General features: G+C 44.5%; 1 long non-coding RNA gene and 1 pseudogene across 1 annotated transcript; both read right to left on the minus strand.

Annotated features, from left to right (window-relative positions):
• Nucleotides 1–3,663: 3,663 nt before the first annotated feature.
• LOC105863006 (serine/threonine-protein phosphatase 2B catalytic subunit beta isoform pseudogene) lies at nucleotides 3,664–5,634 on the minus strand (annotated as a pseudogene).
• A 9,998-nt stretch (nucleotides 5,635–15,632) lies between these two features.
• Nucleotides 15,633–32,591, minus strand: LOC142865857 (uncharacterized). Its single transcript, XR_012915947.1, has 4 exons — nucleotides 32,353–32,591; nucleotides 26,296–26,386; nucleotides 17,507–17,523; nucleotides 15,633–17,193 (listed from the first exon to the last, which is right to left on the minus strand). It is a non-coding gene; the product is annotated as an uncharacterized LOC142865857 (long non-coding RNA).
• Between the last annotated feature and the right edge of the window lie 39,498 nt (nucleotides 32,592–72,089).

A 72,089-nucleotide genomic window follows, 5' to 3' on the forward strand; every position in this document is an offset into this window, starting at 1 on the left:
TTATAATGTGCATGTATAACTTATCAAGGTCTATTAATATCAATGTTTTACCACTTAGATTGAAATAGAAAAACTTTACTTCCCTTTATTTTTTATTTATTTATTTATTTTTTTGAGACAGAGTCTCGCTTTGTGTAGGGCAGAGGAATTTGTAGGACAGAGGAAGGGCAGAGGAATTCTTCCAATTGTCGGGAATTTACTTGGGTGGGGCAGTGAGCTAACCGCAAACCTTTGCTTCTGGTCATTGCTTGCTTGCTACACCGCTGTAGGGGGAATTATGGCATGAGGTCATTGAAGCACGGGCGACTGGCCCATCAGGCAATAGAGGGCAACCAACCCGCCAATTATTTCAAAAGGCAATAGTGGGCAACCAATCATTTTAAAGGTCAACGCATGATCCATGCGTAGTTGGCTTGTGCGCAGCTTGTGCACCATGGGGATAAAAGGCCGTTGTTCCGGTCGGGGTTCTTGCCTGTGAGAGTGGCCACTGCGTTGGTGCTCTGGGGCTTGGACCCTGGCTAGCCAGAAAAGAAACCTCCTCTTGTGTGATTGCATCCTCGATGTCTCTGCTTTTCTGTCCGGTGGGGCTGTGGAAGGTCCGTCCCTAACATTTGTTGCCCAGGCTAGAGTGAGTGCCGTGGCGTCAGCCTAGCTCACAGCAACCTCAAACTCCTGGGCTCAGGCAATCCTGCTGCCTCAGCCTCCCGAGTAGCTGGGACTACAGGCATGCCCCACCATGCCTGGCTAATTTTTTCTATATATATTAGTTGGCCAATTAATTTCTTTCTATTTATAGTAGAGACAGAGTCTCGCTCTTGCTCAGGTTGGTTTCAAACTCCTGACCTTGAGCAATCTACCCGCCTCTGCCTCCCAGACAGCTAGTATTATAGGCGTTAGACACCGTGCCCGGCCCTTTACTTCCTTTTAGACCTCTTTACCCTTCTTACTTTTAAAACACAATTGTCCTAAATATTTCCTCTACATACATTGAGCACCATATTAGATGGTGCCACAATTTTTGCTTCAACCATCAAACATGGTTTAAAAAGCTCATGAGAAGAGTATTTACTCTTATTTTAACCCATTCTGTTGTTTGTTTTTCCTTTCTTAAATTCCAAGCCTTTGTCTGTTATTTTATCTCTGTTTAGAGAATTTCCTTTAGCCTTTCTGTAAGGGATGATTTTAGCAACAAATTTTGCTAGAGACTGAATTGTGTGTCCCCCCACAATTCATATGCCGAAGCCCTAATTCATATGCTGAAGCCCTAATCCCCAATCCCCAATGTATTTGAATGTGGGAACTCTGGGAGGTAATTAGGCTTAAATGAGGTCATCACTGGTCCTTCTGATGGGAGTAGTGCCCTTATAAGAAGAGACACTAGAGAGCTTGCTTCCTTTACCCCTCTCTCTCTTTTCACTGTGTGAGGACACAGCAGGAAGACAGCCATCTGAAAGTCAGAGACAGAGCCCCAGCCAGGGACCCAAATTGGCCAGTACCTTGATCGTGGACTTCCCAGCCTCTAGAACTATGAGAAATAAATTCCTGTTGTTTAAGCCACCCAGCCTATGGTATTTCATTATGGCAGCCTGAGCTGAGTAATACAAAATTGTTTTAGTTTTCCTTCACTTAATAATGTCTTTATTTCCCTTTCATTCCTGCAGGATACTTTTGTCCAATATAGAATTCTCAGTTGACAGCTCCTTTTAATCTCCATGGTTTAAGATGAGAACTGCACTGTCATTATAATTGGTGTCCCCTATGCTTAATGTGTCATTTGTCTCTAGCTGCTTTCAAGGGCTTTCCTTTGTTGTTGTTGGTTTTTTTTTTTTTTTTTTTTTTTTTTTTGAGACAGAGTCTCGCTTTGTTGCCCAGGCTAGAGTGAGTGCCGTGGCGTCAGCCTAGCTCACAGCAACCTCAAACTCCTGGGCTCGAGCGATCCTTCTGCCTCAGCCTCCCTGGTAGCTGGGACTACAGGCATGTGCCACCATGCCCGGCTAATTTTTTTTATATATATATATCAGTTGGCCAATTGATTTCTTTCTATTTATAGTAGAGACGGGGTCTCGCTCTTGCTCAGGCTGGTTTTGAACTCCTGACCTTGAGCAATCCGCCCGCCTCGGCCTCCCAAGAGCTAGGATTACAGGCGTGAGCCACAGCGCCCGGCCTGTTGTTGTTGGTTTTTTTTACAGAGGCTCGCTTTGTTGCCCAGGCTAGAGTGAGTGCTGTGGCATCAGCCTAGCTCACAGCAACCTCAAACTCCTGGTCTCAAGCGATCCTCCTGCCTCAGCCTCCCGAGTAGCTGGGACTACAGGCATGCACCACCATGCCCGGCTGATTTTTTCTATATATATTAGTTGGCCAATTAATTTCTTTCTATTTATAGTAGAGATGGGGGGTCTCGCTCTTGCTCAGTCTGGTTTCGAACTCCTGACCTTGAGCAATCTACCCGCCTCAGCCTCCCAGAGTGCTAGGATTAGAGGCATGAGCCACCACGCCAGGCCCAAGGGCTTTTCTTTGTATTTAGTTTTCAAAGGTTTAATTGTGACATATTTGCATGGATTTCTTTTGGTTTATGCTACTCAGCTTCTTCAATCTGTAGGCTTATGTCTTTTGCCAAATTTAGGAAGCTTTTATCCATTATTTCTTTAAATATTTTTTTTATCACTGCTCTCTTTCTCATCTATTTCTCGAGGTTCAGTGATATGAATCTTAGATATTTGTTATTTCCCTACAGGTTCCTGAGACTCTGTTCATCTTTTCTTTCTTTCTTCTTTCTTTTTTTAGGAGCAGCGGCCCATGCATGGAATTTATTGTGTGCTACTGTTTATAAAATACTTGAAAAGTCCTGCACATGCATAATATTTCCAACTTAGACAGGAGACCAGATAGGGTGCACTTTCTGGCAAACAAAACAACAGATGGTTCCGCTGCCTGGAGCTCTGTGTTGTATTCCCCGGCATGAGGGAAGCAGGCCACCAAAGTAAAGGGAAATACCAAACTGCAGTGGCAATCAATACAAGTTGATAATTGTGAAAAATTAGCACATGGTTCCATTTAGTTTAACCAAGCAGATCAGTAACTATCAAAAGAAAAATTTTAACATGCAGTCTTGACTTTTATGTTTCCACTAACATCTGAATGATTGAACAGAACCATGGTTTCTAGGCTGCATTACTTAATCAAAAACACTTCCAGAACATTTTAAAATTTCCTTTGCATTAAAACATAAAAATGATAGAACGCCAGCAGCAAATCATACTGGTGGCTATTTATGCAACTTGAGTACTCACAATAAACTAAAATTTCTCATAACATCTAGGTAACCTATACATGTCGTATCTATACATCATAGGTCTATATATTAAATATTTGCAAAATGAAAACATGCATACACAAAATACGTCAAGTTTTACAGACATGATTTGAATTAAAATTTACTTTGACAATGTACAAACTTCTTTTAAAGTATCTTAAATGAGTAATTCTGTACTTCATAAATTTGCAATTTAGAGGTTTTCTTTTTAAATCTCTGGGATGTAAATCTCAAAAGATCAGGGCAAAACGGATTCTAAATTAGTTTTTGAATTTGTGTTCAAGTAAAAGTGTCTGCCTAGTTATAGGTTATGTGTTCATAATTGAAAAATACCAAGACTATATTACAGAATTAGCCACATTTAAGAACTATTGACCTGAGGTCAGCATTTTGTAATGCTGGGTTTCTCAGCATTTTGCCCACAATTCAAAATATAGCTAGTAACGCCAGAAAGGTATTTTTTAAGACCATGCTAATTCATCCTTTAAAGATATCTCATGGAAAAAGAAAAGTCTACATTAGCTCTTAGAATTGCATTTGAAGTCATGGTTGAAAAACAAATTCTAATTCTACTGGGGGGGGGGAAGAAATCTCATTTGTAAACTTAAATGTGTGAACCACAAGTATAAATGGAGGTGTAGTAGATGCCCTCCACTGGAAATTGCCCCAAGCTCCTTGCTCACTGCTTTCCACATTGGCAGCAATGACCCAATCTTATCAGATAGCACAACATGTCCCAGGGCCCTCAAGCCTCCATCCAGGAAGGGGCTGGGTTTTCAAAAGCACAATGGTTTCTGCAGAGGGACTCTGTGACATTTACAGTCAGTTTGGCCAACCCCTCCAGCTCCTCGGGTGATCTGTCCATTTGGGGGCCCGAGATGTGAGAGTCCCTGGGAAGCTGTAGGTCACTGGGCACTATGGTTGCCAGTCCCGTGGTTCTCAGTGGCATGTGCAGTGTTCAGAGAATTGAAACCATCTTGCTGTACAGCATCTTTCTGGGGTGGCATTCTCTCATTGATCCTATCCAAACCCTTTGCCTCTTCAAAACTGCAGATTCTATGTGGTGGAGAGAATCCTCGTATTGCACTTTGCAGGGTCTGCCGTCTGCCAGCCAACACTCCACCAGGCAACATCCCTGTGGGAGTCAGCCCCTTGAGTGTCAGCACACTTTCACTCTCCTCCCTGAAAACAGAGAAGACTCTTGCCATCTTGCCAATTGCTCGAATTTTGTTTCTTATGATTTCTTTCCGGGCTGCTGCTGAACCTACATCAAACTGGTCTTCACCTTCGGTCATTAGCTCATCATCAGAGTAAATACTCAGAACATTTACCAACATTTCTGTCACTTTTTCTCCAACAAATGGTAAAGACCATGTGAAGACATCCATAAAATTGGGCAACCAGTACGGATGTGGAGAACAGTTAAACTGTACAATATTCATCACATTATTTTCATATTTTAATACAGCAGCTTTATGATTATAGACATCTAAGTAATTAGGTGCCGAAAAAATTGTTATTAATGAAGGGGACCCTGTAGTTTGACTTTTTCTGTACATTCTATAGCCTGCATCTTGAGCTTCATGAGCTCTAATAATTGATAACAAATTATTGTTTTGCAAAAATTCACACACTGCTGGATAGTTATAAAAATAAGAACATCCTTGAACTGTATTGTGACTAAAATGTTCCTGTGATTTTTCATTTCCAAAATCTTCAGAAGGATTGGACCATAGCAAGTCACACATTTGTCCAAATGCAGGTGGCTCTTTGAATCTATCTAATCTCCTAATATGTTCCAGTGTGTGTATTTCTGGTGAAAGTCCACCATGAACACAAAGAAACTGTTGGTTTAAAAGTGCAGCAAGAGGCAGGCTATCAAAAGCTTCCATACAAGCTTCATAGTCTCTTTCTGAATATTTAATTTTACATTCCTGCTTAAAGGTAAAATATTCAGTAAGGTGTCTGCATTCATGGTTGCCTCTCAGAAGAAATAATGTGCTTGGGTATAGAATCTTCAGAACCCATAAATATAAGACACACTCTATACTAAAATAACCTCTGTCCACATAATCACCAAGAAAAATGTATTGTGTATTAGCAGGTGATCCTCCTACTTCAAAAAGTTTCATCAGATCAAACAATTGGCCATGGATGTCACCACACACTGTAATTGGAGCTTCTACTTCTATCATGGTTTTCTCTCTCCGAAGAATGGCAGCACCCTCATTGATAATTCTAAGTGCAATTTCTTCATCTACTCGACCTTCTTTTACCAAGTGATTCTTCAAAACATCAACCCTGGGTATCCCATCCATATCAAATACTTCAGATGTCAAGCGATGTGTTGGAGGAAAAGGAACAGCTTTGACGACATGGTCAGCCCCAGGAGGGGGCGGCGGGGGTGGGGGTGGGGGCGGCCATGCTGGGCCCCGGGCTTGGCTAGGCTCTGGGCCAGGTGGGCTTTTTTTTTTTTTTTTTAAACAGAGTCTCACTCTGTTGCCCAGGCTAGAGTGCCATGGCGTCAGCCTAGCTCACAGCAACCTCAAACTCCTGGGTTGAAGCAATCCTTCTGCCTCAGCCTCCCGAGTAGCTGGGACTACAGGCATCTGCCACCATGCCCAGCTAATTTTTTTTATATATTTTTAGTTGGCCAATTAATTTCTTTCTATTTTGGCCGGGCGCGGTGGCTCACGCCTATAATCCTAGCATTCTGGGAGGCCGAGGCGGGCGGATGGCTCAAGGTCAGGAGTTTGAAACCAGCCTGAGCAAGAGCGAGACCCCGTCTCTACTATAAATAGAAAGAAATTAAGTGGCCAACTAATATATATAGAAAGGAAAAAAATTAGCCGGGCATGGTGGCACATGCCTGTAGTCCCAGCTACTCGGGAGGCTGAGGCAGCAGGATTGCTTGAGCCCAGGAGTTTGAGGTTGCTGTGAGCTAGGCCAATGCCACGGCACTCACTCTAGCCTGGGCAACACAGTGAGACTCTGTCTCAAAAAAAAAAAATAAATAAATAAATAAAATAAAATAATTATATTTTTTATTTTTAGAGATGGGATTTTTGAAAAGTGACCTTACTAACAACTTATCTAACAGAGGAAAATATCAATCAGAAAGTAAGAGAAATAAACTCACAACATATAATTGTCCCTTTAAAGAAAAAACTCACAACTACCCCCTTTGTTTTGTTTAATTAAAACACCTGGGCCGTGCCAGGCGGGGTGGCTCATGTCTGTAATCCTAGCTCTCTGGGAGCCCGAGGAGGGTGGATCGATCAAGGTCAGGAGTTCGAAACCAGCCTAAGCAAGACCCTGTCTCTACTATAAATAGAAAGAAATTAATTGGCCAACTAATATATATAGAAAAAATCAGCCGGGCATGGTGGCGCATGCCTGTAGTCCCAGCTACTGGGGAGGCTGAGGCAGGAGGATCCGTGGAGCCCAGGAGTTTGAGGTTGCTCTGAGCTAGGCTGATGCCACAGCACTCACTCTAGCCTGGGCAACAAAGCGAGACTCTGTCTCAAAAAATAATAAAAATTAAAATTAAAATAAAAACAAAACACCTGGGCCGGGCATGGTGGCTCATGCCTGTAATCCTAGCACTTGGGGAGGCTGAGGTGGGAGGATAGTTTGAGCTCAGAAGTTCAAGACAGGCCAGAGCAAGAGCAAGACCCCGTCTCTACTAAATATAGAAACAAATTGGCTGGACAACTAAAAATATATAGAAAAAATTAGCTAGGCATGGTAGGCCGTGCCTGTAGTCCCAGCTACTCTGGAAGCTGAGGCAGGAGGATTGTTTGAGCCCAGGAGTTTGAGGTTGCTGTGAGCTAGGCTGACGCCACGACACTCTAGCCGGAACAACAGAGCAAGTGCCCTAGAGCCACCCTTAGGGGTACAAGGCCCTTCCCTGGGATTCATGATGTAAAATTTTGACAGGGTGTTTTGTGTGTGCTGTTACATGGCTGCAAGTCGCCCAGGGTACCCATCAGACTTTAACTTAGTTGATTTGTCTGTGAATTAGGTCCAGTTATCCTCAGGAATCTCTATGTACCAAGGTAAGAACCACGTGCAAAACCCCAGGGGTGTGGCATAGTGGCAATTTCTTTTTTTCTTTTTTTTTTTTTTGAGACAGAGTCTCACTTTGTTGCCCAGGCTAGAGTGAGTGCCGTGGCGTCAGCCTAGCTCACAGCAACCTCCATCTCCTGGCTCAAGTGATCCTCCTGCCTCAGCCTCCCAAGTAGCTGGGACTACAGGCATGCGCCACCATGCCCGGCTAATTTTTTCTATATATATTAGTTGGCCAATTAATTTCTTTCTATTTTTAGTAGAGACGGGGTCTTGCTCAGGCTGGTTTCGAACTCCTGACCTCGAGCAATCTGCCCGCCTCGGCCTCCCAGAGTGCTAGGATTACAGGCGTGAGCCACCACGCCTGGCGGCAATTTCTTTTTGTCACAGGCTCCAGTCTGCATAATTGTTGGTTACCTGCATCTGTAGTTTAAAAGGCCCATTAGACCTGACTGCCCTAAGTTGGATGACAATCTGTACAGCCCATTGGAATTTTTTGAGAGAGCATTTCCATCTTTATTAGGTTTTTGTTTAATACAATGATCTTGTCCCCACATCCCCTATCTTGTATTATTTTACCACAAACACATGGCTGGCTGGGGAAGCCAGGTGGGCTCCTGGTTGTATCTTATCCCATTGCTACTGTTTTCATTGTGGCATCTCTCCATTGGGAATATCCCATATAATCAGGAGAAGTATTACACATAGCTAAATAATCTATTAATATTACTGCAGTACTTTTAACAGCATGAATTCAAATCACTTGGGTGTGCATCTATCAAGTAAAACATGACACGGTTTGAACAAGTATCAACTGTGGTAAGGCACCCCTGAGAACATGAAAGAGTGTCACAGGTCCAATGTAGTTGATCTTTTAGGAGCAGGTGAGGCCAGTGCCCCATGTAATGGGAACTCTTTGACCACAAGACAAATGGACTAATGGTCTGACATGCAGTGGTGGTTTCTGAATCATAAACAACATAGTTTCCTCTACTTTGTGAGAAACAGCAGAGTTTTTTTTTTCTTGGCTTCCAGAGGGCTGTTGTGAATCCACCCACACAGATACAGTATAAAAAACTTCACTCTCGATTTTGCTTGGGTTGACCAGCTACCCCTGCTGGTGGAGGTGAGATAACACCACAGTCAGGGCTGTTGAGATTAAGGCTTTTGATTTGCCAACCAACAGGACATCATGTATATAGTGAAAGCTTTGAGCACCAGAAGACAGAGGTACCTGCACTGAATCTTGATTCACCTACTGGTGACCAATGGTAGCGGAGTTTTTCCCACGAGCGCTTTTTACATGTGGCAGTGCCCTGAAAAGAGAAAGAACATGCACTAGCAGATCCTGGGGCATCTCCTTATGTCCCCTAATTTGGCCTGCACAGCCAAGCCCCTCTGCCTTATCTCCAAAGAGGCACCGTGACCTTATGTTGGGTGCCAATTCGTCAAGTGGTCAAGCAGTGCCTGAGCAGCAGCACAGTTAAGTTGGCTTGTCACATTTCCATATATTTAGCTGATAAGGAGACAACGAACCCATAAAGATGTATTATGGACACAGATGGTAGAAGCAAGGTCAGTATTGCGTCACTCCTCATGCGCCTCATCCCAGAAGATGACATTGACCAGAGGGACCAGATGACAGAAAACGTGATGTAGTTCACCTGTCATGGAGGACCGCCCTCTAAACCAGCTGGTCCCCAACCTTTTTGGCACCAAAGACTGGTTTCATGGAAGACAATTTTTCCATGGATGGAGGTGGGGCTGGGGGATGGCAGAACTCTGTGGCCCCGTCCCTAACAGGCCATAGACCAGTACTGGTCCACGGACTGGGAGTTGGGAACCACAGCTCTAAACTACGGCAGGGCCATTTTTTCTTTTCCATTTATTTTTTATATGTATATATTCATGGGGTACAAGTGCAATTTTGCTACATTGATATATTGCATTGTGGTGAAGTCAGGGCCTTCAGTGCACCCACTGACACACGTTGTACCCACTGAGCCATTTAATAAACTTACACCGAAGTCTTTAGCTGTACCCTAAGAGAAAGGTTGAGGCAGAAAGTCCCCTGCGTCACCAGAAACAGGGAGGCAGATGAGAACTGGCCCTGTGACAGCTCTTCATGAGACTAGTGTGCTCCAGGTGAGGATGACAGGGTGTGCCAGCAGGACTCAGTGACTGCGGTCAAGCCTTTTTTTTTTTTTTCTGAGACAGAGTCTCACTCTGTTCCCCGGGCTAGAGTGCCGTGGCGTCAGCCTAGCTCACAGCAACCTCAAACTCCTGGGCTCAAGCAATCCCCCTGCCACAGCCTCCCAGGTAGCTGGGACTACAAGCATGAGCCACCATGCCCAGCTAATTTTTTTCTATATATTTTTAGTTGGTCAATTAATTTCTTTCTATTTTTAGTAGAGACGGGGTCTTGCTCTTGCTCAGGCTGGTCTTGAACTCCTGACCTTGAGTGATCCTCCCACCTCGGCCTCCCAGAGTGCTAGAATTATAGGCGTGAGCCACCTAGCCAGGCCTGTGGTCAAGCTTTGACTGCATGGCCTATGGTGAGAAATGCTAGGTTGCTGCGGCACCTTGCTGGAGCCCTTCACCTACAATTTCTACAAGACATGGGCCTTGTAGCATAGAATCTTATCAGCATTTTACAGGAAATGCCGGCCTAGGCATGAATGACAAGTAAATAGAGAATTTTAACTGGTCCCATTAGCTGTCAGATTATCTTATTAAGCCTTCATTAATGTGATTCAAATAGAAAATATTTTGTTAAAAATATTAGAACACGAAAATATATGTTTTCTTATTATTCATGTGCCATACCATTATTACAATTTTGGAATTATTCTAATGAAACTCTAGAAGCAAATAGGTAAAATAAGAATTATATCCTGTCTTAAAGAAAATCTGAACTATGGAAAAAAATATAGAAATTAAAAATAAATATATTTTATATAAAATAAAAAAAAGAATTATAAGTGAAATAAGGCTCCAGATTTAGCTCTGGTAATATAATGAGGTTAAGTGGATGAGACAAAGTCTCGTGCGTTGGGATAGAATAATCTTACACATTTTAATATACAGGTCCTTTTTACACTGACATTTAACCTTTGGACAGTTGCTGCGTGTTCATAGTCACTCTTTGTAAGCCCTCAAGGGCTGTAAATAAAATAGCTTTTTGTTGCCAGAGATATTTTTATTTACTTATTTATTTATTTTTTACACAGAGTCTCCCTTTGTTGACCAGGCTAGAGTGGGTGCCGTGGCGTCAGCCTAGCTCACAGCAACCTCAATCTCCTGGGCTCAAGCAATCCTCCTGCCTCAGCCTCCCGAGTAGCTGGGACTACAGGTATGCACCACCATGCCCGGCTAATTTTTTCTATATATATTAGTTGGCCAATTAATTTGTTTCTATTTATAGTAGAGATGGGGGGTCTCGCTCTTGCTCAGGCTGGTTTCGAACTCCTGACCTCGAGCAATCCACCTGCCTCGGCCTCCCAGAGTGCTACAATTACAGGTGTGAGCCACCATACCCGGCCTCTCATACTTCTTTATTGAAAGTTTCGTACCTGGCTAAAAGAGTTTTTTTGGTAAAAATCCTTGTCAAATGCTGGAGACCTTTCTAGAGATAATATCATGCTTGCTGTACATTCATTGTAAAGATTTTTCTTTGGGCTGTAAGAGGCTATTACTATAGCCTTCCAAAGCACTAAAAAATAACACCTTGCACATAGAATAGAGATATTAGAATCATATAAAAAACAGTAACAGTACTTTATTTAACTTAATAAGTTTAAACTTGACATATAAAACTATAGGGGGGGATGGTGAAAGGCAATCAAGAGTGGGCATGTCAGCCGGGCGCGGTGGCTCACGCCTGTAATCCTAGCACTCTGGGAGGCCAAGGCGGGATGATCGTTTGAGCTCAGGAGTTTGAGACCAGCCTGAGCAAGAGTGAGACCCCATCTCTACCAAAAAAAAAAAAAAAAAAAAAAGGAAGAAAGAAATTAGCTGGACAACTAAAAAAATATATATATGTACATATATATATATATATAAGTTAGAAGTTAGCCGGGCATGGTGGCGCATGCCTGTAGTCCCAGCTACTCGGGAGGCTGAGGCAGGAGGATAGCTTGAGTCCAGGAGTTTGAGGTTGCTGTGAGCGAGGCTGACACCACAGGACTGTAGACTGGGCAACAGAGTGAGACTCTGTCTCAAAAGAAAGAAAGAAAAAAAAAGAAGAGCAGGCATGTGTTTAAGGTCTACCCCAACTTCAAGGCAACGGTGGGGGGAAGGGCATAAAGGGACTCTACCAGCTGCGGACCAGGATGCCTCACAGCCTCCAATCTTGGGCACTCCCGGAGAAGCTGGGGTCCTCTTTTTAGCCATGAGTCCATGAGCTCTTCATCCTGCTACCCCAAGAAGATAGTTGTTCAAAGCTCTGTCCCTCAGTGTCAGCCAAGATACTGTGTTTGGAGGACTGTCAGATATACAGCCTATGATGTTTAGAATCAATGTGGTCCAAAATTTCAAAGTAAAGGTAAGATTTCAGCCAAATAGTGTTTCAGAGGACTGTTTCAGTTCATGGAGGGAAGGAGGAGAGGGGAGGAAGTAATCGCTTTCATATCCAGGTTAACGCATGTGAATCTCTCATACTGTGATACAAAACACAAAATAGAAGCACGGTGCTCACCCCTGAGACCTGCCTTAGGTACAGGAGTCTATGTAGTTGTAAGGCTAATGGACACTATTATTAATACTAAACAAAGCCTGGGTGAAAAACCGAGCATATCTAAACCTGCAGGATGAGAGTGATTTGGGCAAGGACACTTTTCTATCTCCAGTTTTTATGTTAACTTGACCTTTTACAATAACTCCATGTCTTTCAAGTGTCATCTCTAGCTATGACTTTCCCTGATGTTTCAGAAAGGGCCTCTTCTTGCCAATGATTAAAGAAATGTAAGAAATATGTTTATAAGCCAGGCGCGGTGGCTGACACCTAGCATTCTGGGAGGCTGAGGTGGGAGGATAGTTTGAGATCAGGAGTTCGAAACCAGCCTGGGCAAGAGCGAGACCCTATCTCTACTAAAAATAGAAAGAAATTATTAGTGGACAACTAAAAATATATAGAAAAAATGAACCAGGCATGATGGTACATGCCTGTAGTCCCAGCTACTCAGGAGGCTGAGGCAGGAGGATTACTTGAGCCCAGGAGTTTGAGGTTGCTGTGAGCTAGGCTGATGCCACGGCACTCTAGCACAGGCAACAGAGTGAGACTCCAGTCTCAATAAAATAAAATAAAATAAAATAAATAAAAATAAAAATTAATTGAGGCTGGGCGAGGTGACTTACACCTATAATCCTAGTACTTTTGGAGGCTAAGATGGGAGGATCACTTGAGGCCGGGAGTTTGAGACCAATCTGGCAAACATAGTGAGACCCCATCTCTACCAAAAATAGAAAAATTAGCTGGTTGTGGTGGCATGTGTCTGTACTCCCTCAGCTACTCAGGAGGCTGAGGCAGGAGGATTGCTTGAGCCCAGGAGTTCGAGGTTGCTGTGAGCTCTCATGATACCATGGCACTCAGCCTGAGTAACAGAGCAAAACCCTGTCTCAAAAAAAAAAAAAAAGTCAAAAGAATAAAACATTAAGAGAAAAATGGCATGAGAAAATATGATTTATTACAGATCACCTACCCAGGGAGTCGTGTTTGCTGGCTGTCCTAGAGCTTTCACTAGCCTTCTAGGCAGCCTCCCCAATGCTCTTTCTTTCACCTTCTGGCTTTGTCTGCAGCCCTTTTCTTCTCACTCAACAGGCTCTTTATTTATCTCATCCCCAGGCCTTCCGTTGCCATGTTAACGCAGGATGCTCCCTGAGTTGTTATTGCAGACTTTTCTTTCCTAAGCTTGAAACAAGCATTTCAGAAAGAGTTCTTTAGAACACAAGTCCCCCAGATATTCTGTAGGAAGAGAAATGGGTCCATGGTTAAATAATTTTGGGAAAGGCCTTCACTCCAGGGAATTCCTCATGGATATTTGCATATTAAAAGCTCTGCACCTGGTTAACCAAAATGTTCCCTAGCTTCTTCTACCCTAGAGTGTCCTCCTGCAGCTTTCCCTTGTACATTTGCTAGTGTCCTAGAGGACTCTCTCTTTCGGGCAATCTCTTTGAGAAATGCTGTCTAGCTCACAGCAACCTCAAACTCCTGGGCTCAAGCGATCCTCCTGCCTCAGCCTCCCCAGTAGCTGGGACTACAGGCATGAACCACCATGCCTGGCTAAATTTTTTCTATATATATATATTAGTTGGCCAATTAATTTCTTTCTATTTATAGTAGAGATGAGTCTCGTTCTTGCTCAGGCTGGTTTTGAACTCCTGACCTCAAGTGATCCTCCCGCCTCAGCCTCCCAGAGTGCTAGGATTACAGGTGTGAGTTACCTCGCCCAACCCAGACCTACCTTCTTAAAATAAACAGTAATTGTTATTCCCATTAGTTAAAACTAAGAATTATTATTTCTCTCTCTCTTTTTGTTGTTGTTGTTTTTTTTTTTTTTTGGAGACACAGTCTTGCTCTGTCACCCAGGCTAGAGTGCAGTGGTGTCATCATAGCTCACTGCAAACTCAAACTCCTGGGCTCAAGACATCCTCCTGCCTCAGGCTCCAGAGTAGCTGGGACTACAGGCATGCACCACCATGCCTGGCTAATTTTTCTATTTTTTAGTAGAGATGGGGTCTCGCTCTTGCCCAGGCTGGTCTCAAACTCCTGACTTCAAGCGATCCTCCTTGTCTCGGCCTCCCAGAGTACTAGGATTACAGGTGTGAGCCACCACGCCCCGCCAAGGTTATTTCTCCATTGGTTTCGATAAAAAACTTTAATTTTGTCAGCTCTGAAGCCTCTCATGCCTACCTTCTCTTCCCCCACACCGTGTACAGACTGCAGAAGGCAGCAAATCACTTCCTACCCTATGTTCTCTCTGCCTAGAGTTTCCTTATCATCCTTGTAGATTGGTAGAGTCAGACCTGGGTTCAAATTCCTACTTTCCATCTTGCTAGCTATGTGACCCTACACAATGTACTTCAGCACTGAGGGCCTAATTTTCCTCATCTGTTTTGTGTTTTTTTTGTGTGTGTGTGTGACAGACTCTCACTCTGTTGCCCAGGCTAGAGTGCCATGGCATCAGCCTAGCTCACGGCAACCTCAAACTCCTGGGCTCAAGCAATCCTCCTGCCTCAGCCTCCTCGAGTAGCTGGGACTACAGGCATGTACCACCAAGCCCGGGTAATTTTTTCTATATATTTTCAGTAGTCTAGCTAATTTCTTTCTATTTATTTAGTAGAGATGGCATCTCACTCTTGCTCAGGCTGGTCTCAAACTCCTGGCCTCAAGCGGTCCTCCCGCCTTGACCTCTCAGAGTGCTAGGATTACAGGCATGAGCCACCTCGCCCGGCCTTCCTCATCTGTTAAATGGGGATCATCATGGGCACAGTGCTTAGCAAAAACAAATAAACAAAACCCCTCAAAATGATACTTCATATTTTTTAAGAATAAGAGCTGTAAAAACTTTATATTTTAAGACTCAGTATTTTATATATAGCTCCTTTTCTAACTTGGAACCTAACATTCTACCAAAAGTTATGCATCTCAAGCCAGGCTTACCTAGAGTGCTGCTAGAGAGATTCACCAACCCTAACTCCTCTGAGCTGCAAGTTTTACAAGGAGGCCCACACCTTGCAGGGGCCTTGGAGCGTGACGCTGCCTGCAGAGTAGGTTTGTGGTTGTGCACATGCCTGTCCTTTCACCCTGAGGTCTGATTCCCTGTCACCTCCCTGACAGCCTCTCTTTCTAGTCTTCCCCGCCTCTCAGCCTCCCATTGGACCCAGTAACTTCCCACATCAAGCCTTTGTGTTTGCTCTTCCCTCTCTCTTCCCCCAGTTGCCTCTGTGGCTTGCTCTCCCCTCCTGTCTCTGCTCCAACATCACCTTTGCACAGAGGCTCTTCCTTGGTCTTCTTTCCCCAAGTCAGAAAACCATCATCCTGCATTTTAAAATGATAGCTTTTCACTGGTGTATCTATATCAATCTCCTGATTGCTCTGTTGGCAGATACAGTGCCCTCTACTACTTTCGGTCTGCCTGTCTTATCTACTTATTATTCCTCCACTGAAATATAAGCTTTTGTGGGCAGAGATTTTTGTCTGTTATTTTTCACTACTGTATCACCAGTGCCTAGCACATAATTGGTACCAAAATATTATATTCATTTATTTATGTACTCTTCCAACAAATGGGAAAACAGATATTACAAAATACAGTAAGTATTTGTGGAGGGAATGGAGTTTGTCTTCTCTGGGCAGTAGCAGAATCTCGAGGGGTTCATAATGGGTCACTACCCCAGAGTTAACTTCATGCTGCTGAAGACAATCCCAAGTCCTCACCCATTGTTCCCCCAGTGGGTGCCAACAATCTTATGGATGACAAATATCAGTAGGCAGGTGTCAAGGACTCCAAGATCATGATCACCACCTCCAAAGACTCCAGTTCCTGCCTCAAGATGCTTGTGAAGGTCCTGGGTAGTGTTGGCCATTCAGGATGAAGCCCATCCATTCTTTCCTGACTGGTGGGGGGAGGGCGCGTAAGAGCCATGAATTCCTGTACCAGAGCTAACACTGGCGTTCCCTGGGACCCCATGTATGGACCACAGCCAGAGCAGGTTGGCACTCCTGCATGGGCCTGTAGGGCAAATGACATCATGGACCTGCTGGTCCCTCAGGAGCAGAGAGGAATGCCTGGGAGGAGAGCAGGAGGAGAGAAGGACTGTGTCCAAGAGTGAAGAGACAGCCTGAGGGAGACAGTCTAAAGATATTTGTGTCCTGACTCCTAGTGTCCCTTGCATTGTTTTCCCCTCCTCCTCAAAGGACCCCAGCTGCCTTCCCTGCAGGTAGGTACCATGTCTCTCTGCTTAGTGTGCATGGTCTCATCCGCCTGGGCGGGCTGGAGAAGACCACTGCTCATGACTCAGACACCAACACTCCTGGCGGTGCGATGACAGGGTACATAGCCTTGGAGCCTTAAGAAGCCTTGAGACAAAGCCATGCAGCAGCCAAGGAGGAGCCAGGACCAGGGGTTTAGAATAAACTCTTCTGCATCTCACCACCTGCTCTCCACCTCAGAATGAAGCCACGAGGCCACACAGAGTCTTGGACAGGGTTCAGAGTGCCACGCTAGGTGGGTCTGAGAGTGGAGTCACATGGGGTGTCCCCTTGGTGTGTGGGCATCTAGTCAATTGAGGGACGCAGCTTGGGCTTGGTGATCATTTTGGGGACTGACATTACACTTATACCTGGGATTTAGGGTCTTGTCTGTAATCAAGCAGCTTAAGTCCCCAGGCTGGAATTTAGTAATAGTGAAACTCCTACTAACAAAATAGCCCCTTAGTTACAGCAAGGGCACTAGCGATGCAGGCCTGGGACCTCCCTTTGGAATGTTTGGCAGGTCACGCTGAGGCCTCAAGATCACAGTCTGAGGCCGAATGCTTAGAGGAGTGCAGGCGTCTTGGAGATGGGCTCCCACTCAGGCTTGGCCAGGTTGCAGGTGGAGGATGGGATTCAGACTCAGCGCATTTAGAGAAGGGGAGTCACGCCTGCTTGGGGTGGGCGTGGCTCACAAAGAGCCTGGGCCAGGAGGGGGAGAAGAATACATCATCCAAGATGGCCGCGCCCAAGGATAGGCCCCAGTGTGGGGCCTATCTTTCCTGAGGTTTTGGGAGGAAGGATGCAGAACTATGGATGAATCCCAGTGCTGTGAGGAGGCCTGTATGGGTTGAAAGCATCAGTCTACAACCATAAATCCCCAGTGAGCATGCCCGAAGGAGATTGTCAGTTTCCTACACGGACCCTACGGGCATTGTCTCACCAGGTTTAAGAACACAGTAAATTTAGTAACATCTCAATGTCAGACCATACTTTTAGAGGGAAATGATTTTATACCAATATGGGAAACCAAGAAGGTATAAATTTAGAGATATGTATATTTGATTAAATAAAAATGTCAGCATATGGTAAGGCAAAAAATACAATGAAGAAAGTCAACAGGTAAAAATTAGATTGAAAATAAAATGTCTTACCTCGGCACATTACCCGTCTGACATGAAAAAAGAAAAAAAAAGGAAAGAAAAGAAAATGTCTTAAACACATATGCCAGGATAAATGGCTAATGCCTATAATAAACCTGAAAATGAAGTGCAGAAAGATAAAAATTCCATTACGCAAGTGTGAGAAGCATACAGCTAGCCAGTCCATGCCAGAGGACATTTTTATTTTTTATTTTTACTTTTCTTTTGGAGACAGGGTCTCACTCTGTTGCCGGGGCTAGAGTGCCGTGGCATCAGCCTAGCTCACAGCAACCTCAAACTCCTGGGCTCAAGCGATCCTCCTGCCTCAGCCTCCCAGTAGTTGGGACTACAGGCATGCGCCACCATGCCCGGCTAATTTTTTCTCTGTATATTAGTTGGCCAATTAATTTCTTTCTATTTTTAGTAGAGACGGGGTCTCGCTCTTGCTCAGGCTGGTTTCCAACTCCTGACCTTGAGTGATCCTCCTACCTCGGCCTCCCAAAGTGCTAGGATTACAGGCGTGGGCCACCACGCCGGCCACACTTTAGAATGATATGGCAAATCTACACCGAATACCTCATAATTCAACTTTAGCATGTTACCAAACTGATGTTGCCTGTTGCATTTGCAGGAATACTTATGACTTGTTGCAAAGTGTTACTTAAAATAGTAGCTTTATCACAGAGTTTTTGCTGATGCAAGATAAAATCAAAAGAAATGAGAGGGCCAGGTGCGGCGGCGGCTCACGCCTGCCTGTAATCCTAGCACTCCAGGAGGCCGAGGTGGGCGGATTGCTTGAGTTCAGGAGTTCAAAACCAGCCTGAGCAAGAGCGAGACCCCGTCTCTACTATAAATGGAAAGAAATTAATTGGCCAACTAAAAATATATACAAAAAAAAAATTAGCCGGGCATGGTGGCGCATGCCCGTAGTCCCAGCTACTTGGGAGGCTGAGGCAGAAGGATCGCTTGAGCCCAGGAGTTTGAGGCTGCTGTGAGCTAGGCTGACGCCCCGGCACTCACTCTAGCCTGGGCAACAAAGTGAGACTCTGTCTCAAAAAAAAAAAAAAAAGAAATGAGAGCATCTGGATCTGTTAATACTTTTTTTCTTTATTTTTTTTATTTATAAAGAGATAAGGTCTCACTCTTACTCCGGTTGGTCTTGAACTCCTAAGCTCAAGTGATCCTTCTACCTCAGTCTCCCAGAGTGCTAGGATTATAGGCGTTAGCCACTGCACCAGTCCTGGACCTGTCTTTTTAAATCTGTGCAATAAACCTGTCATGTTTTCCTGTTATGGAAGATGCACCATCTATACATACACTCACTAAATTTACCAAATTCAGTCCAACTTCATGACATTTATCTTGAAAGTTGTGGAAGATATCAAGTCCCTGTTCTCTGTATACAAGAGTGCCCAAAGCGAGTAACTCTTCGTAGCAAAGAAAATCTGTTATGACCCGATCTGACTGAAGTATAAAACCTGCGCTGAGTCAGTAGTATCAGCTGATTCATCCAAAGCAATTGAATAATATATATATTTTCCTTTTCAAGTATTGCATGAAGTTGTTCTGTTAAGTTGAAGGCTAATTCATGCTGCTCATCAGTTATGGCTGTCCTTGAAACAGACAGTTGTTTGTACTTTGAAATGTGATTGGGGTCTAAGCAACCTACAACTTTGACAGTGCATTCTTTCACAATTTCTACATCATTGAATGGCTTCCCTTTTTTTCCCCCCGAGTATATAAGCTACTTTATAAGTTGCTTCAGTGGCATTACTTCCAGGTCTTATTGCTGCTTGAAAGATTTCTCTTTGCTTTTGCTTTTCATCATTTAATTTCTGCACTACAATCTTTTGCCCCTGTGCCTCTAACTTAAAATATTGTTGTCCTTACGAGTGTTATAATGCTGATGAGCATTGAATTTCTTTAATGTTGATATTGCAGTATCACAAAGCAAGCAAATCATCTTAGCTTTAGCAGAAATAAGACAATATTGCAATTCCCAATCCTCATTAAAAAATCTGTTCTCTTCCTTCAGCATTCACTTGGTCTTCTTTAACATGATGAGCTGTTAAGCAGACAGAATTCAATAATACTGTTGAGTTGTGCAACTATTCACAAATTTCACTTCAAACAGAAACACAGTGCCCCATTGTCAAAAGCTGATAACAGACTGGAGTACCTGACCCCCATATAAACTCTCCGCTACTCTGGCCAACCAGCCTCTTGCAATAGTGGCACCAGTCAGGCAGGGGAAGTTAGAACTAAATCATGAGCGCAGCAGCTGTCAATTTAGCCCTTATGGCTTACTAATGTTCTAATTGTGTTGGTCAATCTGGGAGGATTATTTTGTTGAAAGTCATTTTATTCTTTGGTATTTTAAAAATAAAATTAAAATATAAAAAACAAACAAACATAAATTAATAAAAATAAAAGGATTTGTTCTATAAATGTTGGATTCAGTCAAAAGGCTGCACTTAAGGACTGAGAAGGCCACAGGTTCCCCACCCCTGACTTAGTTTCTCTGTTTATCAACACCATGGAGCTAATAACAGTATGGGTTTTTTGCAAGAAATAGTATGTATGTAAAGTCCTGCTGCTTGCTTTGTAATAAATGTTCAATAAATATCAGCAATATGCTACAGGAAACAAAAGAGTATTAAAATGGATGTGAATAGGCCAGGCACGGTGGCTCACGCCTGTAATCCTAGCTCTCTGGGAGGCCGAGGCGGGTGGATTGCTCGAGGTCAGGAGTTCGAAACCAGCCTGAGCAAGAGCGAGACCCCGTCTCTACTATAAATAGAAAGAAATTAATTGGCCAACTAATATATATATATTAAAAAAATATTAGCCGGGCATGGTGGTGCATGCCTGTAGTCCCAGCTACTCGGGAGGCTGAGGCAGAAGGATTGCTTGAGCCCAGGAGTTTGAGGTTGCTGTGAGCTAGGCTGAGGCCACGGCACTCACTCTAGCCTGGGCAACAAAGCGAGACTCTGTCTCAAAAAAAAAAAAAAAAAAAAAAAAAAAAAAATGGATGTGAATAAATCAGCATAATAGCATAAATATTATGATACAATTTGGTAGAAGTGTGTGTGTGTAGTGTTTATTGTGGAGTAGTGGGATTTCAGGTAATTAATAATTTTTTCCCTATGTATTTGAATTTCTTAACCTGAGCATCAACCATTTCATTTGTTTTGTTGTAAAATATACCATACATACAGAAGACCATATAAGACATTTATGAACAATTAAAGAAGGATAATACCTGTGTCTTAGAAGTTCTCACTCCAGTCCTCTGTGTATCAGAGCTTGTCTTCTTCCTTGCTCTCCAGAGGTAACATAGGGGCTATTTCAGGTTCAATATCTATTTCCAAACTGTTTTCTAAGTCACTGTACCATTTTGCATTTCTTCCAGCAAGTCTGAGGGATCCAGTTGCTCCCAATCCTCATCAACACTTGGCATTGTCTTTCTAATTTTAGCCATTCTGGTGGGTGTGTGGTGGTATCTTGTGGTTTAATTTTGTATTTCTCTGATAACTAATAATATTGAATACCTTTGGAAAGGTTTATTGGCCATTTGGAAACCCTCTTTTATGAAGTAATTAACAAAGACTTTGGTCGATTTTTCTATTGGATTGTTCTTATTGATTTGTAGTTCTTTATATATTCTTGATATGAGCCTTTGAGATTTATATGTATATATTATATGTATATATTAATATATATCATATAGATTTTTAGTTTTTAGAAGATAAGACAAGAGAATATCTCAATGACTTTGGAACAGATGAAGATTCCTTAAACAGGAACACACACAAATAAGTAAATAAATCAATAAATATTAAAAAGAACAGGCTGGGCATGGTGGCTCATGCCTGTAATCCTAGCACGCTGGGAGGCCGAGATGGGAGGATCACTCAAGGTCAGGAGTTTGCCACCAGCCTGAGCAAGAGCGAGACCTCATCTTTACTAAAAATAGAAATAAATTAATTGGCCAACTAAAAATATATAGAAAAAGTTAGCCGGGCATGGTGGCACATGCCTGTAGTCCCAGCTACTCAGGAGGCTGAGGTAGGAGGATCGCGTGAGTCCAGGACTTTGAGGTCGCTGTAAGCTAGGCTGACACCACCACACTCTAGCCAGAGCAACAGAATGAGACTCTGTCTCAAAAAAAAAAAAAAAAAAAGAACATGCACACATACATACAAATTAACTGCAAAGGAAAATATTGATAATTTTGACTAAATTAACAACTGTCATGCATTAAAAGACATCATTTTGAAAGTATAAAGGCAAGTAACAAGCTGGGGCCAGGTACAGTGGCTCAAGCCTGTAATCCTAGCACTCTGGGAGGCCGAGGCACGTGGATTGCTCGAGGTCAGGAGTTCGAAACCAGCCTAAGCAAGAGCGAGACCCATCTCTACTAAAAATAGAAATAAATTAATTGGCCAACTAAAAATATATAGAAAAAATTAGCCAGGCATGGTGGCGCATGCCTGTAGTCTCAGTTACTCAGGAGGCTGAGGCAGGAGCATTGCCTGAGTCTAGGACTTTGAGGTTACTGTGAGCTAGGCTGACGCCATAGCACTCTAGCCCTGGCAACAGAATGAGACTCTGTATCAAAAAAAAAAAATAAATAAAAAAGAACATGCATACATACATACAAATTATCTGTAAAGGAAAATATTGATAATTTTGGCTAAATTAACAACTGTCATGCATCAAAAGACATAATTTTGAATGTATAAAGGCAAGTAACAAGCTGGGACCCGGCGGTGGCTCATGCCTATAATTCTAGCACTCTGGGAGGCCCAGGTGGGCGGATTGCTCGAGGTCAGCAGTTTGAAACCAGTCTGAGCAAGAGCGAGACCCCGTCTTCACTATAAATAGAAATAAATTAATTGGCCAACTAATACATATAGAAAAAATTAGCCAGGCATGGTGGCACATGCCTGTAGTCCCAGTTACTCGGGAGGCTGAGGCAGCAGGATTGCTTGAGCCCAGGAGATTGAGGTTGCTGTGAGCTAGGCTGATGCCACGGCACTCACTCTAGCCTGGGCAACAAAGTGAGACTCTGTCTCCAAAAACAAAAATAAATAAATAATAGAAAGAACTAGCCGGGCATGGTGGCGCATGCCTGTAGTCCCAGCTACTCGGGAGGCTGAGGCAGCAGGATTGCTTGAGCCCAGGAGTTTGAGGTTGCTGTGAGCTAGGCTAACGCCACGGCACCCACTCTAGCCTGGGCAACAAAGGGAGACTCTGTCTCAGAAAAAAAGTAACAAGCTGGGAGACTGTATTAAAGCATATATATGTTTATTGTATGCTTATATGCTTATTGTATATATATGCTTATTGTAAAGCATATATATGTTTTAAATACTTTATAAGTATACATGCTTTATATATGTATATATATATAATCTCTTATGATTTTTAAAATTTTTATTTTAGCTTTTTGTTTGTTTGTTTTTTAGCAAGAGTAAGATCACTCTGTCATCCAGGCTGGAGTGCAGGGGCCCAATCATAGCTGCTGGGCGGGCTCACATGATCTTCCTGGCTCGGCCTCCAGTGGACCTGGGACTGCAGGTGCACATCCTCACACCCGGCTCTATCTTTCTTTAAAGTTAATAAATGGTGAGGAGGGTGGGATGTGATGCACACATGGAGGGGTTGCCTTAGGAGCAGGGCATCCATCTATGATCTTGTAAAGTGCATATAGGATGGGTTGCTGGAATGTCTGTTCTTATAGTAGATTAAGCACTTATGCTTTTCTTTTTTCTTTTTTTTTTATTTTTGAGACAGAGTCTTGCTCTGTTGCTGGAGCTAGAGTACCGTGGATTGCTCAAGCACTCCTCCTGCCTCATCCTCCTGAGTAGCTAGGATTACAGGCATGCGCCACCATGCCCAGCTGATTTTTTATATATAGGCTTCTAGTTGCCTGGCTAATTTCTTTCTATTTTTAGTAGAAACAGGGTCTTGCTCTTGCACAGGCTGGTCTCAAACTCCTGACCTCGAGCGATCCTCCAGCCTCGGCCTCCCAGAGTGCTAGGATTACAGGCATGAACCACCATGTTTGGCTATCCATTTATTTTAAATATCCCCCACTGATGGACATTTGATTTCATTCCTTCAAGAATTGTAGAGTCCTGCCGGGCGCGGTGGCTCACGCCTGTAATCCTAGCACTCTGGGAGGCTGAGGCGGGCGGATCGTTTGAGCTCAGGAGTTCGAAACCAACCTGAGCAAGAGCGAGACCCCGTCTCTACTATAAATAGAAAGAAATTAATTGGCCAACTAATATATATAGAAAAAATTAGCCGGGCATGGTGGCGCATGCCTGTAGTCCCAGCTACTTGGGAGGCTGAGGCAGGAGGATCGCTCGAGCCCAGGAGTTTGAGGCTGCTGTGAGCTAGGCTGACGCCACGGCACTCACTCTAGCCTGGGCAACAAAGCGAGACTCTGTCTCAAAAAAAAAAAAAAAAAAAGAATTGTAGAGTCCTACCATCCAGCAGACATTGTACTAGACCTTCTGTTTACAGTTATGAAAAAAACAGATGAGTTCTTATAGTGCTCACAGTCTAATGTAGGGAACGCCAATAAACAAGTAAACTAAAAACAAACAAAAAATAAACTTAATAAATGTGTTACATGCTCTTTGTATGGTACACTTTACAATAAAACAAATATATATGTATATATATTCATTTTATGCTTTAAGACAGCAGTGTGTGCTCTTGTTTAAGAAATCTTCAGGCCCGGCGCCGTGGCTCTCGCCTGTAATCCTAGCACTCTGGGAGGCCAAGGCGGGAGGATTGCTAGAGGTCAGGAGTTTGAAACCAGTCTGAGGGAGACCCCGACTCTACTAAAAACAGAAAGAAATTAATTGACCAACTAAAAATGTATATAGAGAAAATTAGCCAGGCATGGTGGCGCATGCCTGTAGTCCCAGCTACTTGGGAGGCTGAGGCAGGAGGATCGCTGAGCCCCGGAGATTGAGGTTGCTGTGAGCTAGGCTGCGTCTACCTGCGACTTAACGAAGTCAGTTAGTTTTTTAAATGCCCAAGGTCTAAAGGTGAGGAGTAACAGAAAACCTACAAGTGGCCCCAGGACACTGGAAAGTAATGTGGATAACCAGGGGGATGTGGAAAACCAATTTTGATACCATGCCTCACTCTGTTCTCTCTGTTTTTTTCTATCTTCTAGGCTTTGTCTGACCTTTTTAATGCTGTCTTCTACTAGGCCCGTCTTGTCTGCATAGAAGCAGCATTCTTCTTTAAGTGCTGTGCACAAACCTCCTTCTTGGAGGAACAATAAATCTAAGCCTCTTCTATTTTGTAACACTACTTTAGAAAGCGAAGCGAGGGATTCTTTGAGATATTTTAGGTCCTGCTGTAGCTCTCGGAGGTCATTATCGATGGCAACAGAGAGCTGCAGGTATTGTTGGTTGGAGGTGACTAGAGAGGCTATGCCTGTTCCAGCTCCTACAGCACCAAGGCCACGAACAACTGCGAGTGTTATGGCCGTGATGGGCTCCCTCCTTTCTCGGGGCATAGTGGTGCCTCGTTCCCAAAATCTGAGCAATTTGTCAGCAGGATGTATAGTGAGTCTGGGGAAGAGCATGACTAACACACAATATTTCTTATGCTCAAGAAACGTTGCAGTGACTACATACGGGGTAAGACCGGAGGAACAAGCAAAATAAGAGGTGTTAGATGCCTGAATATACTGAAAGGTGGAGTCGACAGTAATTGACTGATTACATATTTTTTCTAAGGGTTCGGGGGGAAGCATCCTTGGCCAAGAAGGCAAAGGCCTAGACCTGTGACCTGGCTGAGTGTCAGGCCATTATGGGTCTCTAGGCCCCATCTGAGTCTGCTGGTGTCGTTAGTAAATGACGGCTGACCAAATGTAGTGACGCCTTCATAGAAGGGAGGCCGGGGGGAGTAACACACCCAACACTCCTGATATTCTGAATTGTTGGCCTCTCGAATAGTTTCGACAGAGGAGTTGACTAAGGTGAGGATTAGTTCTGCAGAGGAGGGGGGCCCCTCGGGCAGGGTAGGTTGGTATAGGGAGGTGCTTAGTGGAGGAGGGGACACAGTTGGGGAGGAGGGTAGGCCCCTGGAGGGACCGCGAGGCCATGGTGGGTGTAGGTTGTGGTTAGGGCCTACCGCGGCCATGGGACTTCTGGGGAGGCTCTTAATTAACTTGATTTTAAATGTGAGACCAATGTCTTTTCTAGACATGTAAAGTCTGAGTCCCCATTCAAATCCCCTGAACTGATTCCAAGAAATCTTTTTTCCAGCTTCGGTGAACGAGATTAACAGGGGGTTGCACCACTGCTTGTTACATTGTAGTAAATGAGGGTTTATGTCTAAAGGGTTGTACGTGGCAGGGGTTTTTTTTTGACTGTTATATAGTCCCAGGAGGAGGATGGGTTCCAGTAGGTATCGCCCGTAGTCTCGCAGCCCCAGGAAGCACAAAAGAAGTCAGGGGCATAGCCACATGTATGAGTGAGAAAGCGGTCCCGATGGGCCCCGGGGCAAACATATAAGGGAGTCTTGACTGCAGCAGACCGGCGAGCCTGGGTGTTACACCCTGGAAGGCCAACGCCATCTGGCGTCTCTGGAGTGGGTGGTTGTGTCTGGGGAGCAAAGTGGGTTGGCAAACCCCAATTTGGAGCCCCAAGGGCCAACACACACAGGTCAACTTCTAATGGATTCCATGGTGTAGTGGTGGAGAGGCGAGAGGAGGAATTGGCAATGTCTCCTGCCTCATTGATTACCTGCCATGTATAATTGTATACCTGATGGAGGTTGGCTGTGTCGATGCCTCTAAGTGTGACCAGACCCAGGCACAGGAGGAGCAGCATTTTCTTCTGGACAGTCTTCAGGCGTCTGCGAGAGAGCAGAAGGAGTCTTTTCAGGGGGTTCCCTGGGTGGATTATATAACTTAATTGTTCTTTTTTGCAGCCATCTGGCGTTTCTTGCCTGGGTGTCATAAATACAGGCATGTCCCTTTCCCCATATGAGGACGGGATCAGGCTCTAGCCATTTGCCGGTAAGCGGATCTTTCTATAAGGCCTGTGCATAAGTATCTGTGGTGGATGGGTGCCAAAGGCGGTCAGCGGCCGTTTTACCAGCAGTGTCAAAGGTGAGAAAATTTAAAATGAACAGGGCATGATTAAGCAGGGTTTTGGAATTACCTGTCAAATGGTATAAAATTTTTCCTCCCGATTGTAGTTTGGAGAGTGTATTTTTTAATGTCTGATGAGCTCTCTCTACAATACCTTGGCCCTGAGGGTTGTATGGAATGCCTGTAACATGCTTAATGCCTAGCTGAGCACAAAAACTTTTGAAATTGGAGCTGACATATCCCGGGCCATTGTCAGTCTTAATAACTTTAGGCTGAGGAAGGGAGGTGAGACAGGCTATAATATGACTAATAACGTGGCGGGTGGCTTCGCCTGTTTGTAGGGAAGCAAAGATAAACCCACTGCAAGTGTCCACAGAGACATGTACATATCTAAGCTTTCCAAAAGGGGGGTAATGAGTGACATCCATTTGCCAGAGCTCCCCAGGGATTAGGCCACGAGGGTTAACCCCTAGGTGTGGTTTAGGGAGAAGGGTAAAACAGGCCCTGCATTGGCGGACGATCTCTCTGGCTTGTTCTCTAGTAATGGAGAATTTAAGTCTGAGGGTATGGGCATTGAGATGGTGTAAATCATGAGCTTGGCGTGCAGCACAAACAGGATCAACGGCGATAGTGTGGACGGTGCCTGCAACGTGGGTTGCTTGATCAACAAGATTATTTCCTGCGACTAGAGGCCCGGGAAGGCCAGTGTGGGGATGAATATGGCCTATGAAAAAGCGGGTAGAGCGGGAGTGAATGAGTCTCTGTAGTTGTTGGAACATTTGAGTGGTATTGTTGGAGGGCCGAATATGAGGCACAGTTTCTAAGGTGGCGACAGCATGAGCAACATAAGAGCTATCAGTGTACAAGTTAAATGGTGACTGATCTACGTGTTTGAAGACCGAGACTAAGGCCGCTAGCTCAACGAGTTGAGCAGAGGAGAATTTGGTGGGAAAACTGCGGACTTGGCCACTAATGCTATAGGCCGTGGTGCCTGAGGAGGATCCGTCGGTGAAGACTAAGGCGGCTCCTGGAATGGGGGAGACTCTTGTCTTTTTGGGAAATATTACAGGTGTCCGATAGAGGAACTGAATTAGTTTATCAGGGGGGTAATGATTATCTAGTTTGCCCTGGAAAGACATACAGTTAACTGCCCAGTTATTGTCATTTTGTATTAGCCACTGAATTTGAGAAACATTGTAAGGGAGTATTATGATATCTGGATCTTTTCCAAAGAGTTTAAGGGAGTTTTCTCGCCCCAAGTGAATAATTTTAGCTACTAAATAAGGGTAGGTGGGAAGGACTTTAGGGAGGGAAGCCGATAGGTGAACCCAAAAAAGGGGCTTGCCCTGCCAGAAGAGTCCCGTGGGTGAAAAGGGGGTAGAGAGGACAATGAAGTACAAGGGGGAGTCAGGGGAGAAGTAGCCAATGGCCTGGGCATTTATGGCCTGCTCGACCAAATTAAGCGCTTGTTGCCCTTCTTTAGTTAGGGAGCGTGGAGAGGTTGGATCGGCATTTCCCTGCAGGATGTCAAATAGGGGTTTTAACTGTCCTGTGGTGAGTCTCAAATATGGGGGAAGCCAATTAATGTCGCCTAGAAGGCGCTGAAAATCATTAAGGCATTGAAGAGAGTCTTTTCTTAGTTGTACCTTTTGGGAGAGGACCTTATTGGGGAACAATTCAAAGCCTAGGAACAGGTGAGGGGGGCAGACCTGAATTTTTTTAGGGGACAAGTGGAGGCCTCGAGCTTGTAAGGCCGAGACAACCTGCATGGTAACTTGATGTAAGGTTGCCTCGTTGGCTCCAGCGAAAAGAATGTCATCCATGTAATGAATTATGTATAGCTGAGGATGTTGAATTCTAAAAGAATCAATTGTCTGAGCCACATATTTTTGACAAAGGGTAGGGCTGTTGGCCATGCCTTGAGGTAATACTCACCATTGGAAATGAGGGGAGGGTCCTATACAGTTTACCACCGGGAGACTGAAAGTGAAGCGCTTACAGTCATCTGGGTGCAATGGTATGGAGAAAAAGCAGTCTTTCAGGTCAATGACTATCTTATAGTAGCCTCTGGGGATAGCTACAGGTGAAGGCAAACCAGGCTGGAGTGCCCTCATGGGAACCATTGTTTGGTTAACAGCCCATAAGTCTTGTAGCAGCCGCCATCTGCCAGTCTTTTTTTGAATGACGAAAATGGGGGTATTCCATGGTGAAGTAGAGGGCTCTATGTGTCCGGCAGCTAATTGTTCCTGCACTAACGCTGTAGCTGCGGCTAGTTTGTTAGACGGGAGGGGCCACTGATCGATCCAGACAGGGGAGTCACTTTTCCAAGTGATTTTATCTGCCTGAAGTGCAGGGGGATCAATGGCCCTTACGAAAATGGTCTTTGAACCCTAGTCCTGATCTGTCTGACTTAGGGAGGGTGGTCAAGGGTGCTCTTAGTCCCTGACCCTCCTTACCTAAACCCTGCCCTGGGAGGAATCCCTGTTTAAGCATTTGGCTGGTTATAACCTCACTGGGGCTGCACATAATGACATTCATTTGTGCAAGGATATCACTCCCCCATAAGTTAACAGGTGGGCCTGGGACTACAAAGGGTTGAGTGGTGCCTTTGTTTCCCTCAGGGTCTTCCCATGTTAAAATTTTTGAACTCCGGAGAGTATTTTTAGACTGTCCTATACCTTGTAAGTGCGTAAGGGAGGGCTGCAGTGGCCATGAATTGGGCCAGGTGTCTTGGGCAATGACCGTGGAATCGGCGCCAGAATCAAGAAGGCCTTCGAAAAGTTTACCATCTAATTTTAGCCGCAGGGTGGGCCGTTCCTTGGTGATAGCTTGGACCCAATAGAGATTAGAAGAGCCAGGGCAAGAAGCACCTTGGTTAGAGGCGATGGCTGGGAAGGATGTATTAAGGGGCAAGGGTAATGCCTGAGCTAAGCGCTGTGCCTTAGAGATATACACAGGGCCGGTAAGCGCACTGGCTAAGATGTTAATTTCCCCGGTGAAGTTACTATCTACTATGGAGGGGTGGACTATGAGCCCCGCAAGAGTGGAGGAGGCTCGGCCCAGAATAAAAAAGAACATATTAGCCAGGGGGGCGGGGGGGGGGGGTGTCCAAAGGAGCCAGTGGCAAAATTTGAACACCACCTTCAGGTCTTAATATTGTGTCGGAGGAGGCACACAAGTCCACTCCTGCGCTCCCTGTGGTTGCTCGGAGGAGTCTAAAGTCTGGGGGCTCTCTTGTCAGCTGTTCCCTGAGGCCGACTGAAATTGAATAGGACTGGGGGGGGGCCAGGGCTGGCCCCTCAGGCCATTTCCCGAAAGGGGGGGCAAGGGGTTTCCAAGGTAATCGGTCTTGGAGCGGCATTGATTGGCCCAATGCTTTCCCCTCCTACAGCGAGGACAAAGGGAGGAGGGCTGGGCTGGTCTGCCTGGCGGTTCACTGAGATTAGAGGTAGCGGAGGAGGCGGCTAAGGGGCACTGCCTCGCAAAGTGCCCTGGTTGACGGCACTTAAAGCAGTCCCTCTGTGCCTCGGTCCCTTGGATGGCGGCCCGGATTGCAAGCTGTATGGCCTGTGATACTTTATGGGTGAAGGGGTCAACATTGTTACACATCTGGATCATATCATTAAGGTCTTTGTTTTTAAGTTTGCCCCTGAGGATGGCCCTGCAAGTGCTGTTGGCATTTTTATAGGCCAATTGTTTAATGAGTTTATTATTGCTATCTTCCTGTCCGAGGGTCCTCTCAGCAGATTTTAATAGCCTACCTACAAATTCACTAAAGCCCTCTTGAGCTCCCTGGGTGATTTTTGTCAGGGGAGTGAGAACAGATCCCTTAGAGGGAAGTGTTCGCCAGGCGCCAAAGGCGGCTGCGGCGGTCTGAAACAAAAGCCCAATTGGGAGTCTCCTTTGGCGCTGTTCAGCGGCAAACCTCCCTTGTCCGCTAAGCTTTTCAAGGGTCCAAGATGCGGAATTGGGGTTTTTTAAGTTATTAGCAGCCGTGGTCTGACACCGGTCGAGAAAGTCGGCTTTCCAAGAGAGGAACTTCCCGCGAGAAAGGACCGCCTGTACTAGTTTGATCCATTCTCCGGGGAGCAGGTAGCCGCCCCCTGAGGCTGCCTCTAGGAGGGAGTAGGTAACGGGTGCATTGGGCCCATACGCCCTAACGGCAGAGTTGAGTTCTTTCAAGGTTTTGAATCTTAGTCTGCGAAATTCAGTGGGCTCTGAGTCTGGTGGGTCATCACTTTCACTCTCTCCTTCCTGTTCCTCTGCATCCTCATTATCTGATTCTCGGGGCGGGGGCTGGCTTGAGGAAGGGGGGGTAAGGTCTTTCTGGCTACCAGACCGGGTAACTACTGGGAATGCTAGGGCTTTATGAGAGGATTTTAAGGATATTTTATGTAAGGTGACGCACGACTGGGCAATCTCATGACGGGGCTGGCTAATGAGGACAGAATCTTTAAGCATATCTTGGAGGGAGGACAAGTCTTTGGAAAGCTGGGCAAACTCTTTTTTTTTTTTTTTTTTTTTTTTTTTTTTTTTTTTTGAGACAGAGTCTCGCTTTGTTGCCCGGGCTAGAGTGAGTGCCGTGGCGTCAGCCTAGCTCACAGCAACCTCAAACTCCTGGGCTCGAGTGATCCTTCTGCCTCAGCCTCCCGGGTAGCTGGGACTACAGGCATGCGCCACCATGCCCGGCTAATTTTTTATATATATATATATCAGTTGGCCAATTAATTTCTTTCTATTTATAGTAGAGACGGGGTCTCGCTCAGGCTGGTTTTGAACTCCTGACCTTGAGCAATCCGCCCGCCTCGGCCTCCCAAGAGCTAGGATTACAGGCGTGAGCCACAGCGCCCGGCCGGCAAACTCTTTTTGAAGTTGTAAGACATCTTTTAATTGCATAACCCTTTGACTTAAGTCTTCTTTGGCACGCAAAAGCAAGGGCATTGTAAAGGGAGGCATTAACGAGGGTGCACAAATCTGGGACGCGTAAGGAGGAGGTCTATGGGGTGCTGCAGCAAGAGGCGGCCATTCGGGATTGTGATATCGGGCTGCTTCCTCCTCGAGGGTTGCTTTCTCTGCGGTGTCGAGGGACTCTCGGAGGGGTTGTCTCTTGAATACCGGGTAGTTGAATGCATGAGGGGCTGTACCCTTGGGTAAGGGAGGGTAGAGGGTCTTGGTGTCTGGCCTACTAATCGGGGGCTCGTCCCTAGATGTCTGGAGCTCAGCCCAGGGGTCCTGAGGGGGCATATTGATACAAACTGAGGGGCAAGGGGAACGGGATGTTGGTCCTTTAGGCTCATTAGGGGAAGCTGAACCTTCGGCCGTCTTTAAAGACGTTCTTGAAGCGGATCGCGACACGGGTCGGAGGCAGAATTCTGCTACTGAGAGCAGCTGCTTTTTACTGGGGTCTGAATCTGCCCCCTCAACAATATCTCTAATTAGTCCCCAGTACGAGAAAACAGATGCAGGGATGGCATCTGGGCCCTGATTCAGAAGTAAATTGTTTAAATCTCTGCCTACCTTTTGCCACTTGTGTGGGTGAATTTCGGGTCCACCAACAATAAACCAAGGACAAGTTCGGTCAATGAACACAAAAAACTTTACTAAGTCTTTTTTCTTAACTCTAATTCCTCTCTCTCTGAGTGAGGCCTTAAGGTCCTTGATAAAAATGGCCTCTTTAGACAAGGAATGGCCCATCTCGATGGGATGACAATGTAAAAAATTTACTCACCAGACCGTCGATTCTGTGCGCTGCAGAAGGAAGGTCTCTTCTACGGTGTGCACGACTGAAGAAGATGTCGCAGCGTCATCCGACAAGTGGCCGTACCTCGTGCCCCACGTTGGGCACCACCAACCCGCGGGACCTTTTGTTACTCGTGGGGGTCGAGGGGGACTGTGCCTAAAGAGATGGGCGAGAGAAAGGAACGAGACCAAGCAAAGGGTTGTCAAGGTCTGCTTTACTTAGATCCTTTGTTGGTTTTATAGGCATACAGAGACAAGGAGGGAGGGAGGGGCAGCGGGGTTTAGGGTCAATCAGTCACAGGAGTTGATCAGTCACAGTGTCTGGCAGCAAGCCTGAAATACCTTGCGGTTTTTCTCAGAATGGTCGTTATGCCCTTTTTTGGCAACTCAGGGTATTTCCGGGTTAAGAACTTTAAAGGCCTCGGTTCCTAACAGACAGGAATGAATTAGACTCAGGTCAGGCAAGAGCCACAAAGGTGTTTGCCAGTATAAACAAGTTTCCTATGAGAGGGACAGCTGGTCACAGGTTAGACACTTGGGCATTAGGCTGTCTACCAGGCTAAAGGAATATCCTGTAAAATGCACACTGTAAACATCCACGACCACATCCCTGGAGGCCCGTCAGAGCAGTTTTTGTAGAGAGGGAATCTCACTCTAAAAACTTTTTTATGTAGTTGAATATATATCTTTCCTTTTATTATTTCTAGATTTTGAGTCACTGTTAGGAAAGTTTCCCCAACTCCCAGGTTATAAAGGAATTCACTGCCTTCCTGTGTGTGTGTGTGTGTGTTTTTGAGACAGAGTCTCGCTTGTTGCCCAGGCTAGAGTGAGTGCCGTGGCGTCAGCCTAGCTCACAGCAACCTCAATCTCCCGGGCTCAGCGATCCTACTGCCTCAGCCTCCCGAGTAGCTGGGACTACAGGCATGCGCCACCATGCCCGGCTAATTTTTTGTATATATATATTTTTAGTTGGTCAATTAATTTATTTCTATTTTTGGTAGAGACGGGGTCTCGCTCAGGCTGGTTTCGAACTCCTGACCTTGAGCAATCCGCCCGCCTCGGCCTCCCAAAGTGCTAGGATTACAGGCGTGAGCCACCGCGCCCGGCCTGTGTGTGTGTTTTATTTTCCACATTTAGATCTCTCATCTGTATAGGATTTCTCCTAATGTACAGTACAGGGAATGGGTCTGGTTTAATTTTCTTTTCCATTTTGCTATCTTCTGGTCCTAACACCACTTATTTAACTATATTGATCTTTTTCACTGCTGATTGGATATGACAGCTCTACCATACTGAATTGCCTTATGCATTCAGGTCCGTTCCTGGATTTTCTGTTCAGTTTCCTAGTCTGTGCACTGGTTCCACATGTTTTCATCCCAGAGGCTTTCTAACATTCTTTGCTATCTGAAGGCCCAGTCTGTCCTTGGGGTTCCTCTTTTTCAGGGCTTTCCTGGATACTCTTGCTTGTATATTCTTTCAAATTAACTTTATAATCAACTTGTCTACCTCTAGGAACAAATATCATAGTATTTTTATTAGGATCATGTTAGATTTACAATGAGCCTAAGGACAATGAAATCTTTATGACATTAGTCATTCCTTGCATTTGTTCACGTCTAGTTGTGTATTTTAAGAGTGTTTTATAGTTTTTCCTGTTTTTTTTTCCACCCTGCCGTGCTCCTGTGCAGACATAGTTTTTCCTGTTAAACCTGTGCCTGAGATTTTATTTTGCTTTGTTTTGTTTTATCACTGTTGCATAGGAGTTTTCATAGGAGTTTTCATTTTTATTGTATCTTCTAACTGATTGTGTTTCTATATGAGGCTTATCAGCTTTTTTTTTTCCTGAGACAGAGTCTCACTCTGTTGCCCAGGCTACAGTGCCATGATGTCAGCCTGCTCACAGCAACCTCAAACTCCTGGGCTCAAGCGATCCTTCTGTTTCAGCCTCCCAAGTAGCTGGGACTACAGGCATGTACCACCATGCCTGATTAATTTTTTTCTATATATTTTTAGTTGGCCAATTAATTTTTCTATTTTTAGTAGAGACAGGGTGTCGCTCTTGCTCAGGCTGGTTTCGAACTCCTGACCTCGAGCCATCTGCCTGCCTCGGCCTCCCAGAGTGCTAGGATTACAGGCGTGAGCCACCGCACCCAGCGAATATATGAGGCTTATTGGCTGTTGTGTCTCAATTTATTATTCTGCTGCCCTTTATATAGTAGTAATATTTTTCCATAGATTCTTTGCTTTTCTCAGGTATAATTATATAATCATATCATCTGCACGTAGATTTGGTTTTATCCCTTCCTTTCCAAATCTTATGGCTTTGACTGCTTTTTCTTGCCTAATTGTATTGGCTAATTCCCTTAACAAAAAAGGTTAAATAGAAGAGATAGTGGTTCTGACCTGCTGGCCTTTGGACTAGACACACACGTATGAGTACACAAATACACATGTACAAACATACATATACATATATTATCATGTTGAGGAAAAATTCATCAATTCTTATTTTATTAAATGATTTTAATAAAATCATGAATAAGAATTGGATTTTATCAAATGCATCTACATGGATGATCATATACTTTTTCCTCCATAGATCTATTAAAGTTATGAATTATTTCCTTGATTTTATTAACCTAAAAGATCTTGCATTCGTGGAAGAAACTTTGGTATGTATTACACAGACACACACATATACACACAAACACGGTGTCTTTTTATGTGCAGTGTTGCATTCCGAGGCCAATATTTCACTTAAGGTTTTGTACAGAGAATAACAGTACAATAAACTTTTGTATGTCCATGGTTTAGATTTAATAATTATTGAAGTGTCATCAGGCAAAATTTTCCAGACTGAGCACTGGGGTCATGGGAGGCCCAGAGAAGGAAAGCAACTAGCCTAAGCCCAAGACCATACAGCTGACCAGCTGTGACAGAGCCTCACTTTGAACCTGGGCAGTCTGGCTCCAGAATCTAATTACTACACGAAGCTGCCTCCATACAAATATGGGGAAATATTTACATGATTTAAATTTAAATCATGGATGGATACATTCATGGATGGATACATATATGACACATTATTCTCTGCACTTTTCTTCTGCAAGATTGTACTGATTAACATGGACATTTTGATCTTTTGGACAAAGCAATGTGCAGGGTAGGGCTGTAACATAGATATACTTCATATTCATATTATTTTTATTTTTTTGAGATAGAGTCTCACTCTGTTGCCCAGGTTAGAGTGCCGTGGCGTCAGCATAGCTCACAGCAACCTCAAACTTCTGGGCTCAAGCAATCCTACTGCTTCAGCCTTCCAAGTAACTGGGACTATAAGCATGTGCCACCATGCCCGGCTAATTTTTTCTATATATATTTTTAGTTGGCCAATTAATTTCTTTCTATTTTTAGTAGAGACAGGGTCTTGCCCTTGCTCAGGCTGGTTTCAAACTCTTGACCTTGAGAGATCCTCCCACCTCGGCCTCCCAGAGTGCTAGGATTACAGGCGTGAGCCACAGAGCCTGGCCCTATTTTTTCTATTTTTTAATAGAGACAGGGTCTCCCTCTTGCTCAGGCTGGTCTCAAACTCCTGAGCTCATATGATCTGCCTGCCTCAGCCTCCCAGAGTGCTAGGATTACAGGTATGAGCCACCGCGCCTGGCCCATATTATTATTTTTCAACCAGAGGGTTTTTTTCCCCAAACTATTTGAAAGTAAGTTGCAGACACCAAATTCTTTCAATTCTAAATTATTTTGCATGCATCTCCTAAAAATAAGTACATGCTCTTACATTACCATGTTACCTTTACACACCTAAAGGAATTAACAATGATTCCCTAATATCATTTAAAATCCAGTCAATATTTAATTTTCCCCAATTGACCCATACATTTTTTTTTTTTTTTTTTGAGACAGAGTCTCACTTTGTTGTCCAGGCTAGAGTGAGTGCCGTGGCGTCAGCCTAGCTCACAGCAACCTCAAACTCCTGGGCTCGAGTGATCCTTCTGCCTCAGCCTCCCGGGTAGCTGGGACTACAGGCATGCGCCACCATGCCCGGCTAATTTTTTATATATATATCAGTTGGCCAATTAATTTCTTTCTATTTATAGTAGAGACGGGGTCTCGTTCTTGCTCAGGCTGGTTTTGAACTCCTGACCTTGAGCAATCCGCCCGCCTCGGCCTCCCAAGAGCTAGGATTACAGGCGTGAGCCACAGCGCCCGGCCTTGACCCATACATTTTTACAATGTTTCCTAAAAACAGGATTCATTTCAGGCTCATTCATTCCATTTGGTTACATCTATTTAGTTTCTGAAACGAAGGCAGTGAGTTTATCTTAAAGATGCTGCCCCCTGGACCTCTTGCTCTTGTCCCATGAACTGAATCCCTCACCTATGGACTATTACTTAGGAGAGAAACAAACTATTTTATTTAGCAAACTATGTTTTGGGGTCATTTTGTTATAGCAGCTCAGCTTAATATAACAAAATACATTGACATGAGTATGACATATTACATGGATTTTTTGCATATGACCCTTTGTCAGGTTCCCTAGGGAACTTGCTTGTGCTGAATCAAAATGATGTACATATGAGCCGGGCACGGTGGCTCACGCCTGTAATCCTAGCACTCTAGGAGGCCGAGGCCCGCAGATCGCTCAAGGTCAGGAGTTTGAAACCAGCCTGAGCAAGAGCAAGACCCTGTCTCTACTAAAAATGAAAAGAAATGAATTGGCCAACTAAAAATATATACAAAAAAATAGCTGGGCATTGTGGCACATGCCTGCAGTCCCAGCTACTCAGGAAGCTGAGGCAGGAGCATTGCTTGAGCCCAGGAGTTTGAGGTTACTGTGAGCTAAGCTGATGCCACAGCACTCACTCTAGCCTGGGCAACAAAGTGAGACTCTTGTCTCAAAAAAAAAAAAAAATGATGTACATATATTTTAACTAAGAGAACAATCAACAATTTCATTTCTAATACCTTTGCTGGTCACAAACTCATTTATAAGGGAACTAAGAAAAAAGCCAACATTTGGGCTGCGTGTGGTGGCTCACACCTGTAATCCTAGCACTCTGGGAGGCTGAGGCGGGAGGATGGCTCTAGGTCAGGAGTTTGAAACCAGCCTGAGCAAGAACGAGACCCTGTCTCTACTAAAAATAGAAAGAAATTCATTGGCCAACTAGAAATATATATAGAAAAAATTAGCTGGACATAGCAGTGTATGCCTGTAATCCCAGCTACTCGGGAGGCTGAGGCAGAAAGATTGCTTGAGCCCCGGAGTTAGAGGTTGCTGTGAGGTAGGCTGATGTCATGGCACTCTAGCCCGGGCAACAGAGACTATCGAAAGAAAGAAAGAAAGAAAGAAAGAAAGAAAGAAAGAAAGAAAGAAAGAAAGAAAGAAAGAAAGAAAGAAAGAAAGGAAGGAAGGAAGGAAGGAAGGAAGGAAGGAAGGAAGGAAGGAAGGAAGGAAGGAAGGAAGGAAGGAAGGAAGGAAGGAAGGAAGGAAGGAAGGAAGGAAGGAAGGAAGGAAGGAAGGGAGGGAGAGAGAGAAAGAAAGGAGAAAGAAAGAAAGAAAAAAACAAAATAAAAATTGTTTTCATCCCAAGTCTCTACACTACAACTTTGAAGTTTGAGTCAATAATAAATGTACTCCTTCTACTACTTTGCTATTATATGTCATAGGTAATGCAGGGAATACCCAAAAGAGAGTAATGATGATCACTACCCAACATCCTATCTCTTCCAATTCAAATGCAGATATTTTTTGTGTTATATAGAGCTTCTAGCTTCATGTATGTATCAAGTCACAAAACATGCGCTCAGAATATTTTATTTATGGAGCTAGGATCTCATTATACAGGACTACTTTTTGTTGTTGCCACGTGGTTAGTGCTTGCAGAAAAACAACCCATATCTTCAATCTTTTGCTCATTTTTGCTTTTTTGTTTGTTTGTTTTTTAGAGACAGGCTTTCACTCTGTCACCCAGGCTTGAGTGCAGTGGCTCCATCATAGCTTACTGCAGCCTCCAACTCTTGGGCTCAAGTGATCCTCTCACTTTGACCTCCCAAAGTGCTGGAACTACAGGCATGAGCCACCACACTGGCCTCATCCTTGCTTTGTTAATAGCAGTTTTTTACTTTTGTGTATGTTAGGTAAACAGCATTTCTATAAAATATGACTCTGGCACAAAGGCAGTGGGAGATTTCAGAAGAATATTGGGCTGTATTATTGGTATTGGACAAGGGCCTCCAGATCAATTTCCACAACGATTAACATATGTCAGCCAAAGGCAGGTTAAGATAAGGACAACGTGGTATTTATTTTATTATTTATGAAGGTAAAACATGAACAGGGTTAAAAATTAAATGTAGGCTGGGCACAGTGGCTTATGCCTGTAATTCTAGCACTCTGGGAGGCCCAGGTTAGAGGATGGCTTGAGGCTAGGAGTTTGAGAACATGGTGAGACCCCATCTCCACTAAAAATAGAAAAATTAGCTGGGCGTGGTGGCTTGTACCTATACTCCCAGTGACCTGGGAGCCTGAGGCAAGAGGATCACTTAGAGCCCAGGAGTTGCAGGCTGCAGTGAGCTATGATGACACCTTTGCACTTCAACCTGAGCAACAGAGTGACTGAGATAGTATATAAAAAATATAGCCCACTTTTAGAATAAACTCTATTGTAGTCATTCTATATTACTAAATAATGCTCATACTGCTATTTCTCCTCATTCTTCTTTTACTTCTTTTATTGAAGTATAACACACATAAAGTTTACAAATCTAAAGTGTAGGGCTCAATTATTTTTTTCTTACCTATACACCCATGTGACTACTACCCAGATAAAGATATAAGACATTTCCAGGACCTCAAAAGCCTCCTTCATACCCTTCGCCATCAATACCCGCACCCCAATCGTAACCATGGTTCCAACCTCTGGTACCACGGATTAGTTTTGCCTGTCTTGGCACATCATATTTATTGAATCATACATTATTTAGTCTTTTGTGTCTGGTTCAACACAATGTTGGTGAAATTCACCTATGTTTTCTGTAGTAGTAGTAGTTCATTCTTTTTATCAATGCATAGTGTTCTGTTGGGTTAATATACTGTGATTTATTTACAATCATCTTGTTGATGGGCATTTGGGTTGTTTCAAATTTTGGCTATTACAAATAATATTTCTGTGAACAATCTAGTACATGTTTTTTGCTTATTTACCCATTTCTGTAATGTATATAACTATGAGTATAATTGCTGGGTCAAACGGTAAGCACATATTAATCTTTTCAAACCGGTTATACAAATTTAAAATTTGACAGTGTATGAGAGTCCCAGTTTTGAGTGGTGGTGTGTGCCTGCAGTCCCAGCAATTTGGGAGGCCAGGGGGTTAAGGGTGCAGTGTGCTATGATCGTTGCCTGTGCATAGCCACTGGACTCCAGCCTGGGCAACACAGCAAGACCTCATCTCTATTAAAAAATAAAAAATAAAAATTAGAGAGTCCCAGTTGTTCGACATTCTTGCCAATACTTGGTACTGTCAGTCCTTTTAATTTTAACCATTCCGGTGAATAGGCAGTTTTTGACTTCTTATCCCTTACATGTATCTATGTAATAGCTATATCTATTACCTATTTCTGTATATTATCTTTTTTTATTTTTTCACTAATGGATCAGGAACAATCTATATATTATCTATTACCTTCCTTTCATCACATAACTATGCCTATGCAATATTATTCATTACTCAGTAGATTTGAACTTTGTTTTTCCACAGAGAACCCCAGGAAGGATAAAGAAAAAATAATAAAGATGATTATTTACAGGGGACAGGAGTAGGAAGATTTGCCAATGTTTACTTTTTATGATATTTCCATTTTTGAACCATGAGTATGTGCTATCTATTCAAAATAAAAAGAAAAATAAAAAATTTATTTTATTTATTTATTTATTTTTGAGACAGAGTCTTGCTTTATTGCCCAGGCTAGAGTGAGTGCAGTGGCATCAGCCTAGCTCACAGCAACCTCAAACTCCTGGGCTCAAGCGATCCTCCTGCCTCAGCCTCTCCAGTAGCTGGGACTACAGGCATGTGCCACCATGCTCAGCTAATTTTTTCTATATGTATTAGTTGGCCAATTAATTTCTATTTATAGTAGAGACAGGGTCTCACTCTTGATCAGGCTGGTTTTGAACTTCTGACCTACAGCAATCAGCCAGCCTCGGCCTCCCAGAGTGCTAGGATTACAGGCGTGAGTCACCTCGCCCGGCCTATTTATTAATTTTTGAGACAGAGTCTCACTTTGTTGCCCAGGTTAGTGTGCCGTGGCATCAGCCTAGCTCACAACAACCTCAAACTCCTGGACTCAGGTTATCCTCCTGCCTCAGCCTCCCAAGTAGCTGGGACTACAGGCATTCGTCACCATGCCCAGAAAATTTTTTCTATTTTTTGGTAGAGATGGGATTTTGTTCTTGCTCAGGCTGGTCTCAAACTCCTGAGCTCAAATGATCTGCTGGCCTAGGCCTCCCAGTGTGCTAAGATTACAGGCGAGAGCCACCGTCCTGGTCTAAAAATTAAAAAAATCTAAAAAATTTATTGCAGATCTAAGTCAAATGCACGAGTGACATGTGCCAAAAATTCATGACTAAGTCTAAACTAGCTATTAAATATTTTGATTATATAAAATAATAGTGCATCTTACAATTGTTTTAGATTTTCCATTACAGGACATATAATTTCTATTATGTTTTATAGTCCATAACATGAAAGACAACCGTCTATACATGAGCTTCATTATTTTGCTGATATGATCAATTTTCTGATGTTAAAAAAATCCCTGTAGGCTGGGCATAGTGGCTCATGCCTGTAATCCTAGCACTCCGGGAGGCTGAGGCGGGTGGATTGCTCCAGGACAGGAGTTCGAAACCAGCCTGAGCAAGAGCGAGACCCCGTCTCTACTATAAATAGAAAGAAATTAATTGGCCAACTAATATATATAGAAAAAACTAGCCAGACATGGTGGCGCATGCCTGTAGTCCCAGCTACTTGGGAGGCTGAGGCAGGAGGATAGCTTGAGCCCAGGAGTTTGAGGTTGCTGTGAGCTAGGCTGATGCCACGGCACTCACTCTAGCCTGGGCAACAAAGGGAGACTCTGTCTCAAAAAAAAAAAAAAAAAAAAGCCATGTGGCTTGGCCTCCACTCTTTCTCTCTGTCTTCACCGTCGCCGAAAAACCTTACACCAGCTACTCGGGAGGCTGAGGCAGGAGGATCACTTGAGCCCAAGTGTTTGAGGTTGCAGTGAGCTATGATCACGCCACTGCATTCCAACCTGGGTGACAGAGTGAGACCCTATCTTGAAAAAAAAAAGTGTTTTGCACAATCTTTTCTATTAAAAGTTTAATGTGAGGCCAGACGCGGTGGCTCACGCCTGTAATCCTGGAAGGACAAGGCAGGAGGATTGCTCAAGGTCAGGAGTTCGAAACCAGCCTGAGCAGGAGCGAGATCCCATCTCTACTATAAATAGAAATAAATTAATTGGCCAACTAATATATATAGAAAAAATTAGGTGGGCATGGTGGTGCATGCCTGTATCCCAGCTACTTGGGGAGGCTGAGGCAGGAGGATTGCTTGAGCTCAGGAGTTTGAGGTTGCTGAGAGCTAGGCTGATGCCACGGCAGTCTAGTCCGGGCAACAGAGTGAGACTCTGTATCAAAAAAAAAGTCTTAATGTGGAGGTGAGTAGTCTTTGTCTGGAGGACATTAGGGGAAACAACAAAAGAAATAGGACAAGTTTTAGACATCAGTCAGATAAAAAGGAAAGGAAAACGAAGGGAAACAGTGAAATAGGAACATTAGGTAGATGATTTCCAACTTAACCTATGTGCTTTTGTTATAGCAAGTGTTACAGCAGGTGGTCCTGAGGAAAAACCGAGCGGCACACGGAGAGTCAGTCGGAGAATCTTTCACTCACTGGCTCACCACCAAATTCTGAGCAGTGTCTACCCAATTTTTCCCCCACTTTCATTAAGTTTGGGTGGCCCGAGGGGTGGGGTGCCAGGTGTAGGTTAGTTGATGTGTCTGGCAATATGTTAATATTATGTTGATGCGCCAGGCAATAGGTGTAGTGTTATGATGATGCCAGGCATAGACTAGTTGATGGGCCAGGAAACAGGTTAGTGTTATGCTGATGTGGGTCTTCGGTGGGTGGGAGGGTGGGGTGTTTCTAGCGCCTGATGCACCAAGTAACAGATGGGAGTTTCCCTTATCACTTTTGTCAGCTGACCTCATTGACATCTAAAAGTTTAGATGAACCTAAATAACATTCTCTGGGTATCAACTCATTACTGTCCTTTGGGGATTGTCCATTACCTTTGTGGCTGACTCACACTCCAGTTGTGCCTGGACAACTCTGATAGGTGGTTTCACCTTCCAAAATGTATGACTCGTCTCCTTGTTCCAGCTTGGAGATAATGTCTCGTTTGGGGACTTAATACTGTGGATGGAAAAAATCCAAGCCCTGAAATATTTGAAAGAAGTTTATTCTAAGCCAAATTTGAGGACCATGGCCTAGAGCCACTCTCAAGAAGTCGAGCAAGTGGGCTCGCTGTGGCTGGGTTACAGTTCAGTTTTATACATTTTCAGAGAGACAGAGGTTACAGGCAAAGTCACAAATCAATACATGAGAGGCATACATCGGTTTGGCACAAAAGGGGGGGGCATCTCAAAGCGGGGGCTTACAGGTTATAGGTGGGTTTAAAGATTTCTTGGCTGGCAATTGGCTGAGAGAGTTAGACTTTATCTAGAAGACCAGAAAGGATATGCTTCATTTAAGATAAGGGTGTGAGCACTCTAGGAGGTCCAGACAGGAGGATGTTTTAAATTTATGATAGGCATCTGCTAGGATGCTTGAGTTAAGACAGGGAGTTCTTATCTTTTAGGTGATGTTCATGCCATACTGGAAGCAGGTTGGGAAGTAAACCACCGCTTTATTTGGTTAATAAAAGCCGCTTAGTGGGAATTTATCATTTTTCAGCCCAACTCAGCTGGCCTCCTTACCATTTGCCAACCTGGCTCAGCTGGCTTCCTTAGGAAGGAGTTTTTAGCAAAAGAAAAAGATCAGAGTTCAGTCCTCAATACCCTGTTCACAGAAAATCATATTAAGACCTAGGTCCCAATATTTCAGGGGCTACAGAATGAAATGTGCCTTTATTCATCAGCAAAATAAAGTTCATTTACTGAGTGCAGAGGAATACAAATAGTGCTCCTAAGGGATTAAGAATATTTGACAAGTTATGGATGAAAAATCATAATGAAGTTCAAATGCCCCATAACTGTCAACAGTTGAGTAACAATGAGGCCTCCTGTGGATGGCGGTGGAGTAACACAAGAAGACCATGCTCATTCATGAAGTTGAGGTGGCTATAGGTCTCCAGGGTCACATTTCTGTACAGGGTCCTCTTAGGAGGGTATAGATGCTGCCACTCCTCCCAGGAAAAGTCCACAGTCACATCCTTGAGTGACATCATTCCCTATAAGAACATTGCCTTCACTGAAGACAACTTTGGAGAGGTAGTGTAAAAGAAATAAAGAAACAAAAATAAAAAAAGAAAGAAATAATAATTTAAAAAGTAAGTAATAAATAAAATATTAAATAAAAAAAAGAACATTGCCCTCTTATTCTGATGTGAGCCCCCATAGGCAATGCAAAAGGATGCAAAGAAATCTTATCCCAGAGATTGTCCCTGGGCTGTCATACAGGATCCCTAAAGATGACAGAGTTTTAATTATATTTTGTGGGAGAAGTAAAAGTCTTTTATAAATGTGAATCAATAAGAAAAAACAAACAGCCCAATAGAAAAATTACCAAAAGACATAAATAGACACTTCACAAAATACGCTATTTATTTATTTTTTTGAGACAGAGTCTCACTCTGTTGCCTGGGCTAGAGTGCTGTGGCATCAGCCTAGCTCACAGCAACCTCAACCTCCTGGGCTCAAGCTATTTTCTTGCCTCAGCCTCCCCAGTAGCTGGGACTATAGGCATGCGCTACCATGCCTGGCTAATTTTTTCTATATATATTTCTAGTTGTCCAGCTAAATTCTTTCTATTTTTGTAGTAGAGACCGGGTATCACTCTTGCTCTGGCTGGTCTCAAATTCCTGAGCTCAAAGGATCCTCCCGCCTCGGCCTTCCAGAGTGCTAGGATTACAGGCTTGAGCCACCATACCCAGCCCAAAGGAGGATATTTAAATCATCATTAGGCTCATGGGCCAGGAACAGTGGCTCAGGCCTGTAATCCTAGCACTCTGGGAGGCCGAGGCAGGCAGATTGCTCAAGGTCGGGAGTTTGAAACCAGCCTGAGCAGGAGCCAGACCCTGTCTCTACTATAAATAGAAAGAAATTAATTGGACAACTAAAAATATATAGAAAAAATTAGCCGGGCATGGTGGTGCATGCCTGTAGTCCCAGCTACTCGGGAGGCTGAGGCAGGAGGATTGCCTGAGCCCAGGAGATTGAGGTTACTGTGAGCTAGGCTGATGCCAATGCACTCACTCTAGCCTGGACAACAAAGGGAGACTCTGTCTCAAAAAAAAAAAAAAAAAAAATGCGGGGCGCGGTGGCTCAGGCCTGTAATCCTAGCACTCTGGGAGGCTGAGGCAGGTGGATTGCTCGAGGTCAGGAGTTCGAAACCAGCCTGAGCAAGAGCAAGACCCCGTCTCTACTATAAATAGAAAGAAATTAATTGGCCAACTGATATATATATATAAAAAAAATTAGCTGGGCATGGTGGCGCATGCCTGTAGTCCCAGCTACTCGGGAGGCTGAGGCAGAAGGATCGCTCGAGCCCAGGAGTTTGAGGTTGCTGTGAGCTAGGCTGACGCCAAGGCACTCACTCTAGCCTGGGCAACAAAGTGAGACTCTGTCTCAAAAAAAAAAAAAAAAAAAAAAAAAGAGAGAGAGAGAGAGATACAATAAAAGATGCATTTAAAACAAAAAATATGGGCCGGTCGCTGTGGCTCACGCCTGTAATCCTAGCTCTCTGGGAGGCCGAGGCTGGTGGATCGTTTGAGTTCAGGAGTTCGAAACCAACCTGAGCAAGAGGGAGACCCCGTCTCTACTAAAAATAGAAAGAAATTCATTGGCCAACTAATATATATAGAAAAAATTAGCTGGGCATGGTGGTGCATGCCTGTAGTCCCAGCTACTTGGGAGGCTGAGGCAGGAGGATCGCTTGAGCCCAGGAGTTTGAGGTTGCTGTGAGCTAGGCCGATGCCAGGGCACTCACTCTAGCCTGGGCAATAAAGTGAGACTCTGTCTCAAAAAAAATAAATAAATAACATAAAATGTAGGGGTTCATTTATTCAACCAACATTTACTGAGCACCAACTGTGCCAGGCCCAGCAGTGAACAGAAAAAGGAAGGGCCCTGCCCCTTTGAGTTAGACACAAACAATAGAGAAAGGAAGGAAGTGTTTATTACATTACAAAGTGATTCTTTTCTCCCCCCTGCTCTGTTGCTCAGCCTGGAATATGGCATGATCACAGCTTACTGCAACCTTGAATTCCTGGGCTGAGGCAAAACAGTCCTCCTGCCTCTCAGCCTCTAAAGTACCTAGGGCTACAGGCGTGTGTCACCATCCCTGGCCATTTTTACAATAATTTTGCAGAGATGGGATCTCACTATATTGCCCAGGCCAGTCTCGAATTCCTGGCTTCAAGTGGTCCTCCAGCCTCGGCCTCCCAAAGTGCTGGGATTACAGGCATGAACCACTGCATCCAGGCCTAGAAGGTAATTCTGATGCACACCCAAGTTTGAGAACCACTGCTGTACACCCGCAGTGAGAAAAGAACAAATAACATGCAACAACATGAATGGCTATCAGAGATGCAATATTGGCTGAAAGAAGCCAGATACTCGGTATGGTTCTATTCATATAAAGTAAATAAACAGACAAAACCAATGTGTTCTGGGAAAAGTCAAATCAGTGGTTATCTCTGGAAGGGTAATAACCTGGGGAGGCAGGTAAAAGGGATTTCTGAGGGGGCTGGTCATATTCTGTTTCTTGACCCAGTGCTGACAACACAGATGTGCTCACTTTGTGGAAATGCAGTGAGGCGTATGCTTAGGATGTGTGCACTTGCCTTTAAAACTCTTGTAGAGTTTTAAAAATTGAGGCTTTTGGCTGGGCACGGTGGCTCATGCCTGTAATCCTAGCACTCTGGGAGGCGGAGGCGGGCGGGTCACTCAAACTCAGGAGTTCGAGACCAGCCTGAGCAAGAGCGATGCCCCGTCTCTACTAAAAATAGAAAGAAATTAATTGGCCAACTAAAAATATATAGAAAAATTAGCCGGGCATGGTGACACATGCCTGTAGTCCCAGCTACTCGGGAGGCTGAGGCAGGAGGATTGCCTGAGCCCAGGAGTTTGAGGTTGCTGTGAGCTAGGCTGACGCCATGGCACTCTAGCCAGGGCAGCAGAGTGAGACTCTGTCTCAAGAAAAAAAAAAAGAAAATCTGAATAAATTATGAACTTCAGGTAACAATAATGTATCATTATCGGTTAGTTGTGGCAAATGTATCACAATGATACAAGATAGTAACAATAGGGAAAATCAGGTACAGTGGTATATGGTAACTCTCTGTACTCTTTGCAACTTTTCTGTAACTTTAAAACTATTCTAAAATTCCTGACCTAGTCCTAGAATCAGCTATTTCTCCAAGGAGCTCTGATCCCCTCTGTTGTTGGAGAATGGTGTTAAGAACTCAAGTTCTCCTGGGAAAGGAATACAATTGAAAGGCCCCTCCCAGCAGAAAAAAAAAAAGAACCCAGGATCCGAGTGCTATGGATGCTATTGTTAGTGTGACTTTGCTGCTCCTATGCCCTCTTAGCTGCCAGAGCAAGGAAACATATGTGTATATTCTAACTTTTGTATATGCACCTGTCTGTAAATATTTCTATATTTAACCATATGTACCGGTATTGAGCTAAACTCAAGTTCACACTGATGTCTCCAACTCTAATCCCTTACCACATGGATCATTCTAGCTTCCGCCCCTTATCTGTAAACTCCCGCTCAAAGAAACCCAGCTCTCCTCATCCACCACCCATTTATGTAATTGTTTGATTCCATTATACAGATATAACAGTAACAGAGTTGTTTTATTTTTATTATTATTGTTTTAATTTTTTTGAGACAGAGTCTTACTCTGTTGCCCGGGCTAGAGTGCCGTGGTGTCAGCCTAACTTACAGTAACCTCAAACTCCTGGGCTCAAGCGATCCTCCTACCTCAGCCTCCGGAGTAGCTGGGCCTGGAGGACAGGCATGTGCCACCATGCCCGGCTAATTTTTTGTATATATTTTTAGTTGGCCAATTAATTTGTTTCTATTTTTAGTAGAGACAGGGGTTTTGCTTTTGCTGAGGCTGGTCTTGAACTCCTGAGCCTGAGAGATCTTCCCACCTCAGCCTCCCAGAGTGCTAGGATTACAAGTGTGTGCCTCTGCGCCAGGCCAAAAGAGTTGTTTTATTTATTTTTTATTTTTTTGAGACAGAGTCTTGCTTTGTTGCCCAGGCTAGAGTGAGTGCCATGGCATCAGCCTAGCTCACAGAAACCTCAAACTCCTGGGCTCAAGCAATCCTCCTGCCTCAGCCTCCCAAGTACCTGGGACTACAGGCATGCTCCACCATGCCCGGCTAATTTTTTCTATATATATGAGTTGGCCAATTAATTTCTTTCTATTTACAGTAGAGATGGGGTCTCGCTGTTGCTCAGGCTGGTTTCAAACTCCTGACCCCGAGCAATCCGCAATCTGCCCGCCTCAGTCTCCCAGAGTGCTAGGATTACAGGTGTGAGCCATGGCGCTGGGCCAAAAGAGTTGTTTTAGAATCCCTTTACATTTACAGAAACGAAAACACTGCCTCTCAGCTCCCAGTGGTTTCAGCAGGGCTGAGCAGGGAAGGGATCTTCCACATACCCCCTGCCTGGCAGAAGCTGGCAGGGGTGCTAATTCCCCTGCAGTGGTGTTCCCCAGACCAAATCAGGAGCTGGTCTGTTGTTATCTCTGGCTGTGCCAAACGGGCAGCAGTGTTTCGATTCCCCTGGGGTGGTGTTGGCAGGGCTGAGGGGGGAGCTGATGTCTGTCCCCTGCACAGAGGAAGCAGGGTGTACTCTAGTGCCACTTCTGGGTAGCTGAGCCTCCACCCCCTGCTTGGCAGTGTGAGGTGAGCCTAACCTACACTCCACTTATGGGCTCCCACCCCATGTTAGGGTGGGTCCAGTGGGTGGGGTGCTAGGCCTCCACACCCACAGAGCATCGGTGAGGCAGAATGAGGAGGTGCAAGAGACAGGACGAGTGTCAGGGGGCCACAGGCCTCAGTGGGCCCGAACAAATGGGAGTTCAACCTCCACATACAACTGGGAGTAAGGAGAGTGAACGAGGAGGTCCGAAGAGGAGCCACATGCAACTCTGCTTCCTCGCCCCCTAGTGCCAGAGGGCCTGGCAGCGAGCTGGGCCTCTACCCCTGCCTGGTGTCAATGAGGCAGAACAAGACTGGGCAGGGCAGGCCTAGTAGACAATCTGCTTTCCCAGCCCCTGAGGCCAGCAAAGCCTTCCAGCCCCGCCCTTCCACAGAGAAGTGGGTGATGGCCGTGCAGGTCGCTCCTGTACTCCTCCCCTCCCTGGGGTCAGTGAGGCCCGGTGGGGAGTTGAGCTTAAGCCCCAAACCAGCCACAATGAAGTAATTCAAGTTGGTGCTCTGTTTTCACGGAATGTGTCAGTGAGATCCAGAGGGGAGTAGAAATTCTTCCTCAGCTGCCTGCAGTGAGGTACTGGGAGTCAGTCTCCCACAGTGGCCAGGGTGGTGGCAGCGGGCCATGGGGAGCTGAACATCCACTGTCACTATATTTGAACATTACACATACATGGGGACTGTATGCTAGAAAAAACATTAAATAGAACTCAGTGTGTCACGTATATACTCAAATTGTCCAGGATACAGTAAAAAAAAAAAAAAATCACCCATCATACCAAGAACCAGGATAATTGCAACTTGAATGAGAAAAGACAGTCAGCAGATGCCAGCACTTGGATGACTCAGCTGTTGGAAATACTTGACAAGGGTTTTTTTTGTTTTTTTTTTTTGAGACAGAGTCTCCCTTATTGCCCAGGCTAGAGTGAGTGCCATGGCGTCAGCCTAGCTCACAGCAACCTCAAACTCCTGGGCTCAAGCAATCCTTCTGCCTCAGCCTCCCGAGTAGCTGGAACTACAGGCATGTGCCACCATGCCCGGCTAATTTTACATATATATATTAGTTGGCCAATTAATTTGTTTCTATTTATAGTAGAGACGGGGTCTTGCTCTTGCTCAGGCTGGTTTCGAACTCCTGACCTCGAGCAATCCACCCGCCTCGGCCTCCCAGAGTGCTAGGATTACAGGCGTGAGCCACTGCGCCCGGCCAACATTTCTTTTTCAAAAGTAAATGAAAAAGCTCAGCAGTTTGGAGAGAAATGAAGAAAGAATTAATGAACCTAAAGACAGATCAGTAGAAATCACTGAATCTGAACAAAGAGAGAGAGCATAGACAGAAATAAAATTAAATGAACAGAGCCTCAGGGATCTGTGGGATGATAAAAGATTTAATACTCTTATTACTGGAGTCCTAGAAACAAGGAGAAAGGAGTCCAGGGCTTAAAAAATATTAGGGGAAATAATAGGTGCTAAAAATTTAACAAATTTGGAGAAAGGCGTAAATCTACAGATTCAAGAAGCAGAGCAAACCCCAAACAGGATAAACCCAAAGAAATCCATACTGAGATGCATCATAATAAAACTTCTATAAACTAAATACAAATAAAAAACCTTGAAAGGCCGGGCGTGGTGGCTCATGCCTGTAATCCTAGTACTCTGGGAGGCCGAGGCGGGCAGATTGCTCAAGGTCAGGAGTTCGAAACCAGCCTGAGCAAGAGCAAGACCTCGTCTCTACTATAAATAAAAAAGAAATTAATTGGCCAACTAATATACATAGAAAAAATTAGCCGGGCATGGTGGTGCATGCCTGTAGTCCCAGCTACTCGGGAGGCTGAGGCAGGAGGATTGCTTGAGCCCAGGAGTTTGAGGTTGCTGTGAGCTAGGCTGACGCCAAGGCACTCACTCTAGCCTGGCAACAAAGGGAGACTCTGTCTCAAAAAAAAAAAAAAAAAAAAAAAACCTTGAAAGAGGCTTTAGAGAGGTAAGAGGCATTACCCACTGAGGAACAACAATTTAAATGACAGTGTAACAGAGTAGTCGCCCCTCCTCCCATAGATATGGAAGGGAAATATTGAGAGCCGGGAATGTGTAACAGAGGGAATGGTCTGAAAAACTTCGCCTACTCTTTTGGGAACTGCAGCCTGGCCTGCATTCCTGAGGCAGGTTAAATCTTTTGTTAAAACTCCCAGGGGGTGCTAGCTCTCCAGGTGGGTGGCTGGCAGAGTTCATAGGCTTTGTTTTTGCCCGAGATGAGAAGATTAGAATAGTTAACTACAGTAATTTCCTTAAACTGAGAACCCTCCCTTTAAGGGCTCTGTATTTCTACAAATTATAAAAACTCACCCAAAATGAAATAGATAATCTGAATAGCCCTATAACTGTTAAATTAAATTGACTTGATAATCAAAAAGCTCCTTTAAAAAGAAATCTCTCTGTCCAGATGGTTTCACTGGAGAATTTTACTAACTATTTAAAGAAAAATTAACACTAATTTTATACAATCTTATCCAGAAAATAGAAGAGGGAACACTTCCCAACTCATTTTATGAGGCCAGTATTATTTTGATAGTAAAATCAGACTGAGACATAATTAAAGAAATTAAGGATCAATATCAATGAACTTAGATGCAAAAAATCCTCAACAAAATATTAGTAGAATCAAGCAGTGTATAAGAGGAATTATATACCATGATCCAGTGGGATTTATTACAAATACACAAAGGTGGTTCAATATTCAAAAATCTATCAACATAATCCACTACATAAAAGGCTAAAGAACAAAAAATATCAATGCAGAAAAACCATTTGACAAAATCCAACACCCATTCATGATCAATGCTCTCAGGCAACTAGTGGGAAACTTCCACATCTTGAAAAAGATTAAAAAAATAAAACTTGAAGTTAATATCATATTTAATGGTGAAAAAGACTAAATGATTTTCCCCTAAAATTTGGAATGAGATATCTACTTTTACCACTCAAATTCATCATCATATTATTAGAAGTTCTAGCCAGCACAGTAATGCAATAAATAGAAGGCATATAGATTTGAATGAAAAAAATGAAACTGTCCCTATCTGCAAAGGACATAATTCTCTATGTAGAAAATCTCAAGGAATTTATTAAAAAGCCAAAAAAAAAACCTCGTAAAAATAATAAATGAGTACATTAAATTCTCAGGATATGGATACAATATCAACACAAATATGAATCACATTTCTATACACTGAAAATGAGCAGGTGGAAACTGAAATTAAAAACCCAATACCACTTACAGCCATTCAAAAGAAAATCAAATATCTAGGTATACACTTAACAAAATATATACAGGATCTTTATGATAAAAATTACAAAATACCAATGAAAGAAATCAAAGAAGACCTAAGTAAATGGAGAGATATATACCATGTTCATGGCTTAGGATGCTCAATATAGCAACGATGTCAATGCTCCCAAACTGATCTACAGGTTTAATGCAATTCGTGTCAAAATCTCAGCAAGGGCTGGGCGAGGTGGCTCACGCTTGTAATCCTAGTATTCTGGGAGGCTGAGGCAGGCGGATTGCTGAAGGTCAGGAGTTCAAAACCAGCCTGAACGAGAGGGAGACCATCTCTACTATAAATAGAAAGAAACTAATTGACCAACTAATATATATAGAAAAAATTAGCCGGGCATGGTGGCACATGCCTGTAGTCCCAGCTACTCAGGAGGCTGAGGCAGCAGAATTGCTTGAGCCCAGGAGTTTGAGGTTGCTGTGAGCTAGGCTGACGCCACGGCACTCACTCTAGCCTGGGCAACAAAGTGAGACTCTGTCTCAAAAAAAAAAAAAAAAAAAAAAAATCATGTGCCACCTGATAGGATGAAATGAGGACACAACATCACCTCTATGATCTTCCTATTTAAGGTGCAGAACCTGAACCTAGCCATTCGGAAACATCAGACAAACCCAAACTGAGGGACATTCTATGAATTAACTGCCTTGTTGTAATCTTAAAAGTATCTAGGTCATGAAAGCCAATAAAAGGCTGTGGAAATTGTTCCAGACTAAAGAGACAGGACAACCACATGCAACAAGTGATTCTGAACGGAGTCCTTTTGCTAGAAAGGACATTAATGAGGCAAGTGGTAAAACTCAAATGGGGTCTAAGAATTAGACAGTAGCAAGATTTTACATTATTTCCTGATTTTCATTGCTGTATTTTGTTACATAGGAGATGTTAGGCTTGTTCCAGGTGGGAACTTGAAAAGTATATATAGAATGGAATGTGGTTAATGGAAAAGTTATGTTTGTAAAACAATAGCCGCAGGAATGTGGAGAGTCCCCAGAGGTTGTAAAATCTAACAGGTGTACGCAGGGGCATTCCTATCCCTCTGGATAAGGAGGGAACTACCCCCCCCCCCCTTATCTCTGCAGGATGAGACAGACGCAGGGGGCCCAGAAATTGGTTGTTTAAAAATTTTATTAGGCTGGGCGCCATGACTCATGCCTGTAATCCTAGCACTCTGGGAAGCCAAGGCGGGTGGATCCGGAGTTCAGGAGTTCAAGACCAGCCTGAGCAAGAGTGAGACCCTACCTCTACTAAAAATAGAACGAAATTACTTGGACAGCTAAAAATATATAGAAAAAATTAGCTGGGCATGGTGGCACATGCCTTTAGTCCCAGCTACTTGGGAGGCTGAGGCAGCAGGATCGCTTGAGCTCAGGAGTTTGAGGTTGCTGTGAGCTAGGCTGATGCCAGGCACTGTAGCCCGGGCAACAGAGTGAGACTTTTATTGCATCGGCTGTTTTGGCCCAGGTACTTACCCCTCCCCCCACAAAGAAACCCTCTATAAAACCCAAGGTTTTCCCCTCCCTCAGGTGGATGCTTTTTTGGCCTCCACCCATCTGCACCCAGGAGCTCAAATAAAGGGCATTTTGCTACGCCTGGGGCTTTGTGGGTCTCCTCCTCTGCTCGGGACCTAACATTTGGTGCTGAAACCCAAGACGGCACACGACCTCCGGGCCTCTAGCAGGCAACGCTTGCAACTCGGGAACTCCTGAATCCTGCCTTCCTCTGAGTCCCTGGGTCACCGGTTAAGGTTTCCATGAATGTCTGACTAAATTGAGAGAGGCCAGTCTCCCCAGTAGATTGAGAGTCCCTGGGAGCAGAACCTCCTTGTCTCTGACGAGGTGGCTGGGAGAAGTCCCGAGCCATACAGGGATCTCTCTCTAACTTGTCTCTGTTCCTGGAGTGTAGGCAGAGCGCTCTAGCTCAGTCAAGGCAAGGTAATTGTCCACCCGGACCGTCCTGAACCAAGCTGAGAGAAACAACAAACCGGCACTCGGATCGTCCTTGCTGACCTCCAAATTCTACACCCTGAGATATCCTGTTCCTGGTGAGTTGGAGCTCACAAGCCTTTTCTCGTTTCCCTATTCCTCTTGTTCTCCTTTAGCCAGAGGCTATTCCCCAACCTCTCTCACTCTTGCCCTTGTTTCTCACTGGTCTGGCGGTGAGCCAGAGGACCCTCGGTCCCTGAGGTCCCCGTTGGAAACAGGGACCGCCTGTTCCAACTTGTCCTTCGCACTTGCTTGTCACTCCCTGCCATTCCCTCATTCTAGGGACTCCTAGAATTCAGTAGAATTGGCCTCCTGTGACCCCCTATTCTTTCCAGGAACATGAGAAACTTGGGTTTACTCCTCCTAAAACTACCCCCTTGGGGTGCCTTCTCCGAAGCCTCAAAACACTAGGTCTCACTGATGAAATTCGGTCAAAACAACTTGTCTTTTACTGTAATACAGCTTGGCCACAATATAAGTTAGATAATAACTCTTTCTTTTTTTTTTTTTTTTTTTTGAGACAGAGTCTCACTTTGTTGTCCAGGCTAGAGTGAGTGCCGTGGCGTCAGCCTAGCTCACAGCAACCTCAGACTCCTGGGCTCGAGTGATCCTTCTGCCTCAGCCTCCCGAGTAGCTGGGACTACAGGCATGCACCACTATGCCCGGCTAATTTTTTTTTATATATATATATCAGTTGGCCAATTAATTTCTTTCTGTTTATAGTAGAGACGGGGTCTCGCTCTTGCTCAGGCTGGTTTCGAACTCCTGACCTTGAGCAATCCGCCCGCCTCGGCCTCCCAAGAGCTAGGATTACAGGCGTGAGCCACAGCGCCCGGCCGATAATAACTCTTAAGTGGCCTGAAAATGGAACTTTTGACTTTAACATAATACAAAATCTGGATATTTTTTGTCACCACAATAGCAAATGGTCTGAAATCCCTTATATCCAAGCCTTCTTTACTCTTCTGCTCAGGCCCCTCTCTGTTAGAATTGCAATCTGGCAAAAATCTTTCTACTACACACTAGACCCCTTTCCCAACTTCCTCCCTCAGCCCCCAACCACCAGAAACTCCAGATCTTGATCCCTCAGATCTCAGCCCTCCCCCATATAGAACAACTCCACTGCTACTTGAACCCACTCCACATCTCTCCCTAGCCCCCCCAACTACGCGCTCTCACTCTGCCCAAACTCAGGACCTGCGGATTCTACCGCATAAGGCTTATACCCACTCAGGGAAGTGGCAGGGGCGGAAGGCATTGTGAGGGTACATATTCCCTTCTCCCTTTCTGATCTCTCTCAGATATATAGAAAAGACTAGGTTCCTTCTCAACTGATACTTACGCTTTTATCAAAGAATTTGAATATCTGACTCAATTGTATGATCTTACCTGGCATGATCTCTACATAATTCTTTCCTCTACTTTATCTCCTGAGAAGAAGGAGAGGGTCGGCTCAATGCCCAGGCACATGGCAAGGAAATCCGTAGACGCACACCTGCCCAACCAGTGGGGATGACTGCTGTTCCCAGAACCCACCCGTTATGGGATTATCAAATAGGAACCCAAGAGGGGACAGAAGGACAGGTTAAGAGAGATCATAGGATCACATGCCTGTTAGCAGGCCTGAAAAAGGCTGCCCCCAAGGCAGTCAATTATGAAAAACTAAAAGAAATCACACAGAGACAGGTTGAAAATCTGGCTCTCTTCCTGCCCAGGGTTACAAAAATATACAACCCTAGACTCTACTACCCCAAGGGAATTTTACTTCTGAATATGCATTTTATCTCACAAGCCTCACCTGACATTAGATGTAAACTTAAAAAATTAGAGGATGGTCCTCAAACCCCACAAAGAGATCTGTTACAAACCGCCTTTAAGGTATTTATTTATTTATGTATCTATTTATTTATTTTATTTTTCACAATTATTTTTTTACTTTATTTATTTTTTTTTTGAGACAAAGTCTCACTCTGTTGCCTGGACTAGAGTGCCGTGGCATCAGCCTAGCACACAGCAACCTCAAACTCCTGGGCTCAAGTAATCCTCCTGCCTTGGCCTCCCAAGTAGCAGGGACTACAGGCATGTGCCACCATGCCCGGATAATTTTTCTATATATTTTTAGTTGGCCAATTAATTTCCTTCCATTTTTAGTAGCGACGGGGTCTCACTCTTGCTCGGCCTGGTTTCGAACTTCTGACCTTGAGCAATCCTCCCGCTTTGGCCTCTTGGAGTGCTAGGATTACAGGCGTGAGCCACCACGCCTGGCCTAAGATATTTAATAATAGGGATGAGGAGCAACAACTTCAAAAACAAAAGAGGGACCAGGCCAAATGTTAGATGTTGGCAGCTGCCATCAACAGACCCCCGGAACATCCTCAGTCAAACTGGGGAAAGGGGCAAGTAACACCACCAGTCCTGTGTTTTAAATGTAAATAAACAGGCCACTGGGTGAGACAATGTCCTCATTCTCAGCCACCCCTGGGACATTGTCCCCTCTGTGGAATGAGGGACCACTGGAAGGTCAACTGCAGCTTGGCCCCTCGAGGCAGAGCCACAACCCTTCCTCCCAACAAATCGGACAGTCCTGACCTCACACTACCAAACCTCTTAGGCCTGGCCGCAGAAGACTGACCGTACCTGGGACCGTACCGACAACCCCGAAGCCGAGCACCACATCGGATCCCTGGGTAACTCTGTTGGTGGCAGGTAAGCCAATTTCTTTTCTCTTCAACATGGGGGCAATGTTCTCGGCCCTGCCAGAATTCCAGGGACCTACATATCTGTCCTCCCTCTTTGTTGTGGGGGTTGATGGCCTTGTCACCTATCCTCTAATAACCCTCCCTTTGACCTGCCATCTAGGCTCAAACATCTTCACTCATTCATTTCTAGTTCTTCCCTGATGCCCAACCCCACTATTAGGAATAGATATTCTGTCAAAATTACATGCTACTATTTACCTACCTATCGATTGTGAGCCACAGGCAGACACCGCCCTTCTTCTCCTCACAGACTCCCCTCCATCTCCTATACCTTTTCTTTATTTTTTTTTGTTTTTTATTTTATATGTTTTCTTTATTTTTTTTTCGATTACGTGATTAATGACCTATACCTTTTCTGAATCTGAGATCAACCCCAAAGTCTGGGATATATCAACCGCCTCAGTACCCACTCCCCACTCCTCTATCCAAATACATTTAAGAGACCCTTCCCAATTTCCTTGCCAAGCCCAATACCCAATCCCTTTACAAGGTCTTCAAGGATTGAAACCTATCATTACTCGTCTTTCCTCCCAAGGCTTACTTCGCCCTACTAACTTCCCATATGACACCCCTATTCTGCCAGTAAAAAAGCCAGATGGGTCATACCACCTAGTCCAAGATCTAAGACTCATTAACCAGGTGGTGAGACCCATCTACCCAGTAGTTCCTAACCCTTACACTAGCCTATCTCTTACCCCACCCACAACACAGTACTAGATTTAAAAGATGCCTTTTTTGCAATCCCACTACATCCTAACTCCCAAGACATCTTCGCATTCACGTGGACAGACCCAGACTCCAAACAGTCACAACAACTTACTTGGACAGAACTTCCCCAAGGATTTAGAACAGCCCTCACCTCTTTGGACACGCACTAGCCTCTGACCTAACCCAACTAAATCTTTCCCCATCTGTCCTCTTCCAATACGTAGATGATTTATTATTATGAAGTTCCTCTGAGACTATTTCTCACCAACATATTATACAACTCCTCAATTTCTTGGTGGAGAAAGGCTATAGAGTATCTCCCAAAAAGGCACAAATTTCCTTACCTCAAATAACCTACCTAGGACTAGCCCTCTCCCCGGAAAGAGAAAGATGGTAGATAGAAAACATCTTATGGCTCGGAAAGAGAAAGATGGTAGATAGAAAACATCTTATGGCTGGGCGCGGTGACTCACGCCTGTAATTCTACCACTCTGGGAGGCTGAGGCGGGCGGATTGCTCGAGGTCAGGAGTTTAAAACCAGCCTGAGCAAGAGCGAGACCCTGTCTCTACTATAAATAGAAAGAAATTCATTGGCCAACTAATATATATACAAAAAATTAGCCAGGCATGGTGGCGAATGCCTGTAGTCCCAGCTACTTTGGGAGGCTGAGGCAGGAGGATTGCTTGAGCCAGGAGTTTGAGGTTGCTGTGAGCTAGGCTGACGCCACGGCACTCACTCTAGCCTGGGCAACAAAGCGAGACTCTGTCTCAAAAAAAAAGAAAAAGAAAACATCTTATTATCTCCCTACCTCTTCTCACCAATAAGAGAGATCGCTTCTCTTTTTCTGGGATTAGCTGGATATTTTCATATTTGAGTCCCTAATTTAAGCATCCTAGCTCAACCTTTATATGAAACAACCAAAGGGGATCTCAATGAGCCATTATATCCTTCTATAAATATTTGGCCCTCTTTCAAAGCCTTAAATTCCCTGACCTTTGCTCTGACACTCACACTTCCCAACCTCACCCAACCTGTCCAACTATATCCTGATGACAGACAGGGTATAGCAGTGGGAATTTTAACACAGATTAATGACACAGACACACAGACAATAGCATACTTGTCCAAGCAGCTGGATTTAACTATTGGGCTGGCCAGCCTGCCTGAGAGCCTTAGCTACGGCTGCTCTTCTCACCAGGGAGTGTCAGAAACTCGCTTTTGGACAGCCTGTCACTGTCTACTCCTCTCATTCCCTTGCTGATCTTCTTTCACACCAGGCCCTAGAAACTCTGACATCTTCTCATGTTCAACAGTTTCATGTACTTTTCTTTTTTTTTTTATTTTTATTTTTTTATTTTTTTTCATTTTAGGTTTCCGCTTCTGTGTGATCATGTACTTTTCGTAGAGACTCCACATATATCCCTGGCCAAAAGCCCTCATTTAAATCTGGCCACTCTATTACCTATCTCTCATGATCATTCCTGCATTCTTTTTTTTTTTTTTTGAGACAGAGTCTCACTTTGTTGCCCAGGCTAGAGTGAGTGCCATGGCGTCAGCCTAGCTCACAGCAACCTCAATCTCCTAGGCTCAAGCAATCCTTCTGCCTCAGCCTCCCGAGTAGCTGGGACTACAGGCATGCGCCACCATGCCCGGCTAATTTTTTCTATATGTATTAGTTGGCCAATTAATTTCTTTCTAGTTATAGTAGAGACGGGGTCTCGCTCTTGCTCAGGCTGGTTTCGAACTCCTGTCCTGGAGCAATCCACCCGCCTCGGCCTCCCAGAGTGCTAGGATTACAGGCGTGAGCCACCCACCCGGCCATTCCTGGATTCTTGCACAGACATGCTTGATTATAAAATTCTTACTTCTCCAACATTTCTCAACAGCCCATACCTAATTCCATTTACACCTGGTTCATAGATGGCAGTTTCTATCTACATGAGAAATGAGGGGAGAGCCGGGTATGCTATAGCATCCCGAGAGAACATTATTGAAAGCAGGCCACTGCCCATAGGAACATCTTCTCAAAAAGCTGAATTGGTGGCACTAATCAGGGCACTGACATTCTCAGAGAATGCAACAATTAACATTTATACAGATTCCAAATAAGCCTTTCACATCCTGCACTCACATGCCTCTATATGGGAGGAGCGAGGCTTTCTCACTACAAAGGGCTCCCCAATAGTCAACGGGTCTCTTGTTCTTAAACTCTCACGAGTGGCTCAGCCTGCCTACCAAAGGCAGTGGCGGTAATATAATGCAAAGGACACCAACAGGGCCATAGCCCCATTACAATTGGCAATAACTTAACAAACCAAGAGGCAAAAATAGCAGCCTTGTGAAATCCTCCCACTCTGCCAACCAAATGAGAGCTATCTTCCATGATTCCATTAACTATTTCCCTGAAGAAAAACATTCCCCACTAGAAGCTGCGGCTACTCAATTTGGCCCCTGGCTACTAAAGCAAGGAAAATACGTCCTCCCACAAGAACAAACATACACTATACTGAGAAATATACACAATCCACTACATGTAGGATTTAAACCTCTACTCCAGGCTGGGTGCAGGTGGCTCACGCCTGTAATCCTAGCACTCTGGGAGGTCGAGGCGGGTGGATTGCTCCAGGACAGGAGTTCGAAACCAGCCTGAGCAAGAGCGAGACCCCGTCTCTACTATAAATAGAAAGAAATTAATTGGCCAACTAATATATATAGAAAAAACTAGCCAGGCCTGGTGGTGCATGCCTGTAGTCCCAGCTACTTAGGAGGCTGAGGCAGCAGGATTGCTTGAGCCCAGGAGTTTGAGGTTGCTGTGAGCTAGGCTGACGCCACGGCACTCACTCTAGCCTGGGCAACAAAGTGAGACTCTGTCTCAAAAATAAATAAATAAACAAACCTCTACTCCAACTCCTAAAACCTCCCATCCGCTGTCCAAACCCATCTTCTCTTCTACAAGACATAACCCGCAAATGCTCTATATATGACTTAGTCTCCCCTCAGGGAGTAGCCCTACTTTCCTACTCATCAGACATAGGGTTATGTTCTTGCCAAGATTGTCAGATAGGCCGGGCGCGGTGGCTCACGCCTGTAATCCTAGCTCTCTGGGAGGCCGAGGCGGGCGGATTGCTCGAGGTCAGGAGTTCGAAACCAGCCTGAGCAAGAGCGAGACCCCGTCTCTACTATAAATAGAAAGAAATTAATTGGCCAACTAATATATATACAAAAAATTAGCCGGGCATGGTGGCGAATGCCTGTAGTCCCAGCTACTTGGGAGGCTGAGGCAGGAGGATTGCTTGAGCCCAGGAGTTTGAGGTTGCTGTGAGCTAGGCTGACGCCATGGCACTCACTCTAGCCTGGGCAACAAAGCGAGACTCTGTCTCAAAAAAAAAAAAAAAAAAAAAAATCTCAAGATTGTCAGATCGACTGTATTCACATGCCCACTGTCAAAAGAACGAGATATCTCCTCATCACAGTTGACACTTTTTCTGGATGGGTAGAGGCATTTCCCACAACCTCAGAAAAGGCCTCAGAGGTCTCACATGCACTTTTAGAACATGTCGTTCCCCAATTTGGACTCTCCACCTCAATTCAGTCAGATAACAGCCCAGCCTTTATCTCCCAGGTCACACAACCGGTCATACAAACCCTAGGCATACACTGGGTCTTCCACATCCCATATAGACCCCAGTCCTCAGGGAAGGTAGAAAAAATGAATTCCATCCTCAAGGCTCACTTAATTAAACTTGCCTCACAAGTGAAGGAACCATGGACTTCCCTATTACCAATAGCCCTCATGCGAATCTGGCAATGCCAAGGGCCTCCACTTTCCTCGGCCCCTTTGAACTCATGTAGGGCTGCCCCTTCACATTAACTCTGTTCCCACACTCATACCCTCCTGCCCTTGGAAACTATATACCTACCCTGGGGTTGGTTAGACAGCTACTTAGAGACTTTGCTAATGAAACTCTACCACAATCACAGAGCTCTACTTCACACAATCTGACCATACAGCCTGGGGATTGGGTTTTATTAAGAACCCCACTTCCCACCACTCCAACCAAAATGTGGGGGCCTGCATCTTGTTCTGTTGACTACACCAACAGCAGCAAAACTCCAAGTCCTCTCAACCTGGATCTACATTTCCTGTCTTAAACCCTAAAATGAGGAGTTTTCTCCACCCTCTTTCTACAGGTCTACTTAACGGGACCCACATCCATCTGGCTCACCGGAGTACAAGAAGAATTGGTCTCAGATCTCCAAGTAGATGAGTAATTTCCCCCAGAATCGACAGCCTTTCCCTTCACTCCATGCCCAAATAATAAGAGCTCTGTCTGAGACCCCCATCTTCTTCAAACATCATCTTCTTCGATTTCTCTGGGATGCATACTTACAGGGGGATTTTGACTTCTCTTGGGAGGAGATACATCATGCTCTAGACCCTGATCAACTAAGTAGTCTCCCCTTCGATTACACTCAACCCTACTACTCTCCCCGCCAAGCATAAGATGGCTATCTTAACTTCTAAGACACTTGACTTATTCCCCTCTACTCTAATTTCCTCCACCAAAACCATATGGTATAAAACACATTCTTTCTCACCTCCCAGGGAATAGGCCCAGGGAATATTCCAGGCCTACAATTCCTCTTGCTGGGTTTGTTACCAACAACCCATCCTTTCTTGGGATGAATCCTGTCTTCAGGCCACCCCAGTTCATATATCCATAGTGTCTCAAACAAATCTATTTAGGGGCACCCCACAGTTCATTCCATCCATACCTGGGACCTTTTTGTCTATCGAACCCGATAACTCCTTTTGCTTTTACCCCTCCTGCACCATCCTTCACACTAATGTGCTACCATCCATAATGGCAACAGGTGGCTCTTTTGATTGCACGCCCCCCACTACATCATTGTTTCCTAAGATGGCACTTCCCCAATTTACTCATGCTCCAAGGGAGGAAAAGCTGTTTACTATTTTCTTTCCCTTTTTTTTTTTTGAGACAGAGTCTCACTTTGTTGCCCAGGCTAGAGTGAATGCCATGGCATCAGCCTAGCTCACAGCAACCTCAAACTCCTGGGCTCAAGCAATCCTCCTGCCTCAGCCTCCCAAGTAGCTGGGACCACAGGCATGCGCCACCATGCCCGGCTAATTTTTTCTATATATATTAGTTGGCCAATTAATTTCTTTCTATTCATAGTAGAGACGGGGGTCTCGCTCTTGCTCAGGCTTCTCTCGAACTCCTGACCTCGAGCAATCCGCCCGCCTCGGCCTCCCAGAGTGCTAGGATTACAGGCGTGAGCCACCGCGTCCGGCCGGTTTACTATTTTCTTTTTTTTTTTTTTTTTTTTTTTTTTTTGAGACAGAGTCTCGCTTTGTTGCCCAGGCTAGAGTGAGTGCCGTGGCGTCAGCCTAGCTCACAGCAACCTCAAACTCCTGGGCTCGAGTGATCCTTCTGCCTCAGCCTCCCGGGTAGCTGGGACTACAGGCATGCGCCACCATGCCCGGCTAATTTTTTGTATATATATCAGTTGGCCAATTAATTTCTTTCTATTTATAGTAGAGACGGGGTCTCGCTCTTGCTCAGGCTGGTTTTGAACTCCTGACCTTGAGCAATCCGCCCGCCTCGGCCTCCCAAGAGCTAGGATTACAGGCGTGAGCCACAGCGCCCGGCCGGGTTTACTATTTTCTTAATCACACATTATCTAAAGGAATATGTAATGCTTCAGATGTCTACGCAGGCCCAAATTCCATAAACTGTACTATATCCCTTACCCCATCCTCTCCGAATCCTTTCCTAATCCTATGTTTCCCTCCAAACATACATTTATCGACAGTGGGACTCACTCATCCAAAATAACACAGGGGAAGACATACACCATAGCTCTTACCCACATTGCAATCCTGTACACCCTTTAAATCTTCATTTCTTGTCATGGCTAAATCATTCATCCCTCTTAAGGCACACTACTAAACCTGGCCCACTGTGTCTCCCACCAGGTCTCATGTTCTTGGGGGGCATAGGCAACAAAGGAATTGCTCTACATTGTATAAATCCCATGGAAACTAGAGGTATTTGGTCTATAGGGTATGTTTTACCGCTGGATAAGGATGTTTCCATCCTCCTCCCCAAATCAATAACATCTACAATACCCCCTCACCAACACCTCCAGAAGAGAGCCTTAGGCCTCATACTGGTGGGAGTTGTGACACTCTTGAGTCTAGTAGGATTGGCAGGAGGAATTACATACAATTCAATCACAGCCAAAAATATCACTACTACCATGGCTGTGGTGGCCCAAGTACAGGCGAAAACTTTAAACTCCTATCAGCTTCCCTTAATTCATTAGCTGCTATGGTAATAGATAATAGAATAGCACTGGATTATCGGTGAGCTTCAGAAGGAGGAGTTTATGGGATTACAAACACCTCATGCTGTTTCTATGTAAACACCACAGGACAGGTAGAAGAAAGGACACAATGTATTCCAGAAAATGCAGAGTGGCTAAAAAAGTTCTCTGAAAAGGACATAGCAGACTCAATTTGGAACTCCCTCCAATCTGTCCTCCCCAAAGTGACCTGGCTCTCACCCTTCTTAGGACCCCTAGTAATGCTTATGCTAGCTCTCCTCTTCAACTCTTGTCTGTTACAACTTTTTCTACGTTTTCTTAAAACCAGAATTCAAGCCATCACCCACAAATCAATTGGAGAGATCCTCTTGATGGAACAAGCCCTTCCACACCTTCAACTCAATACCCAAGCCTGACAACGTCCTTTATCAGCAGGAAGTAGTCAGAAAGACAACGACGCCCGCTTCCCGACCTTTTAATTTTTTAGCCATACCATACCTTTCCTTTTCTTATATGTATATAATAAAAAGGGTGAGATGTTAGGTTTGTTCAAGGTAGGAACTTGGAAAGTATGTATAGGACAGAATGTGGTTAATGGAAAATTTAGGTTTGTAAAACAATAGCCACAGGAGTCTGGAGAGTCCCTCCCCCTACCCCCACCCAAGTCGTAAAATAGAGGCGGGCATTCCTATCCCCCCCCATAAGGACGGAACTACCCCCCTCCCTTATCTCTGCAGTATGAGACAGAAGCAGGGGTCCCAGAAATAATTGGGGTCCCAGAAATTGGCTGTTTAAAAATTTTATTTTAGCAGCTGTTCTGGCCCAGGTACTCACCCCTGACCCCAAAGAAAACCTCTATAAAACCCAAAGCTTTCTCCTCCCTCAGGGTGGATGCCTTTTTGGCCTCCACCCACCGACACCCAGATGCTCAAATAAACAGCTTTCTGCTCTGGACCTAACAGAAGAATGTATTCATTTGTAGGAAATACACATAAAGTATACAGGGGTGATCAGGCTAGCAACTTAATTTTGTTTTTCCACTCAGGCATGTGATCAAGCAACTTAATTTTAAATTGTTGAGAAAGAAAACTTCTGTATATACTGTACCTGTAACTTTTATATAAGTTTGTGATTGTTTCAAAATAAAATGTTTTTAAAACAACAAGCAAGGTTATCTGCAGGTAATTCTCTCTCTCTTTCTTTAATACAGACAGAGTCTTAGCTCTGTTACTCAGACTGGAGTGCAGAGGTGTGATCATAGCTCACTGCAGCCTTAACTTCCTGGGCTCAAGCAATCCTCCTGCCTTAGCCTCCCAAGCAGCTGGAACTACAGGCACATGCCATCACACTTGGCTAATTTTTGTATTTTGCTTAGGCTAAAAAGCGCTTTTCTTACCCTCTACTCTCACACAGTCACTCAACACTTCTTTTTTTTTGAGACAGAGTCTCTCTCTGTTCCCCCGGTGTTCCTGAGATTCCTTCCTTGGCTTCAATTAACTTGCTACAGCAGCTCACAGAACTCAAGAAAACACTTTACTGGCCGGCACAGTGGCTCATACCTGTAATCCTAGCACTCTGGGAGGCCAAGGCGGGTGGATTGCTCAAGGTCAGGAGTTTGAAACCAGCCTGAGCAGGAGTGAGACCCCGTCTCTACTATTAATAGAAAGAAATTAATTGGCCAACTAATACATATAGAAAAAATTAGCCAGGCATGGTGGCGCATGCCTGTAGTCCCAGCTACTGGGGAGGCTGAGGCAGCAGGATTGCTTGAGCCCAGGAGTTTGAGGTTGCTGTGAGCTAGGCTGACGCCATGGCACTCTAGCCCAGGCAACAGAGTGAAACTCTGTCTCAAAAACAAACAAAACCAAAAGAAAACACTTTACTTACATTTACAGGTCTATTATAAAGGGCATTACAAAGGATACAGATGAAAAGCTAGATGGAAGAGATGCACAGGGCAAGGTATGCAGAGTTTCCAGAAACCTCCATGTGTGCAGCTATCTGGAAGCTCCCGGAACCCAGTCTTTTTGGGTTTTTATGGAGGCTCGATTATGTAGGCTTGATTGATTAAATCATTGGTCCTTGGTGATCAACATAACTTTCAGCCCCTCTCCCCACCCAGGAAGCTAGGGGTGGGGCTGAATGTTCCAACCGCCTAATTCAGCCTTGGCCTTTCTGGTAACCAGTCACCAATCTGAAACTATCTAGCCTTCAGCCACTAGTCAATCATTAGCATACAAAAGACACTGCTCGCACTAGAGATTCCAAGGGTTTTAGAGATCTTTGTCAGGAAATAGACCAAATATTTATGACCACGGTCAATGGCATGTTGACTAGAATTGTGCCATCGGATAAGACAGACCTAGCCACATGCTTATATGAGACTGAGGAACTAAAATTATAAATGTATTCATTTTAATTAATTTAAAATTTAAAGTAGATAATTCAATTACATAAAACTTTTTTTTTTATTAATAATTTTTTTTTTATTTGAGACAAAGTCTCACTCTGTTGCCCAGGCATGAGTGCCGTTTCGTCAGCCTAGCTCACAGCAACCTCAAACTCCTGGGCTCAAGTGATCCTCTTGCCTCAGCCTCCCGAGTAGCTGGGATTACAGGCATGGGCCACCATGCCCAGATAATTTTTTCTATGTATTTTTAGTTGGCCACTTATTTTTTTTCTATTTTTAGTAGAGACTGGGTCTGGCTCTTGCTCAGGCTGGTTTCGGACTCCTGACCATGAGCGATCCTCTGGCCTCAGCCTCCCAGAGTGCTAGGATTACAGGTGTGAGCCACCGTGCCAGGCCGACAGAAAACTTTTTTTTTTTTTTTTTTTTTTTTTTTTAGGCCCATTCATGTACTTGTATAGAAAACTTTTAAAGCAGTTTGAAACAACTTGTGAATGTCAATGTATGCTTTTTATTTATTTATTTATTTTGAGACAGAGTCTCGCTTTGTTGCCCAGGCTAGAGTGAGTGCCGTGGCGTCAGCCTAGCTCACAGCAACCTCAAATTCCTGGGCTCAAGCAATCCTGCTGCCTCAGCCTCCTGAGTAGCTGGGACTACAGGCATGCACCACCATGCCCGGCTAATTTTTTCTATATATATTAGTTGGCCAATGATATTAGTCTATTTATAGTAGAGACGGGGTCTCCCTCTTGCTCAGGCTGGTTTCCAACTGGAGCAATCTGCCCACCTCTGCCTCCCAGAGTGCTAGGATTATAGGCGTGAGCCACCACGCCCAGTCAATGTATGTTTTAAATTGTAAATTTTATAAAATGTAAGTATAAATCTAGTGTTCTGATAAAAATTTACCTTTCGAATTGAAATGTGCTGTCAGTGTAAAATAGACACCTTCTTATAACAAAATGAATGCCAAATAGCTCATTAAAATTTTTAAAAATTGCACGTCGAAATGATAATGTTTTGGATATGTAGTTTAATTAAAACATATTATTAAAGTTAATTTCATTTGTTCCTTTTTTTTTTTTTTTTTTTTTTGAGACAGAATCTTACTCTGTTGCCCGGGCTAGAGTGCCATGGCGTCAGCCTAGCTCACAGCAACCTCAAACTCCTGGGCTCAAGCCATCCTTCTGCCTCAGCCTCCCGAGTAGCTGGGACTACAGGCATGCGCCACCATGCCCGGCTAACTTTTTCTATATATATTAGTTGGCCAGATACTTTCTTTCTATATTTAGTAGAGAAGGGGGTCTCGCTCTTGCTCAGGCTGGTTTCGAACTCCTGACCTTGAGCAATCCGCCCTCCTCGGCCTCCCAGAATGCTAGGATTATAGGCATGAGCCACCGCGACCGGCCCTAATCCTTTTTTTTTAATGTGTCATTTGTCTGCAGCCTTTCATGTTAACTCTCTCCCTCCATCTTCCGCCTGTATTAGCAATTGAGGGTGCTGGTCTGTGTCGGTGATTTATATCCTCCAGGAGTAAGATGTTTCATTTTTCCTGATGTAATTGGTCACTGCAAAATTATTTCAGCCTAGTGACAGAGATGTTCTGATTTCATTGGCCATGGAGACTAAAGCCTGCCTCCCACACAGGGCTATTGGCCAGCTGAGCTATCAATCTGTCCAAAGAAACTTCAGGCCTTGTCCCCACCCACCTCCATTTCCCAGACTCCCGGTTTCGCCAGCTGTGCCATCTATCTGCGCCCCCTTCAGGCTATGCCCTGCCCTTTCCCTGAATTGGACAATGGGGACTTCTGCTGATTTACAGACCAGGCGGCCTCGTATTGACTGGGAAGACCAGAGCCTGATTCTCACACTCAGCCATTGGCTAACTACGCCTCCTGTCGATAGCCTCTTAGGCTACACTTTGGCTGCCTCACTTCCCATGGCAATGGGGGTCAGTTGCTACCTAGTAACAGTGTACCTTTACCTACCATAGGCTGAACAGGCTAAAGCCCAACTTCTTGTGCATTCATTGGTTAACTATTTCAGGTCCCTGCACCCTGCGCATAGCAACAGGGGCCTCTCCGTAGTAACAGGCTGCTGCTTCATCTCATTGGCCACCAGAAACCAAATCCCACCTCCCGTACACAGTCATTGGCCAGCGGTACCATCTATTTACAACGCTTCAGCCTTAGTCTAGACAAAAGATCTCAAATCGCTGTTTTCTATTAAATCTAACTCCACCACTGCTCATCTTTTTGGCCCTTGAATTTGGTCATCTGTTACCTATTCCACCATCAATAACTTCCTTGTCAAAATCTAAAATCTGGACCCCTGTTAACATTTTCATCACCTCTGGACCAACTTCCAACCCCATCAGTATTGTAGTCTCACCTCAGATCTAGGGCTCTGATAACTGTTCCACCATCAATGGCTGTCTGGTATAGCTTAGCATTCAGCATTCAGACTTCGATTAACTAATCCTCCAGCAATTCCCCTCTGATGTGGAGCCTGAACTAGGCCTTTTCATTTTTCCGCCATCAATGCCTACTAGCACTGATCCCAAACTCGAACTCTGTGAACTATTGCAACATTAATGACCTTGATAAAGACCACCAGGGTCACACTCATAGTCCTATAGAAATGAGTTTATTAACCTGCTGCAGCAAGGGAGACCACATCCCATACCAATTGCGGGGATGTCATCTAGGATGATCAACTTGCTCCAGTCTGCCTGGGACTTTCCTGGGTTTTGCACTGAGTCCTCCTTGTCCCAGTCGACCCCTCAGTCAACAGGATCACTGATCATCGTAGTGTCACCAAAAAAGGGGAAAAACTGGGATTACTGTAGGATTTAGGAGTGGATCACTATGGGATACAGAAGTGGAGTTTAGGTAAAGTTTAAATGAAGCATTGGGCCTTTTGGGTTTTATTTTTATTTATTTTTTTTAGAGACAGGGTCTCTCTCTGTTGCCCAGGCTGGAGTGCAGTAGTGTAATAGCTCACTGCAGCCTCTAACTCCTGGGTTCAGGCGATCCTCCTGCCTCAGCCTCTGGAGTACAGGCATAAACCAGGCTCGTTATTTATTTTATTTTATTTTTTTTGAGACAGACTCTCATTGTGTTGCCCAGGCTAGAGTGCCATGGCATCAGCCTAGCTCACAGCAACCTCAAACTCCTGGGCTCAAGGGATCCTTCTGCCTCAGCCTCCCAAGTAGCTGGGACTACAGGCATGTGTCACTATGCCTGGCTAACTTTTTCTATATATTTTAGTTGGCCAATGAATTTCTTTCTATTTTTTAGTGGAGACGGGGTCTCACTCTTGGGCAGGCTGGTCTCAAACTCCTGAGCTCAAATGATCCTCCTGCCTCAGACTCCAAGAGTGCTAGGATTACTGGCGTGAGCCACTGCACTCGGCCTGAGCTAGTTTTTGTAGAGGCTGGGTCTCACTATGTTTCCCAGGCTGGTCTTGAACTCCTGGACTCAAGCAATCCTCCCAATCCAGCCTCCCAAATAGCTGGGATTACAGGCATGACCACCATGCCCAGCCTGAAGTAGTATTTTGATAAGCCCAAAGCAAAGTAGGTTGGTATGTGAAAGGGTCAGCATCAGGTCCAGACTGTGCAGTGGATCCAGGGTCCTTTCTCTTTAGAAACAGGAAAGTAAAGATAGATGTGAAGTGTTGGCTCCAGATGTTTTTTTTTTTTTTTTTTTTTGAGACAGAGTCTCCCTTTGTTGCCCAGGCTAGAGTGAGTGCCATGGAGTCAGCCTAGCTCACAGCAACCTCAATCTCCTGGGCTCAAGCAATCCTCCTGCCTCAGCCTCCCAAGTAGCTGAGACTACAGGCATACACTACCATGCCTGGCTAATTTTTTTTCTATATATATTAGTTGGCCAATTAATTTATTTCTATTTATAGTAGAGACGGGGTCTCGCTCTTGCTCAGGCTGGTTTCGAACTCCTGACCTCAAGCAATCCTCCCGCCTCAGCCTCTCAGAGTGCTAGGATTACAGGCATGAGCCACTGCACCTGGCCTCCAAATACCTTTTATCTGAAGCTCTGTATCTGGTTGGGATATCAAGGCTGTTTCTCTGTGTCAAAATGACTTAGATCCTCCAGGCAAGAGTGGGATTTTTTGTTTGTTTGTTTGTTTTGTTTTTTTGAGACAGAGTCTCACTTTGTTGCCCAGGCTAGAGTGAGTGCCATGGCGTCAGCCTAGCTCACAGCAACCTCAAACTCCTGGGCTCAAGCAATCCTCCTGCCTCAGCCTCCCGAGTAGCTGGGACTACAGGCATGCACCACCATGCCCGGCTGATATTTTCTCTATATATTAGTTGGCCAATGAATTTCTTTCTATATTTAGTAGAGACGGGTTCTTGCTCTTGCTCAGGCTGGTTTCGAACTCCTGACCTCGAGCAATCCACCCGCCTCAGCCTCCCGGAGTGCTAGGATTACAGGCGTGAGCCTTCGCGCCCGATCAGGATGTTTTATTTTTACTGATATCATTTCAAACATGATTTGGATAGTCTATGATTTTAGAGAACAAGGTTTCTCTGCAGGGCTAGGACCAGGGTGAAGTGAGTGAGGCATTTACTTCACGTACAAAATTTAAAGGGGCACTAAAAAATTCAGTAATCAAGATCAATTACATTTTATAGCAATATTCTCAAAAGTCAAAATTAATGCAAAACATCCATGATGAACAAAATACCCAAACTTTAAATGTCTGTATTAGTTATCTATTGCTGCATAACCAATTACCCCCAAACATAGAAGCTTAAAACATTTATTATCGCATAATTTCTGTGAGGTCAAAAATTTGGGAGTGGTTCTGTCTCAGTTCTGGGTGGTTCTGTCTCAAGGTCTCTCATAAAGTTGTATTCAAGTTGTTTACTGGGTCTACAGTCAGCTGGGGCTGGAGGTTTCACTGCTAAGATGGTTCATTCAAGTAAGTATAGGCTAGAAGCCTCAGTTCCTCTATTGACAGGAGTGCTTGGTACTAAAAAGTGCCTGAGTGTCATCATTATGGAAGAAGCAGCTGGCTTCTTCCAGAGTGGGGGGGGGGGAGGAGGAGGAGGAGGAGGAGGAGGAGGAGGAGAGAAGAGAGAGTGAAAGAGAGAAAACACCCCATTTTTTTATAACCTAATCTCTCAAGTAACATACTGTCACTTCTGAGATTGAACCCTGGGGTCTCCGTCAACTATTCTATGTCTATATCCCAGGAAAATATTAACTTTTCTCTTATCAGTCTCCCTGGTTTAATATAAAAACCTCTGTTGGCCGGGCTCGGTGGCTCACGCCTGTAATCCTAGCACTCTGGGAGGCTGAGGCGGGCAGATTGCTCGAGGTCAGGAGTTTGAAATCAGCCTGAGCAAGAGTGAGACCCCGTCTCTACTATAAATAGAAAGAAATTAATCAGCCAACTAATATATATATAAAAAATTAGCCAGGCATGGTGACACATGCCTGTAGTCTCAGCTACTGGGGAGGCTGAGGCAGCAGGATTGCTTGAGCCCAGGAGTTTGAGGTTGCTGTGAGCCAGGCTGACGCCATGGCACTCACTCTAGCCTGGGCAACAAAGCGAGACTATGTCTCAAAAAAAAAATAAAAATAAATAAAAACCTCTGTCAATGATTTTGCCAGGAATTACCATCTTGTTTTACAGATAGCAAACCCAGGCCTGTAAGCATGCTTCTACCATGAATGAGCTTCTACCTTTAATGGTTCTCTGGTACAGTTCTTAAGCCTGAGCTTTACAAATATTATTGCCCCTCTGGCTTTAACTTGAACCCAGGAATCTGATAAAAGATGTCTGTTTGGATATTTAATCAAAGGGACTTTGATTGTAGAAAAGTTAACTATTGCCATATAGTTGAGATCTAGAACAGAGAGGCATTGATAGTGGAAAAGTAACAGATGGCCAGTCTCTTAAGCTATAAAAGAAAGGAAC

Source organism: Microcebus murinus, chromosome X (genome assembly GCF_040939455.1).
Source record: "Microcebus murinus isolate Inina chromosome X, M.murinus_Inina_mat1.0, whole genome shotgun sequence".
Lineage (NCBI taxonomy): Eukaryota > Metazoa > Chordata > Mammalia > Primates > Cheirogaleidae > Microcebus > Microcebus murinus.